This window comes from Perna viridis, chromosome 9 (assembly GCF_037379345.1).
Source record: "Perna viridis isolate PV_CMFRI_1.1 ecotype Kerala chromosome 9, ASM3737934v1, whole genome shotgun sequence".
Lineage (NCBI taxonomy): Eukaryota > Metazoa > Mollusca > Bivalvia > Mytilida > Mytilidae > Perna > Perna viridis.
Genome location: NC_142453.1, coordinates 22,568,301 through 22,640,389, shown reverse-complemented (window position 1 = coordinate 22,640,389; position 72,089 = coordinate 22,568,301). Strand labels below are relative to the sequence as shown.

Sequence of the window (72,089 nt, the reverse complement as noted above, 5' to 3'; positions counted from 1 at the left end):
ACCTATGCATGATCCATCAGAGTTTGTTCCGTTGATACATTCACATTTGTATGATCCAAATGTATTAACACAAATCTCTTCGCAGCCACCATTCACAAACAAGCATTCGTTCACATCTTAAATGAAATGTTGAAAATGCAACATCAAAATTATCGTTAATTATTTTTACATCCAAAGTCAAGTAGGTTATAGTGCCATTAACAGGGGTATCTCTCTTAACTTTCAATTTTACGATACATTCTGAATAAATTGTATATATTTTTACCTAGGGTTATATGGCAGAACAAACAAGGAAACAAAGGCTACAGCGTAATCAAAAGAATGCAACCCAGGGACAAAGGCCAGACACGGAAAACAGACACACACAACAAAGACCACGAAGCAACCAAAACCACACATATAAAGTAACAAAAGCAAATGAGCACCTCAACCTCCACAACTGGGTGCACGGACCGATAGTGTAAGCGTCCTCTGCTTGTCTAGAAACACCCGCCGGGTTGCTTATAAAAAGTCAAGTTCGGATCTAGCTAAACGATATTCTTTCTTTCGGATCAGATCACCTATAAAGTAAGCCTCCTAAGAGTGAAAGAATGAGTCGGCGAGAAGAGGAGCACATTTTTTTCCCATTGGAATACCGACCGTTTGTTGAAAAACGCGTCCACCACACTGAAGACATATGTTGTTGATAAAAAGTTCCAGCATTTCGTAAACATCTTTGTCTGTGTATTTGGAAGATGATTTGGAATTATTTCTTACAAAGTATGAGGAATCTCTACCAAGAACTATATATTTATATCTAGGTGTACCATCTTTTTGGAGAAAAAAAAACAACGATTTGTATGATGTTTTAAGTCGGGATTTCAACTAAGTATGGGGATCAGAAGAATACAGTGTTGAAAATCATAGGTATTAATGCTATCACATTCTGATAATAGTCTTGGGAGCCATGCGTTACTTCTTACGCAAATCAGTAAGTAAATGCTCTGTGGATTCATTGTATGAAATTCTATGGTAATATGATTTGAACTCTCCAATCGACAATTGTAGACATAAATAACCCTGAGTAACTGATTTGGGCTGAAAGGTATTTTTTCTCGTCACAAAGACGATAAGATATCATGAAGGAAAGTGAAGTCTTTGACAAAGAAGATAACCAGCGAAAGAGTAATCTAGGGAACCAAGATTCTAGCAGAAGTCAAAAGAATGTAATTTAGGGACAGACCAGACATCGAAAATAGAGACACATAGCAAAGAACATGAAATAACCAAAATAACAAGTGCAAAGAAATAAAAGTAAAACTTGGAGTATGGACCAGGTGCGCTAGTAGTGCGTTTCTAGGGTGTCCCATACTAAGAAATGGTTGGGATGCACTTTGCAAACCCGTATAAAGCGATACTTGTTCCTTGTTTACACTACTTTTATGCGTCGAATGGTGTTTCATTAATGTAAACATTACTTGATGAATTTTAAATCATTTTCCTAAATGTTATGACAGAATACCTTGAAAAATATTGATAAACATTACCTTTCTCACAGACATCTCACTCGAATCCAGACAAACATTGGCAAGTGAAAGATTCCTCCCCGTCTACACAGCTGCCCTCATTTCCACAATGTGCATTCACACAATCGTCTATGTCTATGTTTTGGTTTACTTCCTTTATTGTTCATACATGCACTTATAAAATTGCCTATAAAGTTCCCTGAAGCTTTTGAAAAAGTCAATGTATTACAGGAGGGGAAATGTACTTTAGCAGTATAAATACAAAGTAACATTTATGAAGATAAATTGACAGAAAAAAAGGCAGTGTGCTTATAACTCGCATATACGATTTGAATTATGACAATTTATGAAAACAAAAAAATTACTGTAGCTATTGGGTCAAGTCGCAGATTTATCGTTTATTAAGGAGGTAGACCTAGAGTAGGGGACACGACTCTTACAAATTATTAGAACGTTTCCATCATTTTACAACAATCTCAGATAAGCATCAAAATAACTTGGACTGATATCATTCTGTTTCAGAGGAAAGCTTGAAAAACTTTGGTGAAATCGAATATGATACAAACATATAACTGATTCAAAGAGTTATGTTCCTTACTTCGTATCTACCTCCTTAAATCATATAGTTTTATGTAGGTGTTTATAAAAAAAAATACTCTATTTTATTTGATGAACAGTTGTTAATACCTTTCTCTTTCTGTCCCTGTCTATTTATCACGTGCCAACTCCGATCCAATAAGATTTTGTATTCACCTGGATAGTTTGGTACTTAACCAGAAAACCTAGCGCGTTTTTTTTCGAATGAAGGTGCTTGATTTACCTCTCTTATCATGGGTACCAATTTTTAAAGTTGCAAAAGTACTGCCTTTGAATTACTTTATTACGTGGATATATTCGTACCATCATATTTGCAACTGTAAACAGAAGATAAGTTTTATTTTTTGGAAAATTTATAGTTGAGATTTCTAAATGGGATGTTAATACAATAGCTAATTTGAATAGCTAACTTGAATATAAACATACTTGTACATGAATATCCATCGGTATTAAGATAATAACCAGATTTACACCCACAACGATATGATCCATCGATGTTAGTACATGTTTGTGAGCATGTGTACGTTTCTCTACATTCATCAATGTCTAGAAAATAAGTACGTGTAAAACCAACTGTTAACATTCAAAATTACAGTGAAACCTCTTTCGATTGTTTTGGTTATGAGTACTTCTTGTATACAACTAATATTTTGATTATGATCTTCCTACATATTTGATTATAATGCTGCTGATAAGAGGTTACTCCTTGAAACACGTGTAAAGCATATCTAAATTTACGATATATAAAAATGGTATTTTGTTTATTTAAGAACCACTGGGTCAATACCGTTGCTGGTGGATCTGCAGTCCCCGAGGGTATTCACCAACCCAGTAGTCAGGCTTGTCTGACCCCGAATTATATTAAATTTTATCTACCCTATTTATGAAATCTTGGAGTATTTCAAATTTAAAAATACGTAAAACACTGAAACTTTATTTTAATCGGACAAAATATATCTTCAGTTTAACCATCATACAAAGACGAAAAATGTAAAACTATACCTTGACACGACTTTCCATCTGCTGTCAGGTTATATCCTTGTTTGCAATCGCAATGAAAAGATTTGCATTCATTAACACAAATCTGACTACAGCCGCCGTTGTTGAATGAACATTCATTCGTTTCTACATTTTAGGAAAATAGAAACATAAATTGTGCAATATATTTAGATTTGTGAAGTATCAATGACACTACGTATAACAAAATGAAAAATTCTGCATAATTGCTTTTGGAATATTATATCATATTAAATTAAACATGAAACTTTTTTATTCCCTTAAAACGCGTTTTAAGAGGTGTCTATAAAAGAACTTGGTACTGTGTGGTCCATGCCAAATTATCTTTTTTTTTTAAAAGTACATATATTAGAGATCAAATAGCTTTTGTAAAAAAATGAATGTATAGTTGATTTTGACTGAGTTATCCACTTTTGATTCGAACGAAATCCCCGTACATAAAGCAAAGAACAAAACAATTGACAAGTTAACTCTATGGGGCCAATATCATAGAATCTGCCTGGTATCTACATTGACTATCTCTTAAATAGAGAAACTATATAAAAAAAATACTAGGCCTGAGACATAATGTAGGGGGACGCACAGATGGCAGCTCAACTAAACGAAATACAATTTATTATTTACATTTACAAGACTGAATACAATTAAAAAGGTGGGTTTTTACCAACCCAGTAGTCAGACTTGTCAGACCCCGAATCATATCAATATGAGCAGTAGTGCAATTTTCAAAATCCCTTAACTTCTGAGGCTTCATTCCTTGTATTGCATATTGTAGAACCTGGTGATGAATTTGGCTTCCTCTCCCGAAAGTCAAGGTTATGACTTTAAAGCAGTATATCGGAATTTGCAACAATATGATTTGTATTTTTTGCATTTTGGATGCTCTATGATTTATGCTTTTACTTTGACAAGTCTTCCCATCAGATTTTAGCGTTTCTCTTTCTTCACATTTGCACCTATAACTACCTGGTAAATTCACACACTTGTTATTGCAGCCACCGTTTCGTACTAAACATTCGTCAATGCCTATTTAGAAAAAAAACATGTGTGCTTTAACAGTTGATAAAATGTGAATAATAAATAGTTTTGTTCTTTCATAAGCCTCTTTGGAAGATGGGATATTTTTTCACAAATGTGAAAATTTTCGTCTTTTGCAGGTATGGTGTGAAGAAGTAATCAAGGGAATCAAGATTCAAGCGACATACAAAAGAATGTAATCAGACACACAAAACAAAACAAAACAAAAAAAAAAACAAACAAACAAAATGACGCAAACATAGTGCCGGAGAACGCCTAGATTTAACGAGAATGCAGAATTTGCTCCTTGCAAGAGTTAAACATTAATGTGTTCTTGGCACTAGTGATCGTATTTTGGTTATTCACGATTACCAATAGATTATCTTTTTTTATATATGTTTTCTCTATTATTTGTTGCTATGGTAAACAAAAATTTTAAATTTTGGGAAGTGTGGATTGATGTACTTATTGTGACGTTTTGTGATGTTTTGACGGGAGCGAATTCAGTGTGAATTATCAAAATGTTTTATAGTTAAACATTCGATATATCACAGCTACCTATATGATAAATCTTTTGAAATTCCAATGAAATGTGAATCATTGTTCCAAGAGAATATAAATGTGCACGATCTGCGATGCTTAGTCATCTTTCAAATGCATTTTTCATTTCTGAACGTATTTTCTAGTGTGTGTGTGTGTTTTTTGTTTTTTTGTTTTTTTGTTTTTTTTGTTTTTGTTTTTTTGTTTTTGTTTTTTCTTTTTTCTAAAATTATTTTTGTCTTTTTGTGATTAAATAAAGTTCTTGAACTAAAACTACCTTGGCAACGAGAACTGGTAAATCCTGGAGCACAGACACAGTTATTAGGACTGACACAAGTACCGCCGTTCGGACAGGTTAATGATCCGTAGCATATTGCTAAAATGTAAATTTATTATTTAAATATTTTGAAAACTTTCAAACTTGAGTGAGAAAAACTGTCGTTTACCTTCTAGGCTTTTTGATTGTATATATTCCGCCTCGTAGCCAGACAGGTACAGACAGATATATAACCATCTATGGGCCTCAATTAAAAAACATTTGAAGTTCACTTTTATTTGATGAATGCACATAGTGTGTGGTAAAAAGCTGAAAATATACAAAAAAAGGATTTTCCTAAATAATTGTCCAATCAAAATTATCATACATTCAAAATATCAAAGATATTTATCAGAATCAAAATACAGATAACAAATAATACATCACACAATATTTTAAAGAAAAGTGTTATGAAATAAACTTGAATTATCTCCCTTTATGATGCAGGGGTAAGATCAATTTTTCAAACAGGAAAGTCTCCCCCTCAAAGTATCTCAAAATATCTCAAAACTGGTTAAGGGAATGTGGGATGCATAAATAATTATGATATATCATATTTTACGTCACAATATCATTAATACTGCAAGTGGAATGAAAACAACTCAAAATACCTATCATAAACTATAAAGGCATGGCTTATCTAGGCAAAATGTAAGAAAACAACATGTGTGCCAATTGTGTAAAAAATATCATTAATTTCTCTTTTCCCATCAAAAATATGTATGCAACTATAAAATGTAAGCATTAAAGATAATAATAAGACTTACATAGTGGTCTGTCATGAAAAGATTGACTCAAAAAATCTCGATGGAAAACGCATTGGTTCAATGCTCTGACTTATGTGGTTCACATTTAATCTCAAACCCGGAAACAGGAAATGACTCAAAAATGAAAGTAAAAGTACAATATCCAAAATAGAAATCAAGCGTACCCTAGGGTCATGAAATAGGACATAGGAATAGGTTAATTATTAGAACATCTAAATATATCAAATGTTAGATATAACCAATGAAAATATAACTAAACAATAACTATTGGGACAAGGGAAAAATATCAAAATTGTAATTGAGAACATTACACTCCCCGTCTGATATGAAAATATCACTACTTAAAATTGAATGCAAAGACACAAAGAAAAATCCCAAACATATAGTTTACCTAACTATAGTTAATCATAAAAAAAAATCAAAAACCATAATACAACAAATATAAAAAATAAAGTCCATGATTCACAGTTCTCACAAAGTTCACACCTCATTATGGCTTAAAAGAAATAGTTTGTGTGATAGGTCTCACATACACACGAGGTTGACCATCTTTTATTGTCCTTAACAAAACTTTTCGAACGTGACTGTCTTTACTTGGAAACACATGCTCGACAATAGCAAGAGGCCAAAAGTTTCTATGTTGTTCATTATCTTTTAGAATCACAATGTCACCTTCTTTTATATCGATTTGAGTCTGTTGCCACTTCCTTCTAAGTTGTAATGTTTGCAAATATTGTCGTTGCCACCGAGTCCAAAATTGGTCTGCCATAATTTTAACTAGTTTCCACTGTGATGTATACACATCTCGGATGTTTAGATTGCTAAAGTTTTCAACACATGCATCTGTTTTAGTAGTTAATAGAGAATTAGGTGACAAAACATCAGGAAATCCTGCATCAGTTGAAATAGGAATCAACGGACGAGAGTTCATTATGGCTGTTGTTTCTGCCATAAATGTACTTAGAACCTCATGTGTTAGCTTCTTGTGTTTATTTTCATACAAGATTGAATCAATGATGCGACGTGCTATTCCAATGAGTCTTTCCCAGGAGCCACCCATGTGAGACGAATATGGTGTGTTCAACCTCCAAACAGTACCTTGATTGTTGAGAAAGGTCTGAACTTCTTTGTCTTCTACACATATTGTAGGGATACCAAGTTCTTTGGCGCCTCCAACAAAATTTGACCCTCTATCTGAAAAGATTTCTTTCACTTTGCCTCTAATTGAAATGAAACGTCTCAATGCGTTGATAAAGCATGAAGTACTCATATCCTCAATGACTTCTATATGAACTGCTCTACTAGAGGGACAACAAAACAAAACAGCCCATCGTTTTGAATTTGAACTGCCACCTCTTGTACGGCGCGTAACTACCTCCCAAGGTCCAAAACAGTCTATTCCAACATAAGTAAAAGGTGGACAAATTGCCAATCTTGCTTCTGGTAGATCTGACATCTTTTGAATTTTAACTTTGCCTCGAAATCTTTTGCACAAAACACATTTTGAAATTTCTGAATATACTATTCGTTTTGCTCCAATAATCCAAAATCCTTCACTTCTGATTTGACCTTCAGTTAAATGTCGACCTTGATGTCCCGGAACCCGGAACAAGGATAGGGTGTTTCTCTATAACGGAGAGAGTTGAATATTTGAGTCTACCACCTACACAAAGAATTCCATGATCATTGAAGAATGGGTCAAGCTTAAGTATCGAACTAGATTTGTGAACAGGTCTGTTCAGCTTCAAATTCTCAATTTCCTTTTCATACAATTCATTCTGAACTTGTTTGAGGATGAACATTTCTGTTTGTTTCCTAAAATTTGGATCGTTTTTACTTACAACCACTTTTTGACCATTCCGTTTTGATTTCCATAATTGTATGAACTGTCTCAGATGTGATATTGCGCGTACAAGCGATTTCCATGACGAAAACTTGGAAAAACGATGACTTCCAATTGCTAAGTTTTGCATACTGACTTTCAACGCAACTACTTCCGGACGGATATTTTTATCCTGATTTGGTTCAATTAAGGGATAGGTTTCTGTTTGTGAATCACTACAGTTTTCAGAGAGTAACCATGCAGGACCTTTAGTCCATCTTTCAACGAGAGTCAATTTTGCTGTGTTTGAAAATCTTGTACCGATATCAGCGGTGTTCTTTTCTGATGCAACATAGGACCATTGTGACGGTTTTGAGACTTTATGTATTTTTTCAACACGATTTGAAACATAAGTGAAGAATCTTCGAGTTGTATTGCAAATATAACCTAAAGTTATTTGGCTATCTGTGTAGTAGTGAAATACATCATGAGATAGATTCATATGATCACAAATAGCTTCTCCTAGCTCAGTAGCAAGTACAGCACTACATAGTTCCAATCTGGGTATTGTGTGACCCTTTACTGGTGCAAGTTTTGACTTTCCCATAATGAAACCTAAAAAAGCAGTACTATCATTGTCAATTGCTTTCAGATAGGCAACTGCAGATATTGCTTGTTCACTCGCGTCACAAAAGATGTGGATTTCAGGATTGTGTACAGACGATATTGAAATAGGAACGATCATGCGTGGGATTTTAAAGCTATCTAACGATTTAAGTGATGCAAGCCACAAGTTCCATTTTTCCTCATGATCAGGACTTAGAGGTTCATCCCAATCAGTGCCAGGGGGAATAACTTGACGGAGGAGAATCTTTCCACTAATAGTAACAGGTGCAATGAAACCTAATGGATCAAACAAACTATTGTTTGTTGATAGCATGCTTCGACGGGTAGCTGGTCTGTCAGTGATATGGTGTTGAAACACAAAACTGTCAGATTGAAGGTTCCAAGATAGTCCTAAACTTTGATGAATAGGTAACATGTCATGACACAGATCTAGATTTTTAAGCTCTTTACCAAGATCATCATTTGGGAAGGCTTTCATAACTTCTACACTGTTAGATACGATTTTATGAAATCGGATCTGTCCATTTTGCTTCAATCCGTCCTGCGTTTTTTTCACAAGATCAATTGCATATTTGGCATTTGTAACAGAGGTTAGACCGTCATCAACATAAAAATCATTCGAAACAAAGTTTTTGACGTCATTCTCAGAATTGGAAGCGGCAAGTCGTAAACCATAAGTTGCTATAGCAGGAGAAGGTGTATTGCCAAATACATGAGACGTCATTCGGTACTCAATGAGTGGTTGATTGAAATCATTGTTCTGGTACCAAAAGAATCTCAAATAGTCTCTATGATTCTCTATTACACGGAAACGATAAAACATTTGTTCAATATCGCCAGTTATGGCTACTTCATTCAAACGAAAACGCGAAAGAATACCAATCAAGCTATTGGTAAGATCAGGTCCTGTCATTAAAAGACTGTTTAGTGATACACCCTCATAAACAGCTGATGAATCAAATACACCTCGGATTTCATTCGGTTTCTTTGGGTGGTACACCCCAAATAAAGGAAAATACCAACATTCTCCAGCAAAGGTAGTTGGTGCTGTTTCTGCTGCACCGCTCTTTAATACTTTATCCATAAAGGTCATGAACTGATCACGCTTCAAAGGATTTTTATGCAAGTTTCTATCAAGTATCAGTGCTCTTTTGTGGGCTTGTTGGCGATTGTTAGGTACAGGTTGTTTAGGTTGTTTGAACGGTAGTGGTGCTGTCCAGAAACCTGTTTCATCCTTAACAAAACTACTTTTCATCAGAGAAACAAATTGCTTATCTTCTACAGAAAGATCAATTTTGTTGTCATGTGGAGTTTTTGCAAATATTTCATCCTGAATATCAAGTTTAGGTTGACTGATTTCAAAGTTGTACTCACATAGTGGAAATGTTGTATGCCTACCATTGCTGAGAACATTTGTCTTACGAACATTAATAGAAGATGGTGCATGTACCTTACCAAGACAGACTTCTCCAATGACAACCCAACCAAGTGGGAGTTTCTGTGCAAAAGGTTGACTTTTACCTCCAAGGATTTGATCTTGAACATGGTGGATCTCAGGAATGTCACGCCCTATAAGAAGTTCAACTTTGACATTAGTATCTAGTTCAGGTAAGTATTGAGCTATTCTACTGAGATGTGAGTGTGCTGAGGCAACGTCAGCTGTTGCTATTTCAGGTAAGTCATTAGGAATACATTCAATTACGTCAGGTAGATCAAAAGAGCATTTGTTGCTTACTGATTTGACAACTAACCCGTTGACAAGCCTACCAGTTAAGGTGGATTTACCGGAACATGAAGACATATTAAATGTTTCTGATGTACCTACAACACCAAGTTTATCTAATAGATTAGGCGACGCAAGAGATTTATTGCTCTGGTCATCTATGGCAGCGTATACTCTAACAGAGTTTTCGGGTGCGGTAACGCAATAAACATCTACGAGAACCGTTTTTCCACATGAACGTCCACCAAAAAGATTTCCGCATAATGTAGTACATTTTGTAGAAACAATGTCTTTGACTGACTCCCCGCCATGATTGTTTGAAGTTTCATTGTGTGAATTCAATGACTTATCTATATGCAGTGCAGTGGGGTGACGTGTATTTCCACAAATCTGACATTTAACAGAAACCGTACAGTTTACAGCTACATGTTCACTCGGTTGGCAGCATTTGAAGCAAATGTTCTTTTCACGAAGAAATTTCTTACGGTCTTGAAAGGTAAGCTTTCTAAAGCTGCGACAATCATTTAAAGAATGACCCGCTTTATGTAACGGACAGCGTACTAAACTACTTGGGGTAACGTCTAATCTTCTAGAAACAAGAGAAGTACGAGGTTTGGTAGTGCCTACTTGATTAGTGCTGGTGTATGCAAAAGCTGGATCATTTCGAATATTACAGGTATCTCTAATGAAGCTGACAAAAACACTGAACGGAGGGAATATAACAGAATGTGATTTTTTGTAAGCTGAAGCAACAGTTGTCCATTTCTCTTGCAAAAAGTGTGGCAGTTTAGAAATAATAGGAATAACACCAGATGATGAGTTGTAATAACTGAGCAAAGTAGCGTATTGTGGATTTAACATCGCTGATTCTATCTCCGTAAGAATGTCTAACAAATCATAGAGTTTTACATGTTCTTTAACAGTGATTGACGGAAACGAGTTAAGCTTTCGTTTTAGGGCACTTTCTATCATTTCGGGTCTTCCGTATCGTTCAAACAAACGTTCATAAATTCGCTGAAGTCCTTTAACAGGATCATGAGTATTGGCAACACGGATACTTGATGCGAATTTCGAAGATTCAGACCCTAACCACTTTACAAGATCTATTTCTTCAAATGGAGAAACGCCTAATTCTCGGGTAATACTTTGAAATGAAGCTCGCCAAGATTCATATGACTCAGGTTTATCGTCAAATTTCACAAATCTCGACAGCAGAAAGTCTTTTCTGAAAATAAGTTTTGAAATATCGGACATGGCATTATTTGTAGTCTGACTTTGTGGTATTTTACTGTTTTGTACGCTATTCAAGAATGGCAACTGTTTCTGTTGAGAATCCATTTCTACAGTGTTTGTTTTTGGTAACTTGAGATTTTGCACATATTCATACGTGTCTTTTTGTTTTGTATCACCAAGATTGGAGAATACATCTTTTTGTTCCTCATCACCTTGTTCTAGAATGCGTGCTTCTGTTTCGGCTGCTGCTACTTTACTTTCCTGTTTTATTACAATGATATCCGCCTCTAAGGCTGCTTTTTGCTTCAAGAGTTCGCTTTCTTTTTTAATGTATTCTAAGCGTACCTTTTCGGATCCAGCCCTTGCTCTTTTATGACTTGCTGTAGTACCCGAGGATGATCCACTAATTTCTGACATGCTCTCTACCATATCTAACTTCTTATTCTTGATTTCTAAAATTACTTTTCGAAAAGTTTCATTACATCTTTGAAAATTGTCATTATGATCAACCAAATACTGCTGAGATTCACTAGTGTTTGTTCTTTGAAGGAAACCTTTATATTCCTCTGATCTTCTACAAAAGTTTTTGTACAATGTTTCAAGATCTTTTTGAAATTGTCTTATATTGTCTATTGCATCTAATGATGGCACTTTCAGAATCAAATTTTCGATTTCGTTCCATAAACTGTCACATTTACCTTCAAAGTCTTCTCTCTGTTCTTCGAACATGGCTTTACCTTTGGCAGTTTTTCTGCGTAGTCTCTTCTCTGACATAAATCCGGTATCTTTTTACTATTCCGCCTCGTAGCCAGACAGGTACAGACAGATAGATAACCATCTATGGGCCTCAATCAAAAAAACATTTGAAGTTCACTTTTATTTGATGAATGCACATAGTGTGTGGTAAAAAGCTGAAAATATACAAAAAAGGATTTTCCTAAATAATTGTCCAATCAAAATTATCATACATTCAAAATATCAAAGACATTTATCAGAATCAAAATACAGATAACAAATAATACATCACACAATATTTTAAAGAAAAGTGTTATGAAATAAACTTGAATTATCTCCCTTTATGATGCAGGGGTAAGATCAATTTTTCAAACAGGAAAGTCTCCCCCTCAAAGTATCTCAAAATATCTCAAAACTGGTGAAGGGAATGTGGGATGCATAAATAATTATGATATATCATATTTTACGTCACAATATCATTAATACTGCAAGTGGAATGAAAACAACTCAAAATACCTATCATAAACTATAAAGGCATGGCTTATCTAGGCAAAATGTAAGAAAACAACATGTGTGCCAATTGTGTAAAAAATATCATTAATTTCTCTTTTCCCATCAAAAATATGTATGCAACTATAAAATATAAGCATTAAAGATAATAATAAGACTTACATAGTGGTCTGTCATGAAAAGATTGACTCAAAAAATCTCGATGGAAAACGCATTGGTTCAATGCTCTGACTTATGTGGTTCACATGTAATCTCAAACCCGGAAACAGGAAATGACTCAAAAATGAAAGTAAAAGTACAATATCCAAAATAGAAATCAAGCGTACCCTAGGGTCATGAAATAGGACATAGGAATAGGTTAATTATTAGAACATCTAAATATATCAAATGTTAGATATAACCAATGAAAATATAACTAAACAATACCTATTGGGACAAGGGAAAAATATCAAAATTGTAATTGAGAACATTACAGAGATACTTCCCTGTGCTTCAAAATAAAAAAAAAATATGTCGAAGCCACGAATTTAAAAACGATTAAGGACGATCCTTTCGAGTCATGATTTGATAACGGACAGAAGCATTATTTCTAATGTGAGGTGAACAATGAGATGTAACAAGCAATAGCTTTCCCAAAAAGCTAGCTGTCTCTTAGCTTTAACTGTACTTTAAGATACTTAGTATATTGACTTTTACGAGATTTCCGTTGGTTACATGCTTGCTATGTAATTGAAGATGAAAATGGTATTGTAGTTGTCAAAAACCAAAATTAAATTGATCCAGTGAAGAAATGAATGAATTAATGAAGCAGTAACAAAAGACAGCTTTTTTTTTCTTTTATTATGGTAGATACTTGGATAACTGTTAAAGTCGCAACTATAAATGCTCAATGAGAATTGGTAATCTCCTGAACGAAATTCCTCCTAGTGAAAGTAGTAATTAAAGTGAATATTCAACTCTACAGGTTACTTACTAAACAAATATGTTGGATTAATTGTGTTAATGTGAAGATACAAACGTTTATATCAGCAGATATGATGATTGGAAATCTAAATTATTATTTTTGTTCTAGAATTATATCTAGTTTAATGTGTCCATCATTATTCGATTGTAAAACGACGTTTGGTTGGGATTATGTAGGAGAATTTTGAAAATCCACGAGATATGCTTGTGATAAATGTGGAACATAACTGTCAAATTCTAATTATATATTTGCGTTGGAATAATATTTTTTCATGCCTGTCATTTATATGGTGTCGTTTAATTCGGTAAAATTTCGTTTAAACCCAGAAGTATAGGACTTTGACCAAAGAGAAATATTGACCAAAACGTTAAAGTCTAATTATTTTACTCTCATGATATTTGAGAATAAGTTGATTTTCATGGGCATCTTCATATGGAGACTTTCCTTTTTGTAAAGTTTCGTTAAATGTGTGCAGCAGTAAAGGATGGTTTATGAGAAGTGTGAAAAGCGCGCGAAATGAAGCTTTATCGTGTATTTTCGGTAGATTCCGCATATTTCCGTAACACGTTTAATTCTATATTTTTTCTTCGAAAGTATTTCTAACACACGCAAGATAGTATCGAATCTAAGTTATTCTAAATAATATTCATCTCTTAAGAACATTATTTTTATTTTCTGTCTTCTTATCTTTTCTTTTGCCCGGGTTTACCCAGTTTAAGAGCCGCAATCCCGTGCCGAGTGCGGATGCTCATCCTCATTTCAGCCAAACGAGCGACTTGTCCAATCACCAACGGTTACCTTTTTTTTCTTGACTGTTACCCATGTAAAGCGACTGCTGGTTCCCCGTGTTTAGCTTTCAATTATTTATCCCGTCTTGCATGACGGGAATCATGTTTGTATCTTGGCAATGTGACTCAATTCTTTGCTTAAATATAGAAATGAAAAGAATGAATTGTAAGAATGAAGATGCTTAAAATTCCAGAAAATTTAATGATTTGATTGCATTTCTTTATTATCAAATGCTGCAGGCGCGGATTCATGGACGGGCGTGCCGGACGTACGCCGCCCTAGAATTGAAAAAAAAACACATTTTTTCACAAATTGTACTCGCTATTTTTTTTTTTTTTTTATTCTGTTAACGCACATACCCCCCCCCCCCAACCTGAGATCCTGTTTCCGCCCCTTTGCTGTGTAGTGTCTCCTCGGAGCGTTATACATGTACCTACGAATCTAATTTACCAAGGTTACGTTGTTAATTTTGTTTTTCTTTTTTTCTATTAACCAACTATCTGTATACGATATAGATTTTGATTAACCAAACACACCATTTTACAACTCGCCTTTCTAGAACATAATATTGCTAGAATAGGATTTCATAAGATTTTTGTTTTGTACGGGCGCTATAATCTGAAACAACCATCCAATATGTAAGACAAATGAATAAGATTTTGTTTAAATACACAGACGAATTTTTGATAGTTGGTGCAGCTAAATCAGTAAACGCATTCAAGTCAATGTTTTAAAAAGGACGAGAAGTGGAACCCAAACAAATTTATTTGACATTCCCTGGTCCTTGTTATATCGCACAACTATATGTTTTTTTCTAGTTAATAAGTTGTTGTATTAATTAAAATATGCGTGGAGACCATGACGATGAGGAGTATATAGAAGACATCGGCCTATATACAGGAATGCCGTACCACTTAAACGACTAATCCATACATGTGATACAGTTCGAAACTAGACATACCGCGAAAATCAGAAATTTTAGTCAGGAGTTCAGACCTGAGAATGGGAAGCTTTTAACCCGACTTTTTTCAGTTATATTCCTGTATTCTGATTGAAAATGTTACTTCTCGTTTGTGTCTGTTCCATTTAAAGTCATTCGTATTTATGGGTTTTGTGCTTCTGTTTGGCGGTGTATGATCTTGCCTTTTACACGATAACGGCCTTCACATGATCGCGGTATCTTAATATATACTGACTTAATGACTTATTTGTGTAATAATGTTTTAGAAAGTTGGTTCGAGGACCAGACTAGCCCATTTAGAGCTAAAAGTACAGTTAAAACGATTTTATAGCACGACTCCATCGATTTAAGTCACAGTGTAACACTATGAAAGAAAAAAATGAGGCATTCCCTGTTGTAACGATAAATGTACTTGGAAGAACCTAATTGTTGTTGTTTTGTTTTGTTTTTGTTTCGTTTTTTTTCGGATACATGTAGGCCACTCAATTATTGACCAGTATGCTGTTTCTGAAATGAACATTACAAATTTTAGAATTTCATCATACATGTATAACCCTCTCTCACAATATGGCAGCGTTTCACAATCTGCCATATCATATTGACGCAACAAATTTTGGTAGGCAAAATTTGACGAGGTTCATATCAACACATACCAACTTTCGAAAACTGTTTGGTTTTGATATTTTGTCTTTTTCTTAATTCAGAATCATCATGCTTCTTTTTGACAGGGAAAAACTAAAAGAACATTGAACTAATCACAATTATCTCTTTGTTAACAAAACCGGAAATTTGTTCAAAGTATTCAATTTTGACAAACCCTGTACGTGTGCCCTGGAGAAACCAGATGTGACTTCGAGGGACTATTACCTTGAAACATGTATCATTATGTTTAGACTTATTTATCATATTAAAAAACATATTTATCAATTAATTTGCGCATTTTTACATCAAGTCAAAACAATAAAAGAAGATGTGACATATAGCAAATTAAACGCAGGTTTCCGAAACACGAATAAAAGTCTAAAATTGATCTGAAATCTTTTAATAATAATTGAATTATTGTAAAGGCTTAAATAAAGGAAGTAATGCTTATGTGAATCAAATTATGGATGCAGTTATCAGTGCTCATAATGTGCTCTAAGAGTTGGGTAAAATTATAAATAAGAGGTCTTCATAATATTACAAAGAGAAAAATGTTTCATTTAAGCTGTTAACTAAAAACTTTTACTTTGTATCAAAAAAAGTATTTTAACAGTAGCAAACTTTTCAATGTTATACGCGTCCGACATCTCATCTTAACTATACGTTTGTTGTGTTGTTTTTTTTTTTATATATATGTTAATCAGTTGTGTCCACGTTGAGACATCACATTGTTTGAAGTTTGGTTCCAGATCGACAGGTTAATTCGATAAAGATATAAGTTGACTTCTTTTAATGTCAATCTTAATCTAGAGAGAATATATATGTAGTTTTGTATGATCTTTGAACAGAAAAAGAAAGAATGCATAGCTCTTGATGATTCTTCCGCGTAAATTTTCCAAGTAATATAATCATGTTTGATAATTATAATATGACATTATAAACAAATAATATCAAGCTTTACAGTTTGGAAATCTATCTAAAAGGGAAATCAGGGGAACCAGGATTCGAATGGTAGTCAAAAATAGTTTGATTCTGTTTACATTTCAATCTTATATTGTAATTTAAGAATTATCATATTATTTGGACTAGTTACTATATAATTTATTTTCTTAAAAAAAAGTTGATGACAAAAACTTACCCATTAATTTAAAGAGTTTCGTTTCTAAAGCTTTTTTCGGTCAAATAACGTTACTTCCTGATGTATCACATTCCTACCCAGTAATGTTTGGAAGCTCATGCAATTCCGTGTTCGTTCATTCTCAACGGTGCTTACTAAATTGTGTTTTTTTAATAAAATAAGTAGCATTGCTAAACATTATCTTAGGAACTGTAATCGATGAAAGAGCAAGCTGAAAGTAAATCATGTACGAAAGACCGGTAGTGTCATTACTTCTTTCACATTTCCCAATTGATGCGAGACATTTCTCACTTCCAACTTGATATTTCGTAGTTCCATGTGGGAAATGTGAAGTTGAAACGGCGAAATGTCAATTTGGAAGGGAGAAATGTCTCGCATCAATTAGGAAATATGAAAGAAGTAATGACACTACCGGTCTTTAGTACAGACGAAAATGTGACAGAAGTCGTACAAAGGTATCACTACCGTTCTTTCGTAATGATAACATTCTGAACATTTTTAACATTGACAGTTTGCGTTGGACAATGGGGAAGTAGAACAGGCTGGAACAATATTGATCCTAGCTGGACAGCACTAAAGTTCTTCCGCAGTGCATGTGCGCATAATTGATGAACTCACATCATTATGAATACTTTACTTTTTAACAATGCGTAACACAATTATATATGCTAGAATAATGTAGCCGTTAAAGGCAACACAAAAAATCGACACAAGTATGACCAGTATTAGCCTATGATTTCAAACATGCAACAGAAACGATTTATTTGACAAAAAAAATGTTGGTTGCAAAAACAATGTACCTCTTGATTCAATCATGTTTGTGGTATATCATTAGAGAGATCGATTACTTAGTATTTTTATATTACACCCGTTTTCAGCACATTTTCTGTCATAAATTGTCTTCGGGACTAGTTCCCCGATATCGCATATATTTAAACAGAAAGCAGAAAAAAAGGATTTGATGTGCAAATGCTGTGTAATAATATATGCATCTTTTTTAAATTAAATTTGTGAAATCAATATTTTATCAGCTAAAGCATGACCTCATCATAAACAATGGTCAAGGACAACCTAACCTTATCTTTAATATTATGAATATTTAGCCGCTATAATTTCGCGTTTCTTTTCTTTCCCTTGTCGTTATATGTCATGTTTACTTTTGTCATGCATCTTTTTTCGTACTGTTTGTGTCTCTAGCTTAAAGAGAACTACATTGATAACTTAATGTCTTTACAAACACTACATGCGATAAATCTTATGTCATGTTTTGTTATATCTAAGTAACACTGCCTGATTACAGGAATGTTCAATATCTTGTCAAATAAATACCCGATTGCATGCACATAAATGTAATAGCCATCATTTAAAAAAAATCACTGATTGGAATATTTGTCAGTTATTTATACATGTACATGTTTAGGCTTGTTATATTTGAAAAATGTCGGGGATAATATTCCTGTAGGTGTTTCGATTATTTGTTTTAATAAGGTAGTTTTAGTATTGTAATACATATCGTAAGATTAGACTATATTTTTGTATAACATTACATTTTTTACTGTAAATTGGCAATGTATAATACTTTTTAAATCTATAGCACAAATAATAGTGTGTGATATTTATAGGAAACGAACCCATTGTACGTGAATGTAGTTAACTCTGCGAGATGTTTTTGTACTGTGTTATATGTTTCGTCACCCTTTGATGCAATAAGTCAAAAAATGGAGTTAACTTTTTATTAGATTATGTTCAAATACAATATAAATGTTACTTGCTCTAATGTTAAAAATTGCTCTCTCTCTCTCTCTCTCTCTCTCTCTCTCTCTCTCTCTCTCTCTCTCTGATCTTATTCTCATTCCCAAAACTAGTAACACCTTACACAATATTACGCCGTCCTATATCCAAATCTTAACTAATTTGTAAAAGCTAAAAAATTACTGATCTTTAACATAATAGTTAATAAACAAAAACTACTGGAGATCAGTGCCATACATCTGTTGATAATTGCTTTATACTGTAGGAAAGTCAATATTGTTTGTGATATTAAATAGACTTAATATTATACTGATATCAGTACTTTATAAAAATTCCAAAACTAATAAATCACACTATTCTATTTCGGCATCTTGCAAAAGCTAACCACGATTTCTAGTAAAAAAATAATAGTTTGCAGAACCTCGAGATTGAGGACTTCAAGGCTAAACCACCTGACTGTTCTTGCAAAAACTCTACATTCAAATATGGTCCTTTCGGTCAAGACATTCCTAGAGATTTTAACATCATCAAAAACAAATTTCTCCGTAAGGTCCTTTCTAGAGGTCCCTAGCAAGTATCGTGAACCACGTTCCATAAATTACTAAATAACTAAAGTTATTATGGATGCCGTGGAGGGACAACACAAGAAAGAGATTAAACGAAAACAAAAAGACATTGATTCTCTGTAAGAATGGATGCAAACGGTGAGGTCTTTAATTTTGAAATGCATGAAGGTTTTAGTAGGTCAATGAGTGTCAATGCTACATCAGTTTTCAAAGACCCCGATGTAGCAAAAACATGGCATATACATGACAAATGTGTTGTCGTACCAGTAGACAAAGCCCAAAACAACATTGTTTTTGTCTGAAAAAAGTATTATATTCAATACTTCTAATTCTATAACCACAGCTGTCAAAACGGATCTCCAGTCCTTCCACGACACTTCTTACCCCCGTAGTGATATTTATTCAATGTGGATCCTGCAAATCTTCAATTTAAGATTATTATCAGAACACAAGAGCATTTGAACCTATGAGCTTTCAATTCTTTGCACTTCTATTCTTCATACTCAGTTTAAATCCCGACTCAAAAACATACATTGTTGTTACTCAAATGAAAAGAGGGTACACCTAGATACAAATAGGTAGATCTTGGAAGACTTTGCAAAACATCATTCCATGCAAATTATCTTCCAAATACACCGAAGAAGATGTTTTGAAAATGCTGCAATTTTTTATCGATAACATATTTGTCCAGTGTGGTGGACGTATTTTTCAACGAATGATCAGGATTCCAATGGGAACAAATTGTGCTTCCTTACTAGCTGACCTATTCATTCACTCTCATGAGGCTGACTTTCTGTCTGCTTTGATCCAAAAGAAGGAACATCGTTTAGCTAGATCCTTTAATCTCAGTTTCCGCTATATACATGGCGTATCATCGTTAAACAATACTAGTTTCGGTGATTGATATATCACATATACCTAAACAAACTTAAGATAAAGGTTACTACAGACACTCTGAGGTCAGCCTCATATCTTGACCTACACTTAGAGATCGATGGTAAGGAAACTATATGTCAAACGCGGTGACTTTTCATTCGGAATCGTCAAATTTCCTTTCATCAGTGACAAGGTCCGTTCAACACCTGCAGATTGAGATTTCATACCAGAACTTATACGTTATGGCAGAGCTTGTCATAACTACACAGGCTTTTCGTATCGCGCTATTGATTTGTTACACTTAGGCTTCTTGAACAGGTTTATGTTGCTACACAATCAAGATGGTTGTCATTATGAACTCGTGGATCATTATTGTGTATCCATCGGCACCATAAAAACTGATTTCTTCAACATTTCATAGTTTTACTTTCCTTTTTCATCTACCTCGGAATTGACTTTTTTATTAGCAACTTGGTGGGTGTTTCTAGGAACCAGAGGACGCTTACCCTGTCGGTGCACCTGGTCCATGCTCCCAATTTTTAGTCGAGTCCGAGTTCCTCATGTACTTTTATTACTTTGTATGTATTTTTTTTTTATCATTTTGTATTCTTGTGTTTGACTGTTTTCTGTGTCTGGTGTTTGTCCCTAGAATACATCCATTTGATTTCCGCTAGAATATTGGTTCCCTTGATAACTCTTTATATATTGGGACAAATACATTAAGATAAAATGATTTTGGCTTTTTTTAGACTGACTTAAGTGTCATGCTATCATTATTTTTCTATTCGAAGACATGAAGTAGGAAGTCGATTGACGTCCTTGAGATAATACCTAAGTTGTGTGCGCCCAGATTATGCAGTCTTTACATGCACATTCAATTGGTTTGCACAATAAATCGATTTGAACAATCATTTTTGTACCAAAATAATAACATTTTATCTATTGCTTAACGAAAATATGAGGCAATTAATAATGTACACTGCAATGCTCTGAGACACACAATCACCTTTAATCTCTGTAGGTCAATATCAAATGTACTAAATGCATATTTCCAATCTCATTGACGAAATCTTATTCCCCACAAACTTATCATTGTACATTTCGTATTGTTACATACTCATTTACTTTTATGATTATTCAATATAAAACAATCTAAAAATATACTCATAGTCGATAAATTCTGTACAGTGGTTTTAATTTCAGTGGTTTTGAGAAAAAATACTGTATTTCATTGACTCGTTAATTCGTGGATTGGCAGCTAGATCATACAAATACAAGTTTATCTTTTGTCGGGTGTCTACCTTCTCAGTTGTCGGGTGTCTACCTTCTCAGTTGATTGATACTTATTTGGTATCAAGGTGCGCTGAATATAGTATTTTCGTACTTTGACTAAAAACGAAAAAAAAAAATCCTTTTTCTTCTTGACTGTCAACGTATTTTACATTCAGACGACCATTTTTTCAACTGTATATTTTAATATGTAAAATACTTTTGAATGTATTTTTATGAAAACGCGCGTACAAATAAAATTGTGCAGACAAATATTGAACATTGTGTAACTGAGGTAAACCCTTAAATACAAATATAATTCGATATATAACTGTTACAAATTAAGTGACTCAATTTTATTAATACTTTATAATTTAACGCCATCCACTTATACCGGTAAAATGAAATGTACCGATATATCAGATATTGATGAACGAAAACATATTAACATGATTAATATTTATAAGATAAAAGTAAAAGAAACAAACCTAGTTTGAACACGTATTATCTTAAAAAAAAGATAGCCGACGCAGTAAAATTTGCTTTTTTATAAATAACGCATGGCACGCAATTTCAATTTCCTTTTTCGAATCCCACTAAGTTATCAGTATTTGGCCAATCTGGCAATCTGGAAACAGAATTTTGATCAGGTGACTTGCGTTTCCATGGAAGAGCGTCTTTAAGGTCAAAGGGTAAAAAGCGAAACTATACCGACTGCGTCGGAAAAAAAATAAATCGAAGTATCCAGATCCCGAAGGAATGTTTTAAAGGACGTGTTTTTCTCATTTGTGAACATAGTTTGCTAAGAAAAAATAGTAAAAGTTACCAAGGAAATGGGGTTGCAATCCCAGGATTTCCGGCCTGATATACCACTGGAATCAAATCCTAGAAGTATTTTCCGAATATGACAGGATACACTTACTGATTATACATGTACATGGGACAGCTTGTTGACAATATTTTAGCTGTAGCCTTAGAGTATGAGCTGTATAAGCCACAAAATGTTGAATTTCACTTCTTTTCAAGAAAATATAACGAATAAAAATAAACGTTTTCACCCTATCGGTCGAGGTACTCGGTGTTGGGTTAATGAGGCTATTTGTTTGCGGGAGGGGGTTGCATAGTAGGTTTAGTGTAGTTTACAGTCAATTTTATTCATATTCGGGGTTGTTGTAATACATATTGCAGTGAAAGATATCGCAACAGTAGTAGTCATAAGAAACGGAACCCAATGAAAGATACTATTATAGTAATATTGCATAACTTGGGGTCCATTCAATGATATATTGCCAAATAAGCCTACCTAAACCCCTAATATCACAGTACAAATTGAAATAAAAGGACGCTAAGTATGTTTACTTTTACACTTTTATAAATTGTAATCACATGAGTGGGACTTTAGATGAAAAGAGTAGCATTCCCGAAAAATAAGCTGTGTATATCTTTTTGTGCTACTTGCAGTTTCGAAAAGACCATATTGCTTGTTACCTACATTAACGTTAGTTGTTCTTGTTCTTAAAATATTTTGCCATCAAAGACGTCCTTTTGGCATCAGAAAGATGTCATTTTTGTTTCCTTTATGAACTGATTACATTTTTTATGTTTAAATCTGTATTTATTCGTTCGTTCCGCTGTTAATTTTGCACACTTTTGCAGTGTACCAGTGTACACCCGTTTTGACTAAAATCATTTTTACTTGTAAGCCATTTGTTAGGATGTTATTTTTTTTTTTCTGTGCCTCCATAACTTAAAAATAACTTAAAAGCAGTAAAACATAGTTGTAAAAAATGGTTCGACAGTTGAAATTGTAATATTGTTAATAGTACGTGGGTTGAGATGACCACCCGTGCTACCCCCCCCCCCCAACCTCATCAACCAAAATATGATTTTCAGGTACCCTTATACCTCCCAATTCAGAATATTTTTGTCGCTAAAAAATTCACTGAAGCATTTTTGTATTTTTCGGCTACTTTTTATACCTCCTTGAGGCAAAAAATCAATTTTTTGAGTATTTTGATTCTACGAAACTATTCTTTCTTCAAAACGAAGTAAACTTACATATGTATGTATCATCATGTAGCCCATTGTATCAGTATTACAATGGTACCAATAAACTTTCAGTAACACAGGCTTTTGGGGTAAAATGAATAAAATGTACCCCTACCCCGCCGAAAAATTGCTTAAATTGACATATTTTTCAATGTCAAAACACCTAGAGTATTTCTACGTAAGTAAAATTCGGTTTATTTGGTATTTTCTGTTTAGTAGTATCACAATTCATACTTTTGGGGTTCTTTTCATAACTTTTGCCGATTTTCGTAGTCAGAGAATTTATTAAGAAATGCAAAAAAAATGGGATTTTCGAATTTTCCGTAAAAGTCAGAGAAATTCCACTCTACAAGTTATTACTCGGCAGAAACGTCCCAAATTTGGTATCAGTCGATAGATAATTCTATTTTTTCTACATAAATAAACCACACCAAACTAATTTTTAAGAAAGATTTTACAAAAAAAAAATGGTAAAAATATTACCCCTACCCCTAGAAAACTGGTCACAGTATCAAACAGAATTCTCATTCACATCATAACAAGAGTGTAGAACTCATATTTTAAGTATTCATTATTAAGATAAAGGTATATAAAACATATCTGATCAATCCAGACGCTTCGTTTTTCCTTTTAGGGTGACAATTACTATAAAATCGGAAAAACGGGAAATTTCGGAATTTCAGAATTTTCTTCTATATCTCTCGATATTGTCTTTTTTTAGAATTCCGTAGTTTAAACAAGCTTTTTTGTGATACAGCAAATTTATATTATGTGTAAGCAATAAATATTTGAACTTTTTCATATCATATAAGGTGGGAAAATGCCACCCCATGAAAAAAAAATGCCTCAATATGAATTTAAATGTTACTTTTTGGCAAATAAAGATGTACAATAGACATGTTTGATTATTTTGTTTAAATTAGCATTCTGTCTAACATTTGTTTTTCATTTGAGGCGTCATTTTTTCAGTTTCAATGTGACTATTATGAGTTTTTCATAAAAAGGGGAATTTTCGGAATTTAATTTTTTCTTCAATTTCACGTACAATTTTCATTTTTTTTCAAATACTGTACTTCAAATAAGCTTTTGTATATTGAAACACAATTACATAGTGTCTTAGCTTTCTAATGAGCCTAAGTAATGAATATTTGAACTTTTCCAATACCAATTAGGTGAAAAATTGTCACCCCTACCCATGAGAAGAATACCTCAACTTAGACCAAAATGTTAATTTTAAGCATATAATCGATGCAAAAAAGACTTATGTTCTCATTCAGGCGAGTATATTTCAGTTTGAAGCTAACAATAATGAGTTTTTCATAAAATGGGGAATGTTCGGAATTTCATATGTTCTTCGATCTCACATATAATGGGTATTGTATTTCAACTAACCTACTTCGAACAAGCTTTCGTGCATTCTGATGTGAATGAGAATTCTGTTGAATACTGTGACCAGTTTCCTAGGGGTAAGGGTAATATTTTCACAATTTTATATGTGGTTTATTTATGTAGAAAATGATCGAATGATACCAAATTTGGGACGTTTCAGTTGCGCAATAACTTGTAGAGTAGAATTTATCTGACTTTTACGGAACATTCGAAAATCCCATTTTTTGTATTGTTCAATAAACCCTGACTACGAAGATTGGTTAAATTCATCAAAAGGACCCCGATATTATACATTGTGATAATACTAAACAGAAATAACAACCAAATAAGCCATTTTTACTGTAATATAAATACTCTTGGGGTTTTGACATTGAACAGTATGCCAATTTAAGCGATTTTTCGGCGGGATTGGGGTACATTATTTCAATTTTACACCAAAACCCTAGGCGTTACCGCAACTTTATTGGTACCATTGTATAGCTGATACATTTGGCTACAAGATAGTACCAAAATATGTTAGGTTTGTTCACACATGCTATCCCATGAAGACTTAGACGGTCAAACAATTGAGTCACAAAAGTCTTGGTTTTTTTTACCCAGTGGAGTACAAATATATGCTTATACTGAAAAAGTATCCGACAATATTCTTTTACCACAAATTGATTCGGTAATGGGAGATATAAAGTTATCTGAAAATCCCCATGAAGTTGATGAGTGGGGGGTGCTCGGTGGACCCTCTCAGCCCATGGACTATAATTATTTACCGAATGCTCACAATACTGCTGGATTTGCTTTAAATGCTTATAGAATTAACATATAGACGATCCAAACGATGTTGGTGTTGGAAATTTAAAAAAAATGACGTCCCGTTGAGAACAAAACATTAGAACTTAAAGGCGACAATGGGATCACCTTTTACAATTAAAACATTTTAAGAAGAAATGCGCATTGTCATTTTTTATTAGTTAATATGTATTCCAATGCAAATTCGAATGTACATTAGAAAAAAAAACCGGTTTATTAATTCGAGATCATCAATGCACATTAGATAAATTGAACCAATGTGACAACACATTTTACTAAGATATATAGAAATGTAAGGAGAGGATCAGCATTAAATGCTAACACAAGAAAGGATATTCAAATATCATCAAATTGTCACAGATAATGTATTTCTTTATATGCTGATTTTTTATGCTTCATTTTTAGTAATGACTTCGTTCATTTTATATATTACGTACACAAAAAGCAAATGTAGCAAGTACGTGCCAATTCAATTTGGGTTAAAAAAATCTTACAGTAGTTCTTAAAGCATTAGGTAAATAAATTGCAATATGACTGATTATTATTTCTGACACTATATCTCACTGCATTATTTCTATGGATACCTTTACCCCTGTTTTAACACAGAAAAATTTCTTGACAACAGAAATGTTTAAAAGATAAATTAAACAAAAAACACACTAATCTCGATTTTTAAGTATGTGACAAGTACTTGAATAATATTAAACTAGCAAATCGAGACAAGTAACATATAACGGTTGGTTTTCGTTCAGGGTAGCTTCACCAATCCCCCGGAACAGATAATGGAAAATAGACTCATTCCTGCATGTATCTGGTTTGTACTTCTAGGATGCGTAGGGTAAGTAAACAATATATATGCATTACCATATTTTTTCCTCTCAAAATCGCCGTTAATACCTGCAATTAAAAACGAAAATTAAACGCATGCCGTTTTTTTTTTTATTTTCAATTATTCATCATTGACTTTATCCAGACAATATAATTGATGTTTATGCAAATTTATAGGCAGTTGGAAAATAAGAAAGGGTGTTTTAAAAATTTACAAATATGCCTTTGGCATTTGGGTATTTTATGAAATTGCCAAAAATTAGAAGCATTCTACAAAGTGCCCACATAGATCTAGATTTCATTTTTAGAAAAGCAGAGGGAACTTTCTGCAATCACACTGTAACCTGTTTGAAGACAACATACCACAAGGTATATTATACAACGAGCTGTGGAACATGGAACTGGCATCGATGCACTAGAAATAGGTATACGCTTTTAAATATATTTTGGGTGACATTGTTCTGGAAAATCCAACTACAAAACAAAGGCATTCCGATTACACTTACCACAGAATTACAGAGAGCATATTCATTACTATGTAAGAGTAATCAAGGGAACCAAGATTCTAGCAGAGTGTTAGCCAGGGACAAAGACCAGACAGGGAAAACAGATACACACAACATAAAATAACCAAAGTAATAAGTTCAAAGCATTGTTACAAAATATATATATTATCACGTTAATCTTTGTCAAGATTATGTATAATTCTTTCATGATGGTAGTGTCCTCTGCTGTTCTAGAAACACCGGCTGAGTTGCTCATAAAAAAAGCAAGTCCAGGGTACACAAAAGAGGACTGGAAAACTATGATACGTAGAACAAATCGGTTCTCATGGTCCAGATGGACACACCGAAACGATCCACGAGTTTATGATGACGACCATAACATTTTTGAAGTGATGGCATCAATTTTGTAACAACATTATCCTGTTCCAGAAGCCTAATTGTAAGCAATCTAGCGCCGTACATAAGTTTGCGTAGTTTCGGCAAGCTCTGGCATAACGTCTGAGTCGTGATATAATAACTCCATACGCAGCTGCTGAAAGGATGTTGCCACAGATGAAAGTTGAATACGGAATGAAACGTCTTTGCGTTTGTTATATAGTTTGATAAAGAGTGTTTCTTTACCATCGATATCTAAATGAAAGTCTAGATGTAAATCATGTTATATTTTCAACGGTTAGAAACACGACACTCTTTAAAGCGATTACTTTTACTAAGGTTTTACACCAAACGAAACAAAATGACACAAATTATTTAAGTTGCTGTCAGTGTAAGAAGCAGGAAGACATTAGTTGTTATAACAGTGATATTATATATAAAATGATATTTTATACCCCATATCAAAAAGTGGATGCTTGAATGGAATCACATTGACCGTCCGTACGAATTCCGTCACAATCATATCAGTCCCCAATTGATTTATTTCGGATTTTGTTTGTGGCTTTTTGATGTAAAAGATATACTGTAAGGCATAATTTGTCAGTAATTTTGTTTATGTCCAATATCAACTTCCTGCACTATTGAAAGGTTTACCTAGCACGTGCAAATTCATGTTTCCAGTGTTTTACATGTACCCATCAGGCAGATATATCTTATATTTTGCACTGATCTTCATAATTAATTTTACTTAAATAATTTTAGTAATTTTGTTTTGATTGATGTAAAACCTGTGTCATGTTCTATGTAAACAATTGAAAATTACAACATAATTTACATAGTGATAAACAAGTTTTAAATTCAATGCACCTCAGAAAAAAAATTTACATGTAATAGAAAGAGAAGTTTTTCCAATTTGAGAGTTGGCCGAAACGCAATGAAAATGTTCATGCTTGCTTGATATTTTGGCATTTTACATGTATTTCATATTCCATCGGTCAGAAATTATATCTGTTCACCACATTATATCATTTTCTATTATATTTGTCTTAAGTGTTTTCTTGGTGTGTTTAGTGTATTTCAGCAATAAACCGGTCCCGAAGTCGTATAATGTTTTACGACTTTCCGGATTGGTACATGTACTTTATGCATGATTTCAGGGCGGTAAAGGTTACAAACATTGGAGACTGCATTCAACAGAAGTGTTGTCCTGGCTATAATGGTACCTTGTGCTCAAACGGTTAGTCATATAAGAGCTTTTCATTAACATAAATATTTTAAATATATTATTTAAATTGAAAAAGAATAGAAACATTAATGAAAGGGTTATTTAGGCTTAAACAATCTGTATGTATCATCTTTTGTATGTTAAGTCAAAATATATCATAGCAATTGATAATAAATATTGCAAACTTTTCTGCCATAATGCAGAAAGTAGAACCAAGTCAGGCATGTTCGATCATTTATTTTGAAGATCCATAAAATAACATGAAGTCTGCATGGTAATTGATTTGGTAAAAAGATTGTGAGTTGACACAGATCCAAATGAAGATAAACTTGTTTGCAACAATCAACTCTGTGTGCTTACTGACGGGAGAATTAGAATAGTGGAGAGTAACGACATTAAAGAGCATGCAACATCAATGATAAAACCAGAGGTGTTCTGGTACAAAATTGAAAACTGCTGAATATGTCAAAATATAAAAAATAGTATAACTGGGACTTACAGAACACTCCCCGTCTGGTATCTATCCTTTGATACCGCTTAACCAAAATATAAATGTCATTTTTCAAATTTGAGTTTCATAAAAATGTCAAAACCTAGCAATATCTATATTACATGGCAATTAATAAGTATTTGAACGCAGTTTTAGTTAAAATTGTATAATTAAAAGTAGCAAAATCATTTCACTGATGGTTCGTGTGTATGTAACTGACTTTCCCTCTATGCACACACGGATAAATGCCTTGCGGACTTTACCATCTTCACTCTTGATTGCATCAACTACAATGGCCATTCTATACGATTCATTGATTTGTCCCGCAGGAGAACAACGTCGCCTTTTTCAGATCATCTTACTGTGAATGCCACTTGCGACGTTGTTGTAGAGATTGAAGATAATCGGACCGCCAGTGTTTTTAGAATATATCAAAACATACTTTCACATGCTTTCTCTGTGCACGGTACATTTCCTTCATACCATACGATGTATCTACGACGGGTAAATAGTCTGTTTTCCTGTTAGAAGCATCGATGGGCTACGTTTCAACGGCATACCCGGATCGGATGAAATCTTAGCAATGGGCCTTGAGTTAATAATTGCTACCACTTCTTCCATGAAAGTTGAGAGAATTTCGTGAGTCAAGGTTTTGCTGAAAGATGTCATGATCACAGAGTCTAGTATCTTTCGCGTAACCCCAATCATTCTCTCCCACATTCCTCCCATGTGGAAGAGTGCGGAGGATTAAAGTTCCACACGGAGCCAGACTCATACAGATAGTTTGTTATGTCCTTGCTCTCCATGTGAATTGCTTCGATGTCTAAGTTGTCAGTTGCTCGTATGAAATTAGAACCACGATCATAACGGTAAACTTTGACTGGTTTTCGCACAGACTGGAATCGACAAAGTGCGTTGATGAAGGAGAAACTACTCATCGATTCAATCAGTTCGATATGTACGGCTCTTGTTGTCATACATATGAACGATATTACCCGTCTTTTAGCGTTCGCGGATTCTACACGTGTCTTTCGTGTCAAGACTTGCCATGGTCCAAATGTATCTAATCCTACATATGTGAATGGTGGACCTGGTATTAGTCTATCGGAAGGCAAATCGGCCATTTTCTGCCCTTGAAACTTTCCTCGAAGTTTCCTGCAAATAAAACACTACTGTATAAATGACGATATCGCACGTTTTGCACCAGTATCCTGCTTTCCTCGGTGCTCCTTCAGTTAAATGTCTGTCTTGGTGTTTTACTGAATCGTTATAATAGTTTAAGAGTAGTTTCGCAACATGACAACACGTGGGTATTATAATTGGGTTGATTCTCCTTTAGGAAGTTATCCTTTAATTTTGTTCAGACGTCCGTCCACCCACTCTGGCTTTACCAGAAGAATCTAAGAATGGTGCGAGAGCGATGATAGAAGATTGTTTCGATAAATTCTAGCCTGTGCCCAAGCATTCTATTTCTTGAGAAAACGGTTCCCTTTGAGCATGCTTGTTGATCACCATTTCAGCTTCTTTGTAGGAATCTGGTTTTTGGCGTTTCACAACGATGCCAACCTTTACATGACTCGCTTTTGATCGGAATGTTTTGGCAATATGCTGTAACATCGATATAATCTTTACAAACTTAAATTTCTTCCAAGATAATGTTTCTTGAAATGTGCTGCTATCACATTTGAAGAAACGACTGAAGTTTTCGACACGATGACCTCTTTGTCTACATCAGGGTCAAAATATGGGTAAGAACGAATATAGTGTTCTGACAAATGTTCACTGTCTTTCCTCAAGAATGATAGTCCACGCATCTAAGGTAAGTTTTCCATATCAATTGTCGTTAAGTATCTAGTTCCACAATCTGCGGGATTCAAGTGAGTATGAACGAAGTTCCATTGGGCTGGAGAAGAGACCTTGAGAATGCATTCTACTCTGTTGTACAAGTAAGTATAAAATCGTCTAGCCTTGTTATTTACGTATCCAAGTACAACTTTACTATCAGAATAGTATTTGATCGATTCCAATGGAATGTCTAAATTTTCAGATACCTTGCTGAACAGGGACATTATCTCCAGTGAAGTTAATATGTTTTAAGTCCTTGCCTACATCTTCTGCTGGAAATGCATTCATCAAGCCGACACTATTCGATGCTGTCTTGTGTAAGCGTATGTTGCCGTCTGTCTAAAGTACTTTCTGGTTTCAAGTTAGGAGGTTTATCACATTTCCACTATCTGGCATAAAGGTTAACCCGTCGACTACGTAAAAGTCCCTATTGACGAAATCTTTGACATCTGATTGGTCGCTATTTTCAACAGTTTTTCGTAGTCCGTATGTTGCAACTGCCGGTGACGGACTGCTGCCAAAAACATGCACGCATATGCGGTACTCAATAAGAGGTTCATCAGGGTTATTGTTCCGGTACCAAAAGAATCTAAGAAAATCACAGTTTTCCTCCCTCACATCGAACTGGTAGAACATTTGTTCTATATCATCTGTTACTGCATACTGATCCCTATGGAAGCACAACAAGATACCAAGTAAATTAATGGTTAGATTAGGTCCGGACATCACTACGCTGTTGAGTCAGACACCTTCAGAGGACGCTGAAGAGACGGATGCTTCTCTAATCTGAGTCGGTTTGTTGGGATGATACACCCCAAATAGAGTGAGATACCAGCATTTTTTATTCACAATCGGGGCTGCGATTTCTGCAGCACCGTTATTAAATATTTCTTACTGAATTCGACAAAGTGAGCCTGTTTTGTAGAGTTTTTCTGCATTGACATATCCAACATCTGAGCTCTTTTTCTCTTTTTCCGAAATATTTGGTAATCGTCCGATCTGTTTTGACACATCCTATCTGAATCATAATGTTCTTTCACAAATAGTTTGTTTTCACATGGTTCAAATACCGCTCCGCTGCCGTCTTTCAAAACTAAGTCTTGTTCACGTTTATGTTGTTTTGCTTATGAACATTGCCTAAGCAGACTTCACCTACAATCACCCATCCGAAAAATAATTTTTGGGCATACGGTGTACCCTTTGTTCCAGTTATCTGCTTCTGCATGTGGTGTGTCTTTGGCACATCTCTACCGATAAGTAACTGTATCTCAATTTTATTGTCTAACTCGGGTATCTGATCTGAAATGGACTTAAGTGTAGCCATTGCCTTGTCACATCGGGAGTTGGTATTTCAGACCTTTCATTTGGTATTCCATTGCACTCTATAACATTAGGAGATATCAAATGAGCATTTCCTGTTGAAGATTTTATGACTAAATCCTTCCTGCATCTACCGGTCATCGTGGAATGTCCTGAACAGGAGGATAATATGTAATTTATTGATCTTGCTGACATTCCTAACCTATCGAAGAGTTCGGCCTAAGCCAAAGTCATGTTGCTTTGATCAACTGAGATCGCATATACTGTCATCGCTTTTTCCGGAAAACATTCGGAAACACACGCACTTGGGTTATCTTTCCACAAGATCGACCACCCAATCCACACAAATATGTGCACTTTGATGAAACAACATTTTCTTCATCATTTTTTCTCTGAGTATGTTTCTCCCCGCCATGAGCGATGTGGGGGTTTGGCTTCTCAAAATGAATGACGGTGATATGATTGCTTGAGCCACACTTTTCACACTTTATGATTCCATTGCAGTTTCTGGCTATATGTTGATTAGAACTACAACACTTATAGCATATCATGTTCTCCTTAAGAAAATGTTTCTTTTCATATATCGACTTCCCTGTGAACGTACTTAAGGCGTGGTTCGCTCTGTGAATAGGACAGCAATGAAATGTGTCTTTCTCTATCTTTTGGGTACTGATGTCTGTTTTTCTATTGAAGACTGTCGTTGATCCATGTGAAACTTTACGAGGATCTCGATTGTTGTTTCTTCTAGGAATTGGGGTCTCGATATTGTGGTGCATGAATGCGGGATTGTTTTTAATAGCACTCATATCCTGAATGATTTTCACAAAAAATGAGAAAGGAGGAAATGGTACCTAATATGTCGATTTGTAGGCTGATGCACGCGAGATCTATTTTCTTGTAGGCTGTAGAGAAGCTTTTCTACAATGGGATTGATGCCAGACGAAAGAAGAACGGAATAATCTTGATTCTGTTTTGAAGACTCAATCTGAGTTAGAACATCAAGCAGTTCATAAAGGCGGTCGTGATCTCGATTTCCAATTTTCAGAAATTTCAGAAGTTTTGACTTGATAGAAGATTCGACCATTTCCGGTCTCCCATATCGTTCATCAATACTCCCCATATTCTACCTAGACCTAGACTTCGGATTCACAACACTCACTGCACGAATATTCTGCAAAAATCTAGACAATTCGGGACCGAACCATTTCACTTAAAGGTCCATCTATTCAAATTCGGTACTTCTAGTTCTGCTGTGTTAAGTTTGAAACTTTGCTTTGCACGATGTTTTTGGAGAATCATTAAAGTTCTGAAATCTTCCTGTTTCGGTCCATAATTTAGTTTTAGCGTGGAATCCCATTGAGATTCAACGTCGGAGCATTATTTGGAAACACTTTTTCATATATACATATATATATATATCGTAAGATAGTACATTTAACTCATCTTTCTTGTTATTGTTTTCTGATAACTGTTGAACATGTTTGAATTGTTAATTGACATGATTTTCTGTGAGCTTTGATTTTACATTGTGTATGAGTTCTTTTGATGACAGTGATAAACTTTTTCACGGTCCTCATCAACACTCTCTAGAAATTGTACTTCTGCTTCCGCAACGGCAGATTTTGTCTGTTATTTTGTTAACGCTAAATCAGCCTCAATTTCTCTCCTTTGGCGTTCACTTTCGACTTAAGCTTTGGTTTTGATTTTGTTCTTTGAATTTCCGCTAGTATGCATTTTTTGGCTAATACCGAACTAGAAGTGGATTGTCCTGTAGTCTCTGTAGTTCTTCTCGAATTCACAAAGGTTCCAGTTTTTGACAAAGTCTTGGCAGCTTCAAGTTGCAATGATTTGATATGCACAATCATATCGTTCATAATTTCGACACTTTTCTCCGATATGACTTTAAGGCTGATAGTGTTTCATTACCGTCAGTGGTATTTTGTCGGGTCAGAGACCCGTAAAGTCAGCACTTTGTTTCACATACTTGTCTTGACATTTAAAGATTTTTTCTCAAGTCTCGAAGTGTTTTAATTGTTTATCACATTCTCCACATTCTTCTAAAAGTGCTTCGAATTTCTCCCATGTTTTCTCTGTTTTCTTCATATGGTCAGCTTTCTGTGATTCATAATAGTGTTGAACATCAGTTGTTTTGTTTTTTCTTTCCCGTACTGTCCCAGGGACTTATTTCCGGAATCTTCTGATTTCATGATGATATTTTGTAGGAACTACAATTTCTTTACTGTGTCTTTAAAATCTTTTTGCTGTTCTGCCATAATGCAGAAAGTAGAACCAAGTCAGGCATGTTCGATCATTTATTTTGAAGATCCATAAAATAACATGAAGTCTGCATGGTAATTGATTTGGTAAAGAGATTTTGAGTTGACACAGATCCAAATGAAGATAAACTTGTTTGCAACAATCAACTCTGTGTGCTTACTGACGGGAGAATTAGAATAGTGGAGAGTAACGACGTTAAAGAGTATGCAACATCAATGGTAAAATCAGAGGTGTTCTGGTACAAAAATGACAACTGCTGAAGATGTTAAAATGTAAAAGAAAATATAACTGGGAGCTACAGAACACAAACAAAAGTAGTACCACAAGGACTGCCATTCTAGGGTTCCCATTAAAATCACAGTCCTCATTAACAGGGATTATGAGGGCACATGTAAAATAAGATACCAAGGAAAGACCTCATTTTACAATAGTACAGCAAAACACAAATTGTAAAAATCTAAATCTGATTTTTATACATCAATTTGATATGATTGTTATACTTCAATTATACAAGTGGTGACGACTCATCACCATGGATTAAGACCTGATTATACAATACCTGACAATATGTACAAAATATAGATTTATAAATAAATATTGGTGAGTTTTCTGTGATAGTTCGTGTATTCATTGAATTTAGAGGAAAAAGACACCGTGAATTATATAAAAGTATATAGAATTTTAGTACTAATAATATGTTTATGTAAAAAAGAATTGCAGAGTCCTAGTTTAGCATACTGATTAAACACATATGACATAATTTTAAAGCTATAGTTTCACTGGTAACAGTATTTGTAACAATAAATCTTGTCTCTTATAAAGCAATATTTGCGCCTTACTGACAATCTTTTGATGATACCTACACATATTTCTAATCTTCAATATTGTAGATTATTGTATCAACTATTAATAATAATGTTTTTATAGCTCCCATCCCAAGAAACATTAATCTTTCTGATTTTGTCTAACCGATTCTATTCCGAAACTATTACAAAATCTATTTAGCATACCAAATATTTCCTCCCATCCGAGTTGACAATCTTACATTTGATGAATATATGAACCACATGTTTCTTTTTCCTGACAAAAATGGTAGCACCCATTAAACTTATTAATCTTTTGCAAAACTGTTAAGTAGTGCTCCAGCTAAGAATCATGCAAATTGTGATTATCAGGTAAAAGCCTGCATACTTTAATTTTGGATATTTTGTTTGAATTACCATAGTAAACAGAAATTAACATTCAGTTTTTCATATAGCCTGTGTTCTTAGGAGTTAAAAAAAATGTACTGAAGGAGTAATCAACGGAACATGGCCGGTGTGCACCGGTAGGGTAAGTGTCCTCTGCTTTTCTAGAAACACCCGCCGAGTTGCTTATAAAAAGTCAAGTCCGGGGTAGACAAACGGGGAAAGGAAAACTATGACCCGTTGAATAAATCAGTTTTCATGGTGCTGATGGATACACCATAACGATCCACGAGTTCATGATGACGACCATAAAACTTCTGTAGTGATGACTTCAATCTTGTAGCAACATAACCCTGTTCCAGAAGCCTATTTGTTAGAGTTCTAGCGCGATACAAATAGTCTGCGTAGTTTCGGCAAGCTCTGTACCGTATGAGTTGTGATATGAACACTCCATACGCAGGAGCCGAAGGGATGCTGCCACAGATGAAAGGAAAGATGACAATCTGAATGAAAAGTCATCACGTTTGTCGTGAAGTTTGGTCAATAGTTTTCCTTTACTACCGATTTCTAAGTGTAGGTCAAGATATGAGGCTGACTTCACAGTGTCTGTAGTATCATTTATCTCAAGTTCTTTTGGGTAGATGCGATGTATCCCCGAAATTAGGATTGTTTAAAGATAATACGTCATCTATATAGCGGAAACTGAGATTGAAGGATCTAACCAAACGATATTCTTTCTTTCTGATCAGATCAGCTATAAAGTCAGCCTCATAAGAGTGAAGGAATATATCAGCAAGTAAAGGAGCACAATTTGTTCCCATTGGAATGCCGACCGTTTGTTGAAAAACACGTCCACCACACTGGACAAATATTTTGTCGATTAAAAATTTCAGCATTTTGTAAACATCTTACTCTGTATATTTGAAAGATGATTTGGAATTATTTCTTACAAAGTATGAAGATTTCAAAATTAGGGGAGATAACTCAAATAAATGACACTCAAATACAGTAGAATCTAATTGATTTTCAATGTCGATTATCTCCTAGGAGCAGGCTGATTTGAATGAATAATTACATATTTTATAGTAAAGACCCATAAAATAACTTAATTACAAAAAATAAAAATATGTAGCGTTTTTCTTTTTTCTTTTTTTTTTTTTTTTTTTTTTTTTTTTTGGTGTATTGCATTTTTCAGATTTAGCATGATTCTAACAAAGGCAGCCACTTAAAGAATATTATGCAATACTTTCCATTGCAATTGTTTTGCTTCTATTTTTGCAAAGGGCGCTTAATATACTTTTGCATTGGAATTTTAAATCAAAGGTGGTATCGCATTAAGCTTCACAATACGGTTGTAAGTCCACGATAAAAAAAAGTGTCTGATCATGATATGAGACAGTTCAAAAGGTGGTATGATAATTACGTTTCTGGTAAAATAATTAACGCTGTCAATAATGGTTTGTATTATCTGTAGAAACTTGTTGATCATTTCGTTTTAAATGGTCGCGAGTAAATGCCGATTTAATCTTACTATACTGAAATATCATTTTTTTCTGATAAGTTATTATATATTGTGATCGAATCTACAAAAATACAGGAATTGAGATCCAAGATGAGCCTTTCGCTTAAATTTAAAGTTCACGCTTCCAAAAAGGTTTGCATCTAGTAATTTTGTCTTTTTATTTTGAAACTCAACCAAAAGATTTTATAACTTCTGCATAAAAATTTGGAAGTTTTTTATCTTGATCACATACATAGAAAAAAATCTGTATCGAATATTCTTATCATATTTGATTGGTATACTTCACCATTTCTATTTCATAGTCTTTACACGTAAGTGAAAGTTTAAATAATTTAATAGTGAAGACCATACCATTAAAGGTAAGGTCTCTCGACTTCCATACTGGAGTGCAGTTTTTAATATTTTTAAATCTTTTCAAACTAACTAAATATACACCTTACCCATGTTAAACCACTAGGGATATTATAGGCTGTATATTTAATCCTGTTTAGTTTAAACATATTTTATTTGTCGAATAACGTAAAAGAGGGATTTGACACAAGTACATCTTATTTATGAACTAGTTTCCCGTTAAAGAAATATACAATAATCTTATGAGCATGCGCATACAATTTTTTTTTTTAAATTACTCATATAAAACAAATGAAGAAATAGAGAAACAGCTTTAAAAGGTTAAATATGGAAGAGAAACAAAATGAGACGTGTGCTTTTGTGTCATGGTGTGCCTGTTTAACGGAAGTAATAGAAACTTAAGCAACAAGGAATCTCTTTGAGTTTTTGTATGTATTCAAAAATATACGTCAGTAATGATACGTTTTGTTCGTTGGATAGATCTTCATGTCCATATAAAAATAGTTCTAGATTAATTGGCAAACTTCCCGGTAACCACACAAGATCATTCATTAAGTTATACCTTAAGAGACTGTAAACGACATTCGACAAAAATAGTGGTATTGAGTTTCTACTTTGAATCTACATCTGCAAGTTCGAATAACATGTTTACTCTATGAAGGTCATAGTTAAGCAATGATGCTCCGCCTTTCATTTTTGTTAGAACAATATTCAGTCGTCTGGGTCCAAAAGCATAGTGTTTGGGGATATTGGTTTTTACCTTCGAAATAATCTTATAATCTGTATTTGGGAAAGTTATCGATCGCCATATTTTGATTTCCCTTTCCCAAAACTTGAATACAAGGGTAATCATACCTCAATGTTGATAGTCCAAAAGTTTATAGTTACAAGCTATATGTTACACGATTTCCATGAAGTCATCAGTGGTCCTTTTACACAAATTCGTAAGAGTAAAATTAGTCGTAAGTTATGACGTCACAATACTTTCTTTTACTATGACGTCATAACTTACGACTAATTTAACTCCTACAATTTTTTTGTTTCAAGGATTTCTGTTTTTAAGTACAAATAAGTTTTATAAAACTTATTTTTTATCGTATATACTTTTGATATTTCTACTTGTTATGCTAATTGTAATCATTAAAAGTAACCAAACACAACAACAAATATGACAAGAGTAATCAAGGGAACCAAGGTTATAGCGGTAATCAAAAGAATGTATTCCAGGGACAAAGACCAGATATGGAAAACAGACATACACAACAAATAAAGTAACTAATATCATAATACAAAGTAACAAAAGTAAATGAGCAACTCGGACTCCACTAAAAACTAGGAGCATGGAAAATGCTTTTGTTTGTTGGATAACTAAACAGATCCGTTTTATTTTCTTTCATCAATTCGGATTCGTGAAATGAGTTACGTTGAAATCTAATTTTATTAGCAGTACTCCCATATACTTTAAGGATTGATTCAAATTACAACACTGCGACATAAAACTGCATTTTGTGGTATAAATGTATATACATTGTACAAATTGATAGAAAGTTCGAATATAAAGCTGAATATGAAATAATTTTTCATGTTCTGGTTAGTTTTTGTTTAATGATCCTCAACCAATATTTCGTAAATGAATTTCGTGAAACAAATGTTGAAGAATGCTTTTGTTTTAAAACACAATGGTAACACATTTTGACAAACCAATACAAGAAAAAACAATTATAAATGCTATTTGATGAAAATACAGAGTATAAAACTAACTTGATCAAAAATTACGTTCTCAACTATAACAAATTAAATATGACAAAACATATCTTTATACACAAGTTCATAACCTTAAGCGTATTATGAATACATACTTATTCAGCAATTTGCTATGGATCATTGACGTGTCAAAATGGTGGAACATGTGAATTACCAAATCAGTGTAAATGTGCACCAGGATATACAGGCCAGCGTTGTGAAAAAGGTAACTGTTTTAAGCTGGGGAGTAGTTTGGGATTATCTGCCCTGATTATCATTACCACTGTGGACAATCGAAACTTATGAACATATATTTACACATATTCGCTTCTATACAAATAGTAATAAGACTTCCTTATCTCCGTATATATAAAAGAGTAATCAAGAGAACCAGTATTATAGCGGTAATCAAAGGAATGTATTCCAGGGACAAAGATCAGACATGGAAAACAGACACACACCTCAATGTTGATAGTCCGAACGTTTATAGTTACAAGCCATATATTACACGATTTCCATGATGTCAGCAGTGGACTTTTTTCACAAAATTCGTAAGAGTAAAATTAGTCGTAAGTTATGGCAACCCATAATGTAATATTCAATGAATTAAAGTTTTATACTAATTTAATTTTGTATGCTTTTTTGTAAATATCTGTGAATTGTCTCCCTTTGGAACATGTGCAAAAAATCTGCAAAAGGTAATCTAGGGAACCAAGATTCAAAGGGATATCGAAAGAATATAATCTAAGACTTAATTCTAATAGTGTAAACAGACATACACAACAAAAAACATGACATAACCAAAATACACGTATAAGGAAACAATTATACTCCACTATAACCTAGGTATATAAAAAAGCACACAATTAGTAATCTGAGGGGAAGAGCATGACGTTTCACAGATCAAACTGAGCAAACTAAGAAATATCTACAATTATGAGTGTGCTTTTTTCAAAAACAAAACTTTCCTTCTACATCAAGAAACGTTTTGCAAAGAATATAAAATAAATGTGAACCTGACAAGTTAACTCTTTTGCTCCTACTGCATTCTTAGTAAAATGTACTAAAATATTTCCGTAGGAATAGATAAGTGACAGTTTCTGAATTTTTCATATTTTTATTAATAAAAATGGTTAAAAATGAATAAAATAGGCATTACAATAGTGAATCGATTTCTTTCGTGTATCAATTTTTAATATATTATGGCATGACACTTAACTAGTTTTATTTGCTAACACATTTATTTTACTCGTGTTTTATTCATCCTTGTGTTTGCTTTGTTCTAAACGATGGAAATAAAGATTTAAGAAACAAATTTATGATCATAATTTATACAAAATGTAGATTTTAATGTGAACTTCACAATCAATTTACAAGTTTCATTTTTTTCTAGAAAAAAATCAAAATGAACAGAGTTGATATATATGAACTATATACATTTTAGCCATGTAAGTAAAATAAAAAAAACAAACAACTTTCTTGGGAAAAACATGTTATCTACCTCACAAATGTTAAAAGACCATATGTGATTCAATATTTCAATAACCATATTGATTAAGAGAAAACGTGTAGTGTTTCAGCTTTTTAACATGCTTTTACTCATATTTGTATTATTTCGAAATTTCATACTTAATCAACATTCATTATAGTTTGTGTATACATATGTCCATGTGAAAATATATATCTTATTTATTTTTTATTTTCATTTAGCGTTGTTTCTTTTGTTTTATTTTGTATAGCACCAGATCTCAAACTGATTTTATTCAGCTTTGACAATGTGTCTGTTATATACCATTTAATACATAAACTTTTAAAAAAAATGACAATTTATTGCGATTTTTTACCATATTTTATGTTGATGTAGTAAAACAATTCACGATCTTATTAGACATTGAATTTTCGAATCTAATTATTCAATATCCGTGCTAATGTAATTGCATACCTTTGATGAATGCATGATACTTTGGGATACTCTATGAACGAAACTGCAAGATTTGTTTTACTAGCCAATACGAGATATAATGCCATAAAGTCTATGTACGTGCTATGTCAAGAACTATTTCTGTGTTTCTTTAGAAATGTTTCGAAAAGGCGGTAAACAAAAATAGCAGCTTTTAGACCACCAAAGATGTAAGATCTATCATCATTTCATTTCTATAATTTTGAATGTAAGATTAATTTTTACAGCCATATGTAATGAGACAACGAAATGCCTTAATGGTGGACTTTGTATAGCTCCAGAGACTTGTAACTGTCGAATTGGTTATGCCGGTCCTTATTGTCAAGGTAACACAATAAATGCAAATGAAACAATAGCATAATAATTCAATAGCTGACAAAATAGTTCTAACACGTCAATATTTTCAAGAAAAGACTTTAAAACAAGTAACTCAAGTAATCTCTAAAGATAACAAAAATGCTAATGATGATAAATAATCAATACAATTATATTACATACAATGAGCTGCATTTGCCAAGATAACTATTTAAGCACTGTATTTGGTTAACTTTGAGGTACTTATTTTTTCTAGCCCCGTGCAAGTCTGGGTGTCAAAACCATAGACCCGCAGCAGCGCTAAGCTTGTCGTAAAAGGCGACTAAATAGTGCTCAGAACCCTGGCCAGGGACTAGGACGCTTTGCCCACCGTGTTGGAAAAGATGCCACATTCCTCGCACGTTAAAGAACCATGGGATTCCGCCACATAAGGCTAAATTGCCCGACCCTATCCACTTCTCCCTATTTCCAGTGGCAATCAAAATTTGTCGACCCCATTATCCATGTATCCCACCCCATTTTTCATTTCATCATCATTTCATGTTCATTTTATCATCAATGTCATGTTCATCGCCTGAATATCGCTGAAATATTGCTGCTCGGGCGTTAACCCCAACAATCAATCAATCAATCAATCATAAATTTTCTACTTTGAGATAATACATTTTTATTAGATATAAGACTTTAAAAAGCTTTCAGTACAATAATGACGTAAAAATGTTTGATCGTACCGGTGTGTATGTTTTCAATAATCAGTTCAGTTGTGTCGAAAACTGATTATATAATCTACTTTCATTAAAAATAATAAATAAAGCACGTTATTTTATCTTAATATATGTTTCTGTTGTACATTCTGAGAGCTTTCACCATTATAAGAAAAAACTAATTATAGTTGATAGATTAACGCAGAAATAAAGCCATTACAATGAAAAAACTTGGCAGTTGTCTTTTATTTTACTTTTTTTCTTGGTCTAATAGTATTTTGTGTAGAAATAATCCGCCTTTACCATCAAAGCAATTTTGTTTGACCTCAACCCATATGAAACTTTCATTGCTGTTCATCTTCATTTATATTAGCCAAACAAATATTACAATGAGATGGTATTGGGGATGGGGAACATTATTTTTCAATGAGTAATCAAGGGAACCTAGGTTATAACGGTAATCAAAAGATTGTAATCCAGGGACAAAGACCAGACATGAAAAACAGACATACACAACAAAAAGCATAAAGTAATTAAAATCATACATGCAAAGTAACAAAAGCAAATGAGCAACTCGGACTCCACTAAAAACTGGACTAGGTGCACCAGTAACGTAAGCCTCCTCGGTTTGTATAAACACCCGCCGAGTTACTAATAAAAAGTCAAGTCCGGGGTAGTCGAGAGAGGAAAGAAAACTATGACACGTTGAACAAATCAGTTTTCAGGGCGTAGATGGATACACCATAACGATCCACGAGTTTATGATGACGACCATAAAACTTCTGTATTGATGACTTCAATCTTGTAGCTACATAACTCTGATCCAGAAGCCTTTTTGTTAGAATTCAAGTGCGATACAAAAAGTCTGCGTAGTTTCGACAGTCTCTGGCATAGCGTATGAGTTGTGAAATGAACTCCCTTCGCAGGTGCTTCGGAATGAAGCAAACTTCATATTTAAAAATGACATCTTGACTAACTTTTCTATCGAGATTTTTTACGACAACCCTACCCTTTTTGGCAAAGCAAATTTAATTTTCTCGGGCAAATATATACAAACCTGTTTAGGTATGCAAAAAAAAATATCTATCCCTCTGTCTGTTGGGATATGTCATTTTACCTATGAAATGATGGAAATAAAAAGCCATAATGTTTCCAATTTCCCTTTTATTGGTGTTTTGTAATTTAAGGAAATAATTTTGCGGCTTATGTTTTCAGCACAAATAAAACCAAACATCACATCATGTTGGACGAAAGCAGTAGGAAAGAACAATGTATGGAGACTTTCACATAGCAGTTCTGCAGAATGCTCTTTGCAACAAGATTTTTATGGGAATTTCCAAGTTGACTATTTTCACATTAATTTAAGTGGATTTTATAAAGTACCAATTAACAATAAAACTATATTTGTCGGAGATGAGTTATTTGGTGTAACTGATATTTCCATATTTCTTAACAGGTTATCTGTCAACGGTAAGAAGGCGATTATTGTCATCAATATTTCAATACTTCTTGACCAGCTTTCATGGTCATTAAATTTTACTTTCTTAATTGTTTCCCTTTCAATCAAGTCTAATAGACTCTCCCGTTTACATTGCAATGACTCACCTTTGATTTATACATACAATTATTTTATCTTATTCAATAACTAAGCAATTTCAAAAATATAAATTATCTTATAATAAAGATTCATAAGATATACCGAAATCTGATATGAGAGACAGAATCGTTGATGTTAAGCCCTAAAACAAATTTATAGTTAATGTAATCAAATTACATTTATTTTCCCCTTCATGCAATATTCATTCCTTATAGGGTCTAAAACATTGGTAGCCCAACAGATAATACAACACGATGAATATTCTAACAATCCTATAGGAGCTATAAACTATAAAAATAATTTTACAACAGACGTCACATTGCAGAACGCAGAAAGGTAGGTACAAACTTTTTTTATAATAAAATTTATATAACCTGCAACTTCTCTGTCTATTGTACAGGAAGTCGAATAAGCCAATGTTGTAATTGTAAAGTAGCATAATATTGTCTCTGAACATTTTTTTATTTTGAAAACCGGTAACCAGTAGGATGCCTCATATTATTTCCGCATTCAAGAGATGACATTGACTGATACAATTCATCATTTTATCTTCGTATATTTAAGATTGTTCACTGTAATATACAATTGTAGGATATAACTATACATGTTCATTGCCGGAAATAATCAAATCGTTTTGTACTCGCTGCGAAATAGATAAGTGAGAATCGATCGACAGACTTGCGCGTTCTGACCTGCTTCTAATGTTCGTACAAATAAATTTGATATTATCTGGCAACGTACATGTATTCTATATATAAATGTTAAGTGAGTAGAAAATATGAATAATTGTCAGGTAACATTGTCAAAATACATAAATACGTATTTTGTCGCTTTTCAAAGCACACGATTACATCACAAAAAATATAATTTCCGAAATTTCGATAGTATATTAGGAAATTATTGTATTAACGGTACTAGTGAAATGTTTCACGGGATATTTATCACGTGATGTAGATTTTGAGCTGGAATATTTTCCCTTTGTAATCACTTTCTAGCCTACAACTGACTGGTCAACACTCAAGTTTCAGTGAAATATAATAGATATATTTTTGTCTTTGCTTAAATTTTATTATTATTATCATAAATTTTTCAATAATATTTCATAAATATGTCTTATAGACATATATATTCTATTTCATGTTTCCCAATATTCTAAACGTATACTTCGTTCAAATATAACTCTTGAGACGGTCTCTTGCATCGGGTATTGACAGGTTTCCACAGAACTTTCCTACATATAAAGTAGTTGCGCAACCTAGAAGTTGGGTTTTGTGGTTTTTCCTAGCCGGCGAGGCCGTCCGTGATAGAAATGTTTCACTACACATTATTTGTATCTTAAAATAAAATATATGACCATATATGTGTTATTTACGATGTCATTTATATACTTGCTTTAGTATGCATTGTTGTTACATGCATCCCGTTACGATATTATACATGCATTATGTCTTATGATAATAAAACTACGGTGTCCAATGATTAGTCGCACTGGGCTATTTGCAATTTATAGAATTGTTTATTTATATAAGGCTATATAGTTCAATGTATAGATTATAAAAAATAAAGTCTCCTCCTAAGGATCGAAAAATGAATTTTGACTCGGGCTTAACTGTGTAGTTTTTATTTATTGAAGGATAAAAAAGACTTTTTTTAAAATCAATGACCGATAGAATAAGACTTGTCAATTTCAAATAACATAGTAGTAAAAATGCATTTCGTAGCATTGAGAAATTGAAATTATCAGGAAATATTTTTTGTATGCTTTTTTTTATGTGATACAAACACACGTCAAACATCACAATTATTTTTAGATTATGCCTAACGTTTGTATTAAAAGGAGGGGGCTATTTGAAACCTAAAGATTTGACTCGAAATGGAACAAAGAACATAACATATGAAAAAACAGAAACTTTCAGAAGACTTTGCTATATATATGATAATGCAGCTCCAACGCATTGTTTTGAAAGAGGACGCTGTAACGACAATCCTCTGAAACTGTCCACAAGAGTTACATCTGCAAGTACTATACATCTTGACATAGATGGCTGGATCGATCCTTATCCGGACTATAATTCAGATGCAATTGCATTAGCCTCTGGCATAGAGAGTTACGAAATTCAGCTGTATGAAGTTACATCTTCAGATCCAGCACTTCTTATGAGAGATAAAACATCTGTGGGGAATTGGACGACTTCGAAAAATAAAACTAACATTGTTATCGAGTTACCCCAACGGAGTCCAATGCTATACGCAGTTTTACTTGAGGTGAAGGATTTTGCCAACAATGTCAAACAAGCGAGACGGTTTGTTCTGTATGACAATACGTCTAGAATTAAAATAAACAATTTTAATCCTGTTCGTGTTCAGACGGCTTCTAATCTTACACAATATCGTTGGCAAACCAATCATGAACAATTGTGCTTCTCTTGGGCGAAGAGATTTTTCAACAATTTCTATATAAAAAACAATCCCCTCCGACCAATTTTGCACGAACGCGGTATTAATGGAGTGTATGATCAAACTACTGGTGTTTTACCAATTTCCGGTACAATGAATGTTAATGGACTTATACAATTCTATTTTGTTCTTACTAGAGATGGCAATCAAATCCTTTCTGGTAGTGTTGGAAATTTTACTTCAGAAACTTTATGTGCTGATCCAGCAAAAGCTGATGGTGAAGAGTTTACATTACACTTACAAGTTTCAGATATAATGAATCACACACTCAATGACAGTGTTTCCGTGTACATTGACCGTTCTGTTCCGGAAATATCTGACATTTGGTTAACACGGAACGGACACAAACAACTTTTTGTACATCATAGTATAGACTTATCGGAAATAGCAATACAGTTTAAAGCATTCGATGTTCACAGTGGCGTTCGAGAGATGAAATGGACATTTGGTACTTATGAAAACAATACTGTTCTTATAGAAAAGGCTATCGGAGTAAAGACTATTGTAAGTTAGATTTCCAATACGATAGATATATTTTTTATAGAAGGGTAACGCATTAACCTAACATGAGGCAAGTGTAACCTGTACATGTAAGAGGACAAAGTTATATATTTAGCTATTCTTAAAATTGAAAATCATGATATTAACAGTATTACGTCAACCAAAGACATGTATTTACATGCAGGGTCATGCTTCAACTAGGTTTTTTTTTCTTCATTACTTTTCAAAATGTTTTAAGATGCGAGCTATGAACAGACAGAACACATTTTGTTTTTTGTTAGAAATACGAAACCTATAAAGGTCCATACTCGGTATTACAAGTTAATCTCCCTACAAACTCAAATTAGGCTCTTGGTGACTGTAATGTCAATGATAAAGTTCGTACTGAAAATGGTGACGAGGACTGAGACCTCTATATTGATATCAAGCAGCTAGCATTATTTGGAAAGCGTGTCAGTAATCATACTTTAGTCGCCAAAACAAAGTTTTGCGACTTATTGTTTTTGCTTCGTTTATTATTATTAAAAACACTACTTCTTTTTGCACTGTTTCTTCTGTATTATTATTATCATTATTATTATTTTAACCGGTGAACTTGCAATTGTCTGCTCGTTTTTTCGGTAATTACATGTAAAGAGGGGATTAGAACGAAACTTTGTAAGAAGTTAGGACTTACTCCAAAGATGTGCATGCCATCAAAATTGTATGCATAATTCAATATTTTTGGGTTCTGAGAACATTTGGGGAAAGCGAAATGTGACTTGCTTCTAGCACAATTTAAAACATATCATGATGTATTAAGACGAATATCAGGCGACATATTGCCATTTTTTTCTTCTTTTTATTATGTCGCCCTACGCAAATGTCGGGTGACATATTATTACTCTTCTGTTTCTTCTTCTTTTTTTTTCTTCTAATGATTTTTGTCCAGAAATTTTAGAGAACATCGCAAAAGGGAATGAACTGGATTTTGGTATGTAGGTAGATCGTATTGAGAAAGGATGAATCAGATCTTTTGACTACTGTTCCATGAAACGCTTAAAGGTCATAATCTAGGATATTGCAATATCTTGAAAACCTGGGTGACTAGAAAGTTGAAATCTAATATGATGATAGAACTCAATGAGGCTAAGAGAATTGAGCAAAAAAAAAATCAATATGTTGTCCGTTGCCATGGCAACTTAAAAAACTGAAAATTTTATGAATACCAAAATCCCCTTTTTCTCACATCTACGAATTTTATTCAGTGGGAAATTTTAGTGAAAATTTATTGTATGTTGTGTCTCATTGAAATCTCAGAAATCATGCTGCCTTTTAGAATGGTCACTAAAGGTCATAATCGAGGACATTGCAATATCTCGGAAATCTAGGTGGCTAGAAATTTGAAATTTGGTAAGGTGGTAGTACTTAATGAGTCTAATAAAATTATTCAAACAGATCGGATCGATATGTTGTCCATTGCCATCGAAAAACGGAAAATTTCATGGTTACCAAAATCAACTTTTTTCTCACGCTTATAACATTTTTATTTAGTGGGCAATTTTAATGAAACTTTGTTGTTTGCTGTGTCTCATTGAAATTTCGGAGTTCGTATCATTTATTTTTACCTGATTGCCACCATTTATAAAATGGCCACCAAAGGTGACAATCTAGGACATTGCAATATTTCAGAAATTTAGGCCGGTAGATACTTGCTCGCAATGGCAATTCTAGTTATTATGTCGCCCCAGACGAATGTTGGGGCGACATATCGTTATTGTACTTTTTCTTATTATTATTATGTCGCCCCACACGAAGGTCTGGGCGACATATTACTTTTGTTCTGGTTCTTCTTCTTCTTATTTTTTTTCTTTCAATGATTCTTGTCAACAGTTTTTAGAGATCATCACTGAAGGGAATAAATTGAAACTTGGTACGGATGTATTGAAAAATGGCTACCGTTTCCATGGAAACATGAAAAGTTCATTATCTAGGACATTGCAATTTCTCGGATACCTAGGTGGCTGAAAATTTGAAATTTGTTATGGTGGTAGAACTTAATGTTCCTCATTAAATTAAGCAAAAAAAGTGAATTGATATGTTGACAGTTACCATGGCAACGAAATGAATTCCAAATTCCACTTTTTTCTCACACCTATAACTTTTTTTTATTTAGTAGGCAATTTTAGTAACACTTTGTTGTATGCTGCGTCTCATTATTATCTCGAAATTCACATAAAAAATTTTCGCGGATACGCCGTCATTTTGAAAATGGCTATCAAAGTTCATAATCAAGGACATTGCAATATCTCGAAAATCTAGGTGGCTAGAAACTTGAAATATGGTATGGTGGTACATTTTAAAGAGCCTAATAAAATAAAGCAAAAAAAAAGTAAATCGATATGTTGTCTGTTGCCATGGCAACGAAAAACTCAAAATTTCATGGATTCCAAAACTCACTTTTTTCACACGGCCATAAGTTTTTTATTCATCGAACAAATTTAATGAAACAGAGTAATATAATGCGTATCAGTCAGACCTCGGAATCCAAGCTAAAATTCTGACAAAAATTTGCCATTTAAAAATGGCTGCCTTAGGTCACAATATGGGACACTGCATTATCTCAAAACATGAATAGCTACAAATTTGTAAATAGGTCTGTCTAAGGAGTTCAATTGGCGTAACAATACAATATTAAAATTTGGAACTTAAACGGTTGCCGGGGGAAACATTTGTTATTGCTAGCATTGGCAATTCTAGTTATTGTTTTTATAATGATTATGATTTTTCTTCCAATGTGTTTTGTCCAGAGATTTTAGAGAGCATCACTGAAGGGAATGAATTGAAATTTGGTATGGAAGTAGATGGTATGGGGAAGGGATGCACCAGAATATTTGGTGAAAAAAATTTACTTTTGTTTCCATGGAAACGCGCAAGTTAATAATCTAGGACATTGCAATAACTCGGAAACCTAGATGGCTAGGAAAATTTGAAATTTTGTATGGTGGTAGCATTCAATGTGCCTAATAAAGATATGCAAAACAAAAGTGAATCGATATGTTGTCAGTTGCCATGGCAACGAAAAAAGTAAAAATTTCATGAATCCCAAAATCCGCTTTTTTTCTCACACCTAGAACTTTTTTTATTGGTAAGCAATTTTAATGAAACTTTGATGTATGCTGCGTCTTCTTTATATCTCGGAATTCGTATAAAAAATTTCCGCCGACATGCCGCCATTTTCATAATGGTTACCAAAGTTCATAATCTATGCACTGCAATATCTCAAAAACCTAGGTGGCTAGAAACTTGAAATTTCGCATGATGGTACAATTTAGAAAGCCTAATAAAATCCACTTTTTTTCACACGGCCACAAGTTTTTTATTCATTGAACAATCTAGGACATAGTTTATCTCAACAACATCAATAGCTACAAATTTGAAAGAGTAATCAAGGGAACCAAGGTTATAGCGGTAATCAAAAGAATGTTATCCAGGGACAAAGACCAGACATGGAAAACAGACATACACAACAAAGAACATAAAGTAAATAAAACCATACATATAAAGTAACAAAAGTAAATGAGCAACTCGGACTCCACTAAAAACTGGGAGCATGGACCAGGTGCATCGGTTGGGTAAGTGTCCTCTGCTTTTCTAGAAACACCCGCCGAGTTGCTCATAAAAAGTCAAGTCCGGGGTAGACAAACGAGGAAAGGAAAACTATGACCAGTTGGATAAATCGGTTTTCATAGTGCTGATGGATACATCATAACGATCCACGAGTTCATGATGACGACCATAAAACTTCTGTAGTGATGACTTCAATCTTGTAGCAACATAACCCTGTTCCAGAAGCCTATTTGTTAGAGTTCTAGTGCGATACAAAGTCCGCGTAGTTTTGGCAAGCTCTGGCATAAAGTATTAGTTGTGATATGAACACTTAATACGCAGGAGCCGAAGGGATGTTGCCACAGATGAAAAGAAAGTTGACAATTCTGAATGGAAAGTCAACAAGTTTGGTCAATTGTTTTCCTTTACCATCGATTTCTAAGTGTAGGTCAAGATATGAGGCTGACTTCACAGTGTCTGTAGTGTCCTTTATCTCAAGTTCTTTTGGGTAGATGCGATGTATCAAATCCCCGAAATTAGGATTGTTTAAAGATAATACGTCATCAATATAGCGGAAACTGAGATTGAAGGATCTAGTCAAACGATATGCTTTCTTTCTGATCAAATCAGCTATAAAGTCAGCCTCATAAGAGTGAAGAAATAGGTCAGGAAGTAAAGGAGCACAATTTGTACCCATTGGAATGCCGACCGTTTGTTGAAAAACACGTCCACCACACTGGACAAATATGTTGTCGATTAAAAATTTCAGCATTTTGTAAACATCTTCTTTTGTATATTTGGAAGATGATTTGGAATTATTTCTTATAAAAATTCCGGCATTTTATAAACATCTTCCTCTGTATATTTGGAAGAAAATAGGTCTGTGAAACGAGTTGTATAGGCATAACAATACAATGTTAAAATTGGTAACTTAAATGGTTGCCGGGGGAGACATTGCTCGCCATGGCAATTCTTATTCTTATTCTTATTATTCTTATTCTTCTTCTTCTTATTATTATTATTATTATTATTATTATTAAGTCCCCGAACACGAAGTGCCGGGACTTTGCGGGTGTGTTAAGGAAAAACGTTATAGATTGCCATATTTTTATCTACAAAAGCGAGCTACTTTTAAACACACATTATATACGCGAAATTTCGTCGATGTTCATATTTTTAGTATACAAGTTCATAGAATAAAACTTCCCAAACACGAAAAGATCAACAAAATGTTAAAACGTGCCAATAAAATGAGTCACGTGATCGGTTAATCAAGCCTTGGTCGAACCACATAAATGTCAAAAGTGCCCTGGGAAGATGACAAAATTGTACATCCAAATTTTAATACAGTGGAGCCTCTGAAAACCGGCTGCCCATGGGACCAAAGAAATCGGCCGGTTTTCAGAGAAATTTTCGTATCCGTTCCGTATATGGATAACGGAAGTACAATGTTATTGATCTTGTGATCGATCCGGTCCTATTGATGATTATCTGATTGCACTGTTTGTATGTTTCTACACACATCCTTTGATAGGTATTTGTGTATGTTTGTGTTCAAATCAAGAATAAACGTAAAAGTTGTATTGTTGTTTTTAATTAAAGAGTAATCGTACTCTTTACAAGGTTCAAAATCTGAGCAAATTTCTGGAATACGCGAGCGATATTCATCAACAGTTTCTACATTTACACCGGCACTTTCTCCACTAACGGTAAACGCTTTAATAGCATGGCGACTCTTAAATTTTTCTAACCACCCGTTTGAGGCTTTGAAATCGGAAATGTCTAACTGACTGGCAAATTCTAAGGCTTTGCTTTGTAAAATAGGCCCGGAAATCGGAATAGCCTTGTCTCGAGCTTGACGGAACCAGTCCCACATCAGATCGTTCAAATTGTCATGTTTACTTTTGTTACCAAATCTAAATTTCTTCAAATTGTCATTGTTATCATAATTTGCAAGATATTCTGATTTTCTCTTTAAAATATCGGAAACGGTCGTTTTTCCTACACCGAATTTTTCACTTAACGATTTCTGAGATGGTTTTGGAAAACTTTCAGATTCTTTGATTAAATTAATTTTGTCTTCTAGCGTTAATTCAATACGACGACGTTTAGCCGGCGGTTTTGACATTTTAGCAGTAATTTTAGATTAAACCAGAAGCAATGCAAATTTCAGAATGATTTGAAAATTGTAACACCGGCTATTTAAGGAAAACCATTTTCAAGCCATAACTTTAATTTCATTTACTCATTTTACAATAGAACACAAGCGGTCGGCACAACCTATTTTGAAGTTTTCATTTTCTGTTTTTAATAGAACACAAGCGGTCGGCACAACATATTTTGAAGTTTTCATTTTCTGTTTTTACAGAATCGTTTGAAAATGTGGTTATCAAAACAATTTTTAAATTTAACATTTGTTAAAAAGTTAATTACATATAGGATCATGGTTATTGCCCTCATTATCTGTGATAATTAATGAATAAAAGAGTGTCACTCCTTGTTAATGCCAATCAAGATCGGTGTTAGCTTTTTGAAGTACTGATTTATTGATCTTACCGTGATTGACATGTTTACAACATGTTACACGGCTCATTGATTTTACTTGTCGGCAAACTTTTCACCGGTTTTCGGAGGTTAATTTTTACAAAGAAATGGGTTTTGGGACCGAATTTTGCAGCCGATGTTCGGAATTCAGAAGGGTTTAGGGAGGAAATTTTTACTTAATTATATAGGGGAAAAATTCCGGACCAAAACTAAATGATCGGTTTTCGGAGGATTCCGGTTTTCAGAGGGGCCGGTTTAGGGGAGTTCCACTGTAGTGGGTCAATGAATATGTATTTTTTTCAAAAAAAAGTGCTGCGGGAAGTGTGAAAAATCTACATGGAAGTTAAAAAATTGCTCATAACTGCTTGTGATGATATATTTTTTGGCGTTTTCTTGTATTTCAATGAATATTAAAACAAAACGCTACCGACAGAGAACTTCCCGCAGCAGTTTTAAGGTGAAATAAAATATACTCTTTGAAATGAAGTGTAAATCAAGTAAATCGACATAGCGCATCCCACTGCACTTTTGCATTTTCTAAACCATATAATTGTTCATATAGCGGCGACATTGAAACAAGCGCAACGATGACCTCAGACACATTGACAAGTGGCGGATATGTGTGAATAATCGATTTAGTTGCGGTAGCAGATTACGCTTTGATTCTTATATTTTGACATATAAAAACATTTTTCATTTAAGGTTGTAGTTATTTATAATATAATTTGCAGAAAAATCAATAATCTGTTGAACAAAACATGGTTTTCCCCACCCCTTTGTATGTTATCTTAGAAAATATTCCATATCAAACAATTTCTTGGCAATATTTCCTATCATGCAAAATTTGTTTTGACTTGATATTAATTTATCCCTGTCCGTCTGTTCGTCCGTTCGTTGGTTCGTCGGTCCGTCCGGATTACACATGATTATGGCTTGTCCGGCTATCTCCTCGTGCACTTTTTGAACTACATCTAAATATTTTAAAGGATATTTCTACACACGATGAAGGTGTGCAGGGCTAAAGGATTTTGATTTTCGTGAAACATTACAGAACTGAGTGATAGTTGTAATTTTTGTCAGAAATATATCCCGAGCAACAAAGTTTGGGATATGTTATTGGAGGTAATAACATGTTTTATATGTCCATCAGTCCGTCCATCAGTCCTCTTTTTTTCATCGCAACTAGTTTGACACTACCGAATAGAATTTCATGACACCTTATGGCCAGAATACAATTAGTAGATATGCACAAATTCTGATCCCCAAATTAATCCCCAAAGTTTTCGAGTTACGGTACTGGTATAGTTTGTCATTGCAAGTCTTGGAGGGATTGGAAGGATTGAGCTGAACCAACAGATCATGAGTATCAAAAGTCTGGGTGGATTTCTGAATCTGCAATCCATGTCCTCATACAAAATAAACATGTTCTTCATTTTGCAAATCTACTGTGCGGGGGTATCATTAGTGTCTTACAGACCCATTCGATTTGCTAAAAATATCACTACTAACAAATGACGCGGAGGCTCCAGTGACAAACAGGGCTTACAGTTTTGCAATAATTTTAGTCACTGCATGTGACAAAATACACAACTGAGGTTTAAAAGTAGCAATGGACGAAGTCTCGAACGGGCATACTTTGGTTTTAAAGTTGTAAATTCGAGGCTATTATCCGTGTCCCGTGTGCTACATTGAATTTGCACTCTAAATGAGAAGAAGGAGACATTCACTCTGCTATGGACATAAATGAGAGAAGTACATCCTTATACACCTACATATACATACGTTAATCTTGGTTACTCATTTTTAAATATTTATCACTGTATACATCTAAAGATTTATTTCAAGTTCATTTATGTGTAGAACATGGCCCCCACCCCCCACATACACAAACATTGATACACTTCACCATAGTACCAAAGTATCACCATTCAATGAATACATGTTTAAATATGTCTGTACGTAACTACACAAATACTTATTTTTAAAGATGCTAGGCTAAGTGTTTATACATGTACATGTATATTCATGCAATAGTTCAATGATTTCCTCTTATATAATATGGCTATGAACATGCTTCAAGGTCTATTTTAATGTTCATATTTAACACATGCATGACTTCTGCAAATTTTCCGAGTTTACAACTTTTGCTCAGATTAAAAAGGAAAAGTACGATCTGATTTTATGACTAAACACATTTTGAACATATACTGTAAACAAAATTTCCTGCAAATTATATATGATATGAATTATGTTCTTTTTAAAATATTATTTTTAAATACAATTATATATACAAAACAATATGAGGTTTTAGCAAAATTATAGAAAGTTATGTTAATCAGATTGATCACTGTATCTGTCCTATAGGATATGATTCCATTAACACCTTCATCCAGTCATTAGAATGCAGTTAGAACACAATTTGACACCAAACTTGTTTCATATGCACTTTCCATTAAACACATATAACTACTTGTATTTCACTAATATATCCAATTTTAACGTACATGTATAATGTACACATGAATTATGGCATGTAAATGCTTCCTTCTGTTAACTTTACCTACAGCTCTTGAAATCAATCCTGCACCTGAATTCCAGGGAATATATATGCACAAATAAAAAGTCAAAGTTCTTTTCAATCTCAGCTAAAAAAGGTTGAAATTAGGTAATATTCTAACTTGAGATTCCACACTGTAACAAAAATGATAGAAATATCAAGCATTATAAGGTTGTCCTGCTGTCTATGGGCTTGAACCTTGGAGTTGGTAAATATCTCTGTAAAGACAGTAAAATTCAAGTCACCATATTTGTCATGCAATTAAATTACTGGTCAGTCACTTAAAAAGCCACACGTATGGCCACACGGGTTGAAATGAATTACATGACCACTTTCACATGTCATTGAATATTATTGAAAGGAAAACAATATTTGCACCCCTGGTTATATAGATAGTCTGTGTAAAAGACGTACTTTACAAGTTGATGAAAACAAGATTATATAAACAGACATTTACTAGTATCAATTAACAAATTTGCGATCGGCTTGTAATCTATTTATCATTTCATACACATTTCGGCAGATAAAGATTTTTGGAACTATGATCATGACAGTTGCTCGATGTATGTTAGTAGGTCAGTGATAAATGAACCCCGACACAACCGGCCCTCACATAGTTACAACCGTCTTTTACCAAAAGAAAGATAAGTTAAGGTATAACTTCACCAAACTTGGAGATTGTTTACTTGTAACATGTATGACTTCAGAATTCATCGATGATTGCAGTGTAATGTCTCGGTAAATGCAAACATGACGTCTCATTTGTTTACTACAGGTGCTCTGACGTTTCAAGCTTTTCTGTGACGTCAAAATCGATACGTAAATGCCACCAGTTTTGTTATGTTGTTTTTATTTATTAAGATGAGGGCTTATTCAATCGTTAATTTCATAGATTAAAAGAACTGAGGATTTCATTTAACACTAAAAATATTCTTATGTGTTATTTACAAAGATTTTGGTTACTACCGGAAAAAAAATCTCCCAACTTAAAATGTCACGTATTGTGTGCGTGATCAGACGTCAACCAGATGTACAAGAGAACTCCTTAACATACCCAAATTATTGTTTTTGCACCGTTTCCTCTGTATTATTATTAAGTCGCCAAAACGAAGTTTTGCGACTGATTTTTTCTGCTCCGTTTCTTCTTCTTCAGGAAAAATAAAAAAAAATCTATGAAATTAGTGGAACTTATTAGATGTACGAAAATAACTCAAACCCCTGTTCTTGACTTGCTAACATCAAAGGCGTAATAATAATTAAGAAAGCCGCCGTTTTTTTTTTTTTTTTTTCAAAATGGCCACCAAAATCGTCAAAATGTCAACATTGTTCGATTTTAATGAAAATTGATATCTTGGTAAACATGACTTACGGAATACAATGGTGGCTTCAGATTAAATTCTTGTTTACTCTAAGCTGTCAGGAAATATTAGAACATAAAAAAACAGAGAATCTTAGTGTAATGACGGATAACGGAGTACTTCTTAGAAGCTGCCACACCAACTAGTACGCTTTTCAAATTTTAATGTGCCAAAACAGTGCGTCTTGAAAGGTTAATATCAGTTATATAGAATAAAAAGTTTAAGTTATAATAAGAAAATATTATAAACAAAATAATAATAAATAATAAAAAAAAATGATTTTTGTCCGGAATTTTTAGATAGCATCACTGAATGGGTTGAACTGAAACTTGGTGTGTAGGTAGATTTTATTGAGAAAGGGTGAATCAGATGTTTGGTGAAAATAATGGCTGCCATTTCTGTGGAAACGCAAAAAGTTCATAATCTAGAACATTGCAATATATCGGTGGCTAGAAACTTGAAATTTCGTATCAATAAAATCATGCATAAATGAGTAAACCGATTTGTTGTCGGTTGCAATGACAACGAAAAACAGGAATATGTTCATGGATATCAAAACCGCTTTTTTTCTGAACATCTATAACTTTTAATATACAGTGGGCAGTTTTAATGAAACTTTGTTGTATTCTGCGTCTCATTGAATTATTAGATTTTATACATTTTATAAACATGAGAAAATGACAAATGGAATGTCAAAACCAAATTCTCAAAATCATAAAATGCTTCGATGTCAGTATATAATAGTTTTTAGGTTGAGACTAGTGTGCCACATCCGAATTTTTAGGTTTTGAGGCACCAATTTTTAGGGGTTGGCTATAATATTAATTATACTTCTTCTGAACATAAAGATGTCCTGGCGATTTCTCCAAGACAGCTTATTGGATTAAAACCAAACTTGGCTAAAAAATCACGCATGCTCCTGGGGTCTGCAAACAGCTTCTTGAATTTCAAAATGGCTGCCGATTTCAAAAGGGCTGCCAAATCAAAACCCAAAAAAATGAAAAAAAATCTATAAATTTTTTGGAACTATTTTATTGTATGAAAATAACACAAATAGCTGTTTTTGACTTGGTAACATCACAGGCGTTATATGATTTTGTAGAAAGCCGCCATTTTTATTTCCAATTGGCCGCCAATATCGGCAACATTTCAACATTCTTTGATTTCAATAACAAAAAGATTCCTAGTCTGAACACGGTATTCTTAATTCAATGGCGACTTCTGATTTTTGCAAAAAGATGCATTTTTTTACAAAAAGGCTACCAAATCGGCAAAATTCTCAACATTCTTCAATTCAACGAAGATTTATTTCTAGGGTAAAACTTGATTTCATACTTCAATGACGGCTTAAAATTTGATAGAAATGCATCCATTTGCCGGTTTTTGCGACTTTGTGTTATGCTTGTAGACACAGTTTCACATGTTTAAATTGTTTTAGATCAACTTCGTTGTAGTTGTAAATGGTTAATTTGTTTCCTTGAAATAAACATTTCATATAATTCTTGCTTTTCGTAGGACAATGCTGATAATTCCTCGACTACCTACTGTCCCATTATTGGCAATTGTAGCAGCATGTTGTTCAGTGCAAATTTGAAGAAACTGAAAAACGAAAGCAAACACATTGGACTACACAATAGAAGATATTTCTTTACCCTTGAAGCAATGAACAACGCTTATCTCCGTGCATATGACCATATGGACATTCTTGTTGATGATTCTCCACCAGAAGTTGGAGTTGTTCTTAAAGGTCCTAATGGCTTTCAAGACATTGACTATACTTGTAATGATGAGATCACAGTTCACTGGCACGATTTCATAGATCATGAAAGTGGAATAAAAATGTATAAAGTAGGCTTAAGTGGAAAATGCCTCAGAGATTTGGAGCATTGGATACCGGGTTTCAAAAAAGATACTGTCGTTCATGAAACAGTCCGCACGTCCACGAAACTACGATTTCCAAATGGAAAGGGACGATACTTCGTATCTGTCATCGCATATAATCATGCATTGAGTCCTTCAAAGGTGGTATGTTCAGACGGGGTAATATTTGACAAGTCGCTGCCAAACATATCGAATATTTCTCTTAAATATTCGAAGATCAAGGAATCTGTTGCTTGTCTTGATGGTAAGGCATGGCTTATTAACGAAAATTTAGCTAAAGTTGCCTTGGACGGTTCTGCTTGTTTATCGAAATGTAAAGACAAATCCGATGACGTCATTTCGAAATTCATACCATCTGAATCAAAACCCTACAGCAACGGATTAAATATTTCAGAATTTATTTGCCAACATATGTCCCTATACAACAATCACGTGATCTACGTACCAACTGATGTGTTAGACGTCAGATGGGATATTCTTGAAGACCACAGTCAGATAACTGGTACCTACGTTGGGTTCGGTAACGATCTAAGAAGTATTGAGAGTCCAGACATTCAGGGTTATGTTGAGGTGCATCATCCAACAAGGTATATTCAACATCATCCGGGGCTTATTGGTGAAAATATTTTCTACATATTTATACGTGTAATCAATAGAGCTGGGCTACAAAGAAAGGTTTGGTTGGGACCAATACTTGCGGATGAAACTCCTCCAGTGTGCTTAACAACTATACAACCCGTCGTGAAAGGAAAGAATGTGGTGTTGAAATGGATGACAAAGGATGTTTTTGATACAGAACAAACTGAAGAAATAGGAAAAGTTATGTTTAGATTCGGTAAGTTCGAAATTCTTTTCACTATTCTTCTATCTTCTTGTCTTCAGTTTGCGATTACCTATCTTTTCATTCTTTTGTAGTCCATAGAAAATATATTTACGGCATTAATGTTTATGAAGCGCATGTCTCGGCGCAAACTTGTGAAATGGTGCGAAAAATGCCCCATGAAAAGCATATAACCTAAAACGGGAATTTTAAGCGGATGCTCTATGAATTTCGCAGTCTTTATTTTTGCAATTTGATTGAATGGAAAATTATATGTAAAATATCTAGACTTAAAATTGATGAACTTTTATTCTCGCGATTCCCAAAACCTCGTGAATATGAATAAAGTTGAAATCTCGAGAAAATTTCCCGCAATAAGACATACATGTTTGTGTTTTTACAGAACGGTTTTCCTTTTTTTTTTCGAAATTCTATATTTTGTTTTAAAAATGCTAACGTGTTTCCGTTCTAACTATTTTTAACATGTATCGTTCACAGGTATTGGTAACAGATTTATCACACCTTTCCTTGAATGGAATGAAGACAACCATGATGGTAAATGTGGTTCAGACGTCCGATGTATACAGTACCCATTACGACGGCTACAAAAACACGACATATTGGATGGGTATGAATTCTATGCCGTACTCCATTTCTACAACTATGCTGGGCATTCTTGTAATATAACAACAAAACCGTTCCGTATTCCATCTTTGTTTCCTCCAAGAGCTGGTATAATTATGGATGTTCTTCCTAATAGCATTCCACCTTACCATGACATTGACGTTATCTTCGATTTAAAGCAGTATTGTGTTTCATGGATTGGCTTTGATCACCATGAGAAACTTCAACTTCAACTAGGTCTTGGGTTATCTCCTAGAAATGATGAAACTGTTTCTTTTCATGATATACCTTATAAAAAAACGAATAATTTTGTATGTGAGAATAATTCTTTCAACGACAGCGGTCAACGATATTTTGTTACGATTAAGGCTTCATGTTCAGGAGGAACAACATATGCTTCTTCAGATGGGTTTTTCCCATTAAAGAAATCAAAGGTTTTGCCACTGATGATGGTGTTTTATGGCAAAGAATATTTGAAAACTGGATCACTTGAAATTCTTCATGAAAGGTCAAATATTGCACTGAATTCAAAACTACCATTAGTCGCTGGCACAGTATACTCTATTGTTTCGTCCGCAAACATTTCTTTACAAAGCGAGCACATCCTTATCATATCTACCCGTTGGTATTCTAATTCTTATATTGTCACATTTATGGCTTTAAAAAGTGTAAATAAAATCAATATTACTTGGTATGAAAATGCACATGAACATTTGACAAATGCATCTTTATTCCAGTGCAACCCCTTCAAAAGAACTCAAATGTCTCAAAGCTATATACCAATTCATTGGATTTTAAATGCGAAGTATTCAAATCTCGTTTCACACTATGAAGTTGCTGTTTGTAAACTGCACGAAGGAAACTGCAACAATAGTCTGATATTTTCGAATGCAGGACACAAAACGTCGTATAATTTTACAGGGGAATTTTCAGCGGGTTTATATAAAGCTCTTGTACGGCCTTGTTTTGGACAAGTTTGTCTGTCAATTGTAGCCTCTGAAGAATTTTCAATTGTGCCCACTCAAATCCCTTCAATAAAGTGTAGAGCTAGAGCATCAGTAAACGGGACTTATCTCAATGTTGCCGTAACTATTGAAAAATACATGTGCAGTGGTAATGAGACATCAAAGGCGTACAGATGGGCACTTTTTGCTGACACCGAAGGACATAAAATGGTTTCACAGTGGAAATATATTGTAGATAATTCATCAAATGAGCATTTGATAGAGGTAATATGATAATGAATGATAGTCTCAGTCCACATTTTTACTTCCAAGAAAATGAAAAGTTTTCCACCTGATTATTTCGTTTAAGGTTGCAATTTCAAATCTTAAACTTTCTTAATAAATACAGTTCAGCATCATGTTTTTAAGGAACTTAAAAGTATATTTGAATAAATAAGAAGTCTTTTTTGCAACTATTTTTCCAGGATGCCGTGTTTCTTGTTACAGAAATTTTACCTTATAAGCACAGCTCCATTTGTGTTGATGCATTCTGTTCTTATGATTGGCAGCCTAACATCTGCTCACCAATTGACTTTATCAGTGACCCTAATTTGTTTAATAAAGACGTTCTATATGATTTGAACCTCAATAATCCAGTTTCCCGAGATCTTTTGAAATATCAGCATGCTTCTAACATTGGATCAAAGCTTAAGATGCTTCATAATTTAGAAATGGATTTTGCTGATTTGAATGTAAGGATTGGCGGTTTCGTCATTGGAAGATCACGTACGAAAATAACATGGTATCTTACATCCAAGCGCAAGGTCCCTAATACGTTGTGCTCCCTGGATGCTTCTTGTCTTTTCTCAGCAAATACAACAGGTGGATTTTTAGACTTTAAAAACCCTTTTATCAAGGACACTCGGCTACTGTATACGTGTGCAGTGTCTTCAGACTTCAAGATATGCAGCAACGGTTTTTTGATCAATGGAGGTTATCCAAAAGCAGGAATAGTTTTTATTGATGCATATGATAATTACGTGATAGACGGAACACAGCTAACTGTTAAATGGACTGGTTTCAGAGGAAATAATGACGCAATAAAACTTGGATATATTTCTGATATTTCAGAATACAAGTATGCTATCGGTAAGAGAGTTTGCTTAAAAACAAACAAAATAGTTTAGATAAGCTTTTTTATATTTTTCAAACTACTAAAATATTTGCAGTTGAGTTATACTATTAGATCGTAATTAAACACATAATTATTAAACTTCAAACAAATATTTCTTTCGAGAAACACAATTTTTCCGTAAAATTTTATTTAACTTTATACATATGACTTAAAATTTGGAATTCCGTCGAAGACATTGTGCGAAGTGAGAGTAATTGAATATATAAGTGTGTATATTGTTTTATATAGTATTGTTATTTTTTTTTAAATGCCACCTTAGTTTAAAAATGCCGTATCACTTGCAAAGAAGTAATGCAATAAAGTCCTAGTTATAGCTATTTTCCAAAGGTTCTATACTAATGATAAACTTTTATTGTTATTATCAATTGAAAAAAAAAACATTGTAACAAATTAGCATATCGGAAAAAAATAAAGCAGTTATTGTTAACATTTAACATTCCCATATCAGGTACAAATAAAGGATTCGACGATGTTTTATCATTTACATCAGCTGGTCTGTCAGAGTCGGTGACTATTGTAGACCTTGACCTGAATCCTGGACAAGCTTATTATGCAACTGTAACAGGTAATAGTCGTGCCAATACTTTATTCTTGTTTGCTAGTGAAAAATATCTTGCACATTCTAGATTAGAATTAGATAGCTGTCTTTCGAAAAATCAGGAAGTTTATTCATGCATGTCAAAAACCCATGGGATTTACTTTAATGTCTCATTTGGAAACAATTACAGACTACATAAATAGTCATAACATTCAGATAGTGTTTGATATTGGCACTTTTCAAGAGTTATCATTCTTGATTTTGTTGATTTGGTTGTTCTCGCAAGTACAGAAAAAATATCGTTAGGCAACTATAGAATATGTAGACCGAAAAGCATAATTAACCTAAAGGGCTTTTCTACACTAGGAAACCAGGAATCACCTCTACCATAGACCATGTCATATGACTAGCTGTTGACAGATGATTTGTTTAATTCTTCTTTTTCAACTGTTTGATATCAAAATAGCTTGCAAACAAAATTAAAGTCGAATAAGAATCATCCTTTCCGTCCATTTTACCGTCCGTTCTTATTTTGTTACAATGTTGAACAATGTTTGATTTCACTCGTTACAAGAACTAAAACTCTGGTAGATAATACAATCTGAAAATATAATCAGCATATGCTTGACATATGAAAAGTTCTATTGTATTGTTTTGTATTTTCTATAATTGTGAAACAGAAACCTGAAATTAAAATATAAAAAAAGCAATTTTCTGATTACTCAATATAATATTTCTGTTGTAGCATTCAACCACGTTAACAACACTGTTGATGCATATTCTAACCACGTGATGTATGATCCTTCACCTCCAACTTCTGGTGTAATAAAAGTTGAAGGTCATCGATATGGATATGTTGCTGCTCAGACTATTTCTCTCCAATGGTTTGGTATCGAGGACAATGAAAGTGGGATTCGCAAGATAGAACTAGGCATAGGGTCACACAACAACTCAGCTGATGTCCTTCCGTTCCAAGAATTTGTTGATCATGCAGATATCAATGGCGATGGCACTTTTCAAGATGGACTCACTTATTATGCAATTCTCATTGTAAGATTAATAATACAATAGTTATGTTTTATCATTTGTTGTACACGATTCAGTTGAAATGATACAGTTAATCAATCTTGCAAAAAGCCGACCCATGAACAAACTGAAAATATGTATGACGCTGGCATTTTTATAACTTCCCCTCAATCATTTTCAATGTTTTTGAACCCATTTTCCGGAATCAAATTGCAGCTTAAGTTTATATAGCCCAAAAATTTTGCTTTACAGTGGAGGGGTCAAATTATTATTGACACCAATATAGTTATGCACTTGTAGCCATGATTTCTTTAAGTCATCGTACGTTATGGTAGGGGGTATTAGATTTTCTTTTTTTTTTTTTTTTTGAAGGTGTTTTCCTTCCCCTTTCCTTCTTTCTCTTTCACTCTACCTCTAACTCTCTAAACGATAAATGCATGTCGTATAAATATGTAGTTTACACAATGATAAAAAGTGACACGAGCGAGAATGCAGGTAGTGACATTCGCAAACTGTATTGAACTTATAAGTATAAATGACGAATCTTTAACTGTTGACAAAATCTTTATAACAGTTTTTAAGTGCCCTGTCCTAGTAAAATCAAAAGTTTCATTTTTTTCCTTATTTCAGGCTACAAACGGAGCAGGCCTACGTTCTTACACTGTTTCTTTGCCGCTTGTTATCGATAGCTCACCACCGCCAGTAGGGCATGTACTTGAAACAAGTCCTGTATATGAGGTACGAATAACAGTTGAGAAGACACCTTTAAACATTGACGAAACACAAGACTTTGTCAGAATATTGTTTTTGATTTATAATGCGTATTTGTCATGAGGTAGATATAAAATACATGCAAACATAAATACATATGGAAATGCTTTTTTTTAAAATGTAAATGACAATAAACGTTACTAATGCTGATTAAATAGAGGCCTGTATTTGTTTTAGAAGGATAGCATCAATCAAACACACAGAGTATCGATAAGTGTTAGTTGGTACGGCTTCGATGATCCCCATTCTAAGTTGATATTTTATAAAGTGGGTTTAGGAACATTACCTGGTAGTGATGATGTGGTATCATTCACTAATGTCGGACTGAAAACATGTAAGTTTTTTTTTCCATTACGGGAGTGAAGAATGTAGTAGGTACAGTTTAACATTTTATACGTAGCAAGTATACTGTGAGAAATGGTTATCAAAAAGGGTTTTGTCTTTTCTTAAATACAAAAAAATACCAAATACAAATCATATAAACTGTAAAACATCGATTACTTTAATGTGATACACTTTTTACACATGTATTTATTATTTATATTGGAATTCTTTTCATGTCCTCATTTTCAGCAATCACATGGAAACAGTTTTTTATTTATGGTGTCAGATATTATTCGTCAGTGATTGCTTGTAACGGCGCAGGACTTTGTAGTACAGCAACATCCAACGATTTCGTCATGGATACGTCACCACCAATACCTGGCCTGGTTTTTGTAGGAGTTCCAGGAAAGCATTCAAGATATCAGTCGGATAGGTTTCTTATCATTTGAGACGATCGAGCAGACAAATTGCTATTGAATGAAAACTCAAACATTGTCACTTTACGTTTTGTCACTAACCACACAGCGTTTAAACTCAAACTATATCGAATGTAGAGTTACATGTAAATTATTTTTTCTACCTCAATATTACTACGATTTTCCTTCAAAATATATATTTGACAGAGTTGTGAATTTAATCACTTATTTTCGATACATACAAATTACTATCAATCAAAAGCACCAAGATAAATTGAAAAAAAAATATATGATTACTCATTTCAAAAGTTTTCAGACAAACGTCAATCGTTTAGTTATGACGGATGTCATCATTGATTAAATACACTTTTTGTCTGATATATACATGGCAATGATTCTTTCCTTATAGAAAAAGTGTCCTTACGACCTGGGTAGGATTCCAAGATCCACACTCTGACCTTGATCATTTTGACGTTTGTATTGGGACATCAAAATTGTCATGTGACGTAATGAAACCCGAAAACGTACAATTGGCGTCATCTTTATTGAAATCAAACTTGAATATGACAGTCGGAGTAAATCATTTTGTTACCGTCAATGCGTGTAATAAAGTAAATTTGTGTTCGAAAAGGAGTTCAAACGGTTTTATCATAGACAACACTCCTCCAAATGAGCTTACGAAGCCATTTATCTATAACCTACATATGGAGAATTACAAAAACAAGACTTTGATTTCTGACCCATCATATATGAAAATAATGTGGAAGTTCGTTGACAAGGAAAGTCCGATAGTAAGAACCAAGATTTCAATATCCAGCAACCTTGACTCATATGTTCCAGTCGATGATGTCATTATATTAGGGGCAAGTGAACACACAATTCGTCTCACAAGAAACGATTCGTTACGATTAGGAGATGTTTACACGGTAAAGGTTACCGCCTGTAATGCTGCCGATTTATGTATTACATCGTACAGTGACAAATTCATAGTAGACTGGTCACCCCCACAAATGGGAGGTTTCAAACCTCCATTAAAGTACAAACGTATAAATGGAAGTATCACCCTTTATCTGTCTTGGTACGGGTTTTTCGATGCTCAGTCTGGCATTAGTTCCTACCATATTTCAATAGGAAATACTTACAGCAGCGTAGATATTGTAGAAAACTTTCTTGCTTTACCCAATGGGCTAAATAACACATATAAAGCAGAAATACCAACGAATAAACGGGATCTCCCGGACAAAATAGTACTAACGGTCTGGTCACTGAATGGTGCAGGTTTAGAATCACAAGAGTCAAAGGTAACTGTAAACGTGGTTCCTTTGGCATACGATAAATCTAAAGGGGAGCTAATAATACAAAAACACTCATGCAATATGGAATTTTGTAATGTCGATTGCACTTTGTGTCATTGCACATGTGGTGTTGCCGGAAAAAAAATGTGTTTCTAAAGAAAAGGACGACTGTAACAGAAGTTCCTTCAAACCAAGCACGTTGCATTTAGATATATCATTACGATCGGATGATACAGATAAGAAAGTCACAGGTTCATCCTTGTGCCTTTACAGTAATTGGACATACCAACACAAATCGGATTCCATCCATAGATTCGAATATAGCTTTGGAAGACATGACTCCGGTGTCGGAGAAGGAGTATACAATCTGAGTATTGAAGATCCTTGGCACGATGTCGGTAAACGAAAACATGCTTTTTATTGTCTGCAGTATGGTGAACTAAGTCACGGCTCGCAATACGTAGCATATATCCGAGCATGGATATCACAGGAAATGTTCGATATAGCGGTATCCCAGCCAATTATAGTGGATCATACGCCACCTGTTATCCACAAACGACATCCTATTACCGATTCTTCTGAATCATGCGGTCAAGATGTTGATTACATACCATTTCTAACTACTATGCATGGCTGCTGGGATGGTGTATTCTCTGACTATGAAAGTGGCATCCTGGAATACATCGTGTCACTTGGGACGTCCAAAGGAGGTAAGCAACATTCGATTATTATGATAAAATCTTAGTTTGAAAAAAAGTATATTACCATGACAAAATGAATGTTAACCCACATGCACCAACAAAGGCATATTTCTAAGCAACCTTCATAGACAGTATCTATTGTTTATCTTGTTTTCTGTTTTCAAATTTGTTGTGACTGAAAATGCGTTTCTACCTATTTTTGAAGTTCTAAATATCTCTAATTTAATTTCAGTTGATGACATTGTATTGATGACGAAAATGGGTACGAGAACGCAAATTTCCTGGACTGGTATCTATATCGAACCAGGTGTTAGATATTACACAAATGTCATAGCAGTCAACAACATTGGTCTTAAGACAGAATTAAGTTCTGATGGCTTCCTTCTGGATACTAAACCCCCAACAGAGGGTGTACTATTCAACACAAAACACCACAGCGATCACATTTATCAGTCGATTGACGAATCAATTTTTTTCTCCTGGCATGGTTTTGATGACGAACATTCATTTATAAGCACGTATCTAATTGCTTTTGAGGTCAATCACTTGTCCAAGAACAGAAACAAGTCGATAGCATTTATAGATGCAAGGGATTCTAATTTTTTTCCCTATCCCGCTCAACCAGAACATGGTGATGTAATAACATCTCATATCAAGGCAATTGACGCAGCAGGACACGAAAGTCGAATCGTCACCTCAGATGTGTTACATATTGACGGCACTCCTCCAGGTTCCTTTGAATGCGATGAGTTTAGCGTTATAAGAGAAACGTCTTTTCACAATTTCACACAGACGTCATTGGTAATTTCGGAATCTTTAACTTGTGAACCTTATAGTTTGTTAAAAATCCTTGTCAAAGTTGACGCCCCGGACATAGGTTTTATGGCGTATTTATCCATTAATGAAATGATAATGTTGTTACCATTTGTCAAAAACGCGGATAAATCTGTTCTATCTGAGTATTTTTTCCTTGTAGAACAAACCGACGTAAAACATATTAATGTAACTATTGAGCTTAACGCTGTTGGAAAAGACTCAACTGTTACCACAAATGTATCAAAATGTTCCGGTTTAAAAATAATCGACAAGAAACAAGACGTCGTCAGGGCTCAACAAATATCTCAAGATGAAATATCAATTTGTGTTCAAACAATTGATATTGAAAGCGGGATCAGGAAAGTATCCGTAGGTGTTGGTAGTATACCGAATGGATTCGAAGTTGTAGATATGCAACCTTTGCCGTTTCATCGGTACGATGTCATCAAAGGAAACTTTACCCACGGTATGACACTTTTTGTTTCTGCCCTGGTTGAGAACCATGCAGGAATGTCAGCTCGCTTTACATCAATGCCTTTGACATTTGACATGACGCCTCCTTTGATAACCAATGATACCATGATGGTGACGTACAGCAATCTCAATAATGAAACGGCTATCGTAATTACAGCTTATTGGACGGTTGCTGATGAGGAAAGTTCAGTTACAAACTGTGAATATTGCATCGGTTAGTTTACCGTTAATGAATATGTTTCATGTTTTTTGTATTTTTGTTTTTTTGTTTTTTTGTTTTTTGTTTTTTGTTTTTTTTTTAAATTCTTTTGTAGTATTGCATGCTATTAGATTTGTGGTAAGATTAGAGCGGACCAAAATGGAAAAAAAAGTAAAACGTTCAAGTTTATGTAACAACAAGAATGTGTTATTAGGTTTATTATAAACTGTGAAAAAGATTAATTTAATGCTTCACACAATGTAGCTTATTGTTAAATTGTTTAAAAAATAATTGTGACCGAAATTTGTTATTTGAAATATATTTAACTATTAATATGACTTACGTATTCTTTTAAAAAATGAACAATTTAAGTTTCATTGGTTAAGTCGTTTATTGTATAAAATAAGTACGTTTCCATACATGTTGTGAAAAAATCCAGAAAAAAAAGTTTCTTAATTTAATTTTACAGGCACAATGCCAAGGTCATGTGATTTAAATACGTTCATCAAGACACTTAACCTTGAAGAATTACACTCTGCACCATTACTACTGGCGCATGGAAGTATCGTCTACGTTACTATCCGTTGTGCGAATAGCGTACAATTGACTGGATTTACAAATTTAGGACCTTTTGTTGTGTCTTATATGCCTCCAGTTTGCGCTGACACACAGTTACACGTTACAACAGCCGGTTGTAATAATGATGACACCTGGAACGTAACTTTAAGGTGGGACACCTGTGAGGATCCATCGGGATTTAGGACTTACATTTCTAAATTATATTCAGAGGGAAAACAGTTACTCGATAGGACAAATGTTGGAAAGAAAAACTATATGGAAGTACGCAATCTTGATGTCAGAAATGGAAAGAAGTACACTTTCACTGTCCAAGCAGAAAATGACGGAGGATTTTTTAGCGAGGCCATTAACACCACTCTAGAATTTGACTGCAGAACACCAATTTTAACAGGTACAACTTGTTCGATTTTCTGCACGTCAAATGTCAATACAACTAATAAGTGAATACAGACATCGACAACGAATTTATAAAACCAATCCTTGCTAAGCTCAATTAGATCATTATAGTAAAAACAGTAAAGTTTACATTCATGATTTCGTTTCACAAATCACTAAATAAAATTACACAGACATTATCTTGCATTATCTTATTATTATTCAGTGCAAATTCATGAATATGATAAAACTGATTCATATAAGCGTAAGGAAATCTTTTAAAGAATTGTGCTAGAAATCCTTTAGATCGCTGTTGCCATTGATCTTTTTAAATGAGAATTTCTCGGTTTCAACTGATATCTTAACACCAATGAGAAATAGAAATAAGTTATTTTCATTGTAAGAATAACAATTGAGCTAAAATCTACCAAAGTTTAACGACGACTCAGCGTTTCTGGTATTGCTCTGTTTAGATTAGACAAATTAACTTCGTGATAATGCGGCATATTGAAAATGAAAACCGAGTAAAGAATACTTAACATTGATGAAAACGAAACAAGGTAGGAAGTTTGAAGGAATCGTTTTACATGATATAATTATAGTTGAGTTTGATTGACTTTAAATTTCTATCATTTTTTTCTATGTTAATCAGACTCCTCTAATGTTAGACTTTTTCGATCAATTTGATAGATCATTTGATTCATCGTGTTATAATGATTCTACTAAATTACAAGTAAAGTCTTTTTCACTTCAGGATCGCCCATGGAAATACAGCATTTACGAAATAATTACTACAAGATAGCCTGGGACATGGTATATCGAACTGACTCTGCCATAACAACCTTCGAAATTTCAATAGGAACTACTAAAGACAGTACCGACGTCGTCATGCCGACAACTGTAACGCAAACGTTGTTACATTTTTTTGTACCTGACAATGTCAACGAGATTTACGTTGTTCTGACGGGTCATACATTTTCTGATAGGTCATTGACCTACAGACAGTTTATAATCATATAGTTCAATAATGATCCTTTATGTATGATAAAGCTATTCAATTTTATGTAATGTGCTTAAGAAATAAAATGCTGCAATACTACGAATTGTTGACTGTATATGAAGACAATAGACATTTTGCGTACAAATCCTACTCGTAACGAATTTGAAAGTTCGTATTCAGAGAGTTTGTTATTTTATAGTGAAGTGATGATTCACATCGTGCAACAATGCACTGTTACGTGTGATTGCTATCCGTCTATTTTCTATGTGATACATTTTTTTAAAGGAGACATGACACAAAACAATTTTTTTTTCAATTTTTGGTATATTTGATTTATTACACCTAATATATATCATAAAAACGCCCTTGTAGTCACGTGGTTTAATTGGAGATAAATTTATTTAAAGTCGACGATGACCCAAGCCATACGATTTTAATTAGCCATGTGGTCACGTGACCGTGCTACGTCATTGGTTCTCAATTCATAGATCGAGTAGAATGCGTCGGGCTTCTACATTTTTGACGTGATTTCTACTAACGAGGGTGAAAATTTTAAAAGTTTTGGTTTGCCAGCGGATATATATTTACAGTTGTATCAATTTTAACAACTTCGAGAAGAAATGATAACCAATGACACAAATATTTAACTTTTACATGTTTGAAGGCTAGACTCCACAAAGTGAAGACACCGCTTCTTTTGGAAGATTACATAGAAATATTTCATTATGTTCTGTAAAGTTTGATTGAACTTTTTACATAAAGTAAAACAAATTCACATTCTAAGATTTAAACTGTTCTGATCTCGATCTTCAATGAACATATTCATTTCACCCCTTCTTACGGAAAGTCACTTCTGACAAGTGTTTATACCGGTACCCCGAAAGTACAGCTATAGGATAATACGAACATGTTTATTTTTATTGATTTTGGATCATTTTATTTGAGAAGGTTTCGTGCTGAAGCTTCCTCGTGTTCCAAATCTGTTTTGCTAAAGTTAAATATTTTAACTGACTAATAAAAAAAATCTTGTTCGTACACTTATAATACATATATTAAAAAAATCGTTTATTGGAATATCAACTTATGATATAATTGTAAATCCCCCGGATCCATTAAGCTCGTTGGTTAATTGTGTTGAACAACAAAACTATATATGTCCTTAGGTTTTGTAAAGAAGTAAAATCACAGGAAGAGAAAAATGGTCAAATATTCTATGACACTGTAATACAATGGAATAAACAAATAAAGGAATA

The 72,089-nt window shown here is 33.8% G+C and overlaps 3 protein-coding genes across 3 annotated transcripts; 1 reads left to right on the top strand and 2 right to left on the bottom strand.

Moving 5' to 3' along the window:
* Nucleotides 1–5,150: 5,150 nt before the first annotated feature.
* LOC148607361 (uncharacterized) lies at nt 5,151–7,681 on the bottom strand. Its single transcript, XM_088545127.1, has 2 exons — nt 5,760–7,681; nt 5,151–5,262 (listed from the first exon to the last, which is right to left on the bottom strand). Exon 1 carries the CDS (start codon nt 7,213–7,215, stop codon nt 6,250–6,252), a length of 966 nt encoding a protein of 321 aa, XP_088401253.1. The 5' UTR covers nt 7,216–7,681; the 3' UTR covers nt 5,151–5,262; nt 5,760–6,249.
* On the bottom strand, nt 7,331–13,044 carry LOC148607360 (uncharacterized). Its single transcript, XM_088543528.1, has 2 exons — nt 12,572–13,044; nt 7,331–12,075 (listed from the first exon to the last, which is right to left on the bottom strand). Exon 2 carries the CDS (start codon nt 11,936–11,938, stop codon nt 7,331–7,333), a length of 4,608 nt encoding a protein of 1,535 aa, XP_088399654.1. The 5' UTR covers nt 11,939–12,075; nt 12,572–13,044.
* A 13,281-nt stretch (nt 13,045–26,325) lies between these two features.
* LOC148607359 (uncharacterized) lies at nt 26,326–70,924 on the top strand. Its single transcript, XM_088545306.1, is given in 21 exon segments — nt 26,326–26,446; nt 26,745–26,861; nt 28,475–28,554; nt 39,402–39,503; nt 41,465–41,563; nt 43,472–43,726; nt 44,069–44,189; nt 45,665–46,814; nt 58,374–59,574; nt 60,058–61,412; nt 61,613–62,276; nt 62,771–62,887; nt 63,606–63,910; nt 64,517–64,624; nt 64,835–64,991; nt 65,231–65,414; nt 65,807–66,836; nt 66,838–67,402; nt 67,626–68,897; nt 69,352–69,852; nt 70,591–70,924. Coding segments are annotated over 21 exon segments (9,705 nt in total). The 5' UTR covers nt 26,326–26,390; the 3' UTR covers nt 70,857–70,924.
* Nucleotides 70,925–72,089: the final 1,165 nt, after the last annotated feature.

Bases quoted from the DNA above. Each gene is read 5' to 3' on its own strand.
- LOC148607361 (XM_088545127.1), bottom strand. From the start codon at position 7,215: ATGTCAGATCTACCAGAAGCAAGATTGGCAATTTGTCCACCTTTTACT.
- LOC148607360 (XM_088543528.1), bottom strand. From the start codon at position 11,938: ATGTCAGAGAAGAGACTACGCAGAAAAACTGCCAAAGGTAAAGCCATG.